The sequence below is a fragment of the Danaus plexippus genome (assembly GCF_018135715.1).
Source record: "Danaus plexippus chromosome 29 unlocalized genomic scaffold, MEX_DaPlex mxdp_36, whole genome shotgun sequence".
Taxonomy (NCBI): domain Eukaryota; kingdom Metazoa; phylum Arthropoda; class Insecta; order Lepidoptera; family Nymphalidae; genus Danaus; species Danaus plexippus.
In genome coordinates this window covers 1412045-1484133 of record NW_026869857.1, presented here as the reverse complement: position 1 = coordinate 1484133, position 72089 = coordinate 1412045, and the positions used below count along the sequence as shown (strand labels likewise).

Here is a 72089-nt window from a genome sequence, read left to right as displayed (position 1 = left end):
GAAGCGAGTGGACATGTGCGGTGTGAGACCTGTCACCGGAATAATCACTGAATTTGGTGAGCGCTTCTCGTTTTGTTTTGATTCCGGTGCTGATTGTTCCTTAATTAAAGAGAGCGTCTCTCGCAAGCTTGTCGGTGTATTACAACATGCAATTGTTACCTTGACGGGTGTAGGAAAATCTAGCGTAATATGCGACTCGCAGATCTTATGTGGAGTCACTCTTAGTGGTCATGACGAAGAAATTTAATTTCACGTTGTGCCCAATGATTGTCTAAATAACGACGCTTTGATCGGACGCGACCTATTGGCTTTAGGGTTATCAGTACATATAACAAGCGATAAACTTACTATTGTTGAGAAACCCTCTCAAGTCAACATTTGTAACGTGGGTAGTGCGGTGGTTGATTTTCGTAACGTAGATACCGATATGCCGGATGATCTTAAACCAAAGTTATTAGACATCCTAAATATTTTTAAAGACTCGTTTGTCGAAGGTACGCCTATCAGTAGAATAAAGACAGGTGAACTAGAAATTAATTTAGTAGACAAAATTGTCCAACGGCGGCCTTATCATCTCAATCCGGAAGAGCGAACGATAGTACGTAATAAGTGTAACGAACTATTGTCTGCGGGAGTAATTAGACCAAGTAAGTCTCCTTTTGCTAGCCCGATACTTTTAGTAAAAAAGCGCGATGGCACCGACTGGATGTGCGTAGATTACCGAGAACTAAATTCCGATACGGTTCCCGACCGGTACCCTGCCTCTAATCGGTGATCAAGTTCAGAGGCTCGCAGGCGCGCGATTTTACACGTGTCTTGACATGGCCAGTGGGTTTTATCAAGTGCCTATAAGTAAAAAAAAAATCAAATCAAATTCAATTGAAAAAACAGCATTTATTACCCCTGATGCTCATTATGAGTTTACTACTATGCCATTTGGCTTAAGAAATGCCCCCTCTGTGTATCAGAGAGCCATCAATACAGCTCTAGGTGACCTAGCGTACTCTTACGCAATCGTTTACATGGACGATCTGATTATACCCGCGGACAGTGTAAAGCAGGGTTTAGAACGTCTACAAGTTGTGCTGAAAACCCTCACTGATGCTGGATTTTCACTCAATTTGAAAAAATGTGCCTTTTTAAAGAAACAGGTCCAGTTTTTAGGATATGAAATATCAGAGGGTGAAATCAGACCCAATCCTCGCAAAATAACCGCGTTGACTAACTCCCAACCGCCGCAAACCATTAGTCAACTAAGACAGTTTCTGGGCTTGGCATCTTATTTTAGGCAGTTTGTCAATAACTTTTCACTTAAGATGGCATCCCATAAACCCCCATAAACCTAAGAATAAAGAATGTGAAAAAAATCTAGATATTATGAAGAAACATCTTCAACCCAAGCAAAGTGAGTTTGCCGAGCGCTATAAATTTCGACATAGACTGTAAAAAGCCGGCGAGTCAGTTGCAGATTACGTCGCAGCCCTAAAAAAAATATCTAAAACCTGTGAGTTTGGTTCCTGGCTAGATGAAAGTTTGCTAGATCAGCTAGTGTGTGGCATTAATAATGAACCCACCCATAAGACAACGTCTGTTTGCTGAGGATAAGTTAAACTTTAGTCAAGCATATCGCCTAGCGTCTAGTATGGAAACTGCGGAGAGGGAGCGAACGGCACCGAGCGCGGGTAACACGACGGACTGTCAAGCGATAACGGTGGGGGCAACCTGGTGGAGGAAACATCAGGCGGGCAAGTGACAGCGGGGCGGTGCGGGAGACCGAACATCGGGGGGGCGGCGGCGGCTGGGCTCGACATCCCGCGGCGCGTGCCCCTCCACCGAACAAATCACAACACGAGCGCGGACATAAGTAGACCCAATGCAAGGCGTGTGGTGGTGCGCATGAAACTGCGGCTTATAAGTTTAAACGCTACGTGTGCCGTGCGTAATCGTATGGGATATTTACGGCGCATGTGCCCTAACTTAATGGAACATTTCTTAGCGGCAGCGGGAGCGGGGGATGATGAAAACAACTGCCAGGATAATGACGTGAGCGAAGAGATAATTTTTATTGATATTAATAGGTTATCTGTACGTAAGTGTGAACCAATAACGTCTTTTATCAGGTCTTGAACCTGATTTTCCGCTGTTTGTTGTGGTTGGAAAAACGAGATATTCTACATTTTTTAATAAAAAAAAAGCTTTTTCTGCTACTAAAAGTGACAATGCGCGGTTTGTTTTAAGTGTTTCTGTTATTTTATGTGCAATTTATATCGAAATACCCTGAATTAATCTCCCAAAACTATGTGACAGAAATTTACATCAATATGCAGTAACTTCACTTACTTTTTATGGCGAAAGTGTTTTGTATGTTTATTTTATGTTTTTTAGGGAAACTTGGAAGACAGGAAAATTAAAAGTTATTTGAGACATTTACAAAGCGGTTTGGTCTCAGAAGATGAACTTGATGGCGAAGAATCTTACGATGAGTTCCACGAAGCTGATGAAATTATAAGAGTGTTGCAGAAGGAAAATGATGATGATGTGGGAGATGGAAAATGATGATGATGTGGGAGATGAAACTGCTGACATTGATCCTCCTCTCGTAGAAGAAGTTACCATAGGAGACCAGGAACCCCCTTACTCATATCTTCATCCAATTTGCAATCTTCGACCACTTTTTTATTAGACAAAAGAAGCTTGTTTCGGAAAAAAAGGAATCTGGTGTATGATACAGATAAAATTACTTTCTTGGGGAGTTCTGCTACTCCAGATGATGATTTGTGGTGCTGTTAGGCGTCTATTCCGCTGGCTGGTAACGACGATAAACTTATCCTCGCTAGAAGTGGTAGCTCTCGGCCTTCCCGATCGCAAACGATCTCGATAACTGCCAGTCTCCTTGTATTAGGCTATTGTGTTATGAACACAAGTCTTCGACAACTTACTGAACAAATTTGAGAAAATAAAGTTACCAATGCATTTCAACAACAATGAACTTCATATACTTAAGGGCCATCTAGAACATGACAGGCTTCATAAAATGAGCCCTGTAATGAAGCATCTAAATGAGAGATTTGCCACAGTGCCAATGGACCAAAGACTTTCTGTAGATGAACAGATGTTTTTACAAAAAAAGGGCTCTTTCTAAAACAGTATCTGTCCAATTAGCCCCAGAAATTGGATTTCAAATTATGTTTTTTTCATTTGATGAGCTATGCCCATAAGTTTTAGGCGTATTCCGGACAAGAAAATGCAGAAAAACTCGCAGATGAACCAGATCCTGGCGCTACAGGAAATGTTGTAGTAAGTTTACTTCGGGGAGAACTACATCATATACTTCGATAATTTTTATACTTCCTCGCATTTAGTATATTTTTTAGCTAAAGAAAGAATTAACACTGTGGAAACTGCCCAACGAAATAGGATGTCAAATAATAAATTACCGAACAAAAAAGATTTCATGAAGAAATCATTACCCAGAAGTTGTTATGTTAGAGGTACAACCCGGCACATCTACATCTTTTAATGATCAAAATTCCTGTGAACCTGAACGTAATACATCAAGTGAAGATTCTGATTCAGAGTAGATTTTAACAAGAACCTCAACCATTTAATCAGAAAAAAACTAAATGACTTGGTAAGATATCTGAGCTTACCGAAGGAAGCTCAGAAATATTATTATTTTTCTCAAGACACGGATTTAGTGTTTTGTAACGATGTTGGTGATATTTGCAACAGATGGTATTAAAAAGTACCAACCTAGTGACTGACGTCTTTTCATAGATAGCAGCAAAAGAAATTTAAAGTGTGTTTTGCTTAATAACGACATTACGTTAGGGTCTATACCTATCGCACATTCGGCGACTTTAAAAGAAGAATACCGCATATTCTTCTTTTAAAGATTTAAAAATATCGCTAAGGTTATGGAAAAAATTAAGTTTGGAGATCACAAATGATTAATTTGAGTTGATTTAAAAATGGTTAACTGTCTTTTGAGTAAACAGGGGGTATATACGAAGTTCCCTTGTTTCATGTGTCTCTGGGACAGCCGTGATAAAGAACACCATTGGTCACAAAATGTCTGACCAGTACAGAAAGAGCGAAAAGTTGGCACCAAAAATGTGATAAACACGCCTTCATTTAGCCGTGACCACATTATATTTCCAAAACTTCATATAAAAGTCAGCATAAACAAGCAGTTTGTGAAGGCCCTTGATAGAAGTAACGAATGTTTCAATTTTATTACACTCAAGTTTCCAGGATTTAGTATAGAAAAATTTAAAGCTGGTGTGGCGACCAAGCAAGTGCAGTTCAGACGTCTAAACGCAGCACAAGATTTTATTAGATAACGATTTCGCATCAGAGCGTGCCGTGTGCAAAACAAACCAAATGTCTACGCCTGGTCATTAGCAATAGTTAGTTAACACCGCCCTAATCGAAATGGCCTCGGACCCGTCTTTTGTCTACGCTAATGACTGGGCGGAGACTCCCGCACAGAACGGTCAAGTCCGACTCTTAATTATAGTTACGTAATTTGTAGTATAAATGACAATGTATTATTTTAAATATTTCAATTAACAAACGTACTGTCTGCTTAATAGATCGCTGTTATTTTCATTACCTGCTTTTATTCCCTACTGTTTGGTTGCCCGAGTACGACTCGCTGACATACATATATATACGAGATATATATATGCTTAGTAAATAGTATACGGAGTCATACTACTTCACTGGTAAACCCGACGTGCGTTCTGAAGAATATTTAGAAGATGGAATCCGATCCGTGATAACCGATCATGACGGAAGAAAAAGATTTCTGCATGACGTATCGAGTGGGAGACAGAAGTCCACCGTTCAACGCCGAAGATCCACTATTATGGTTCGCGCAGCTAGAGGGTCAGTTCGTGCTCTCAATTATAACGGACAGCACTAAGTTTTACTACGTGCTGGCGCAATTGGAAACCCAGCACTCGGCAGAGGTACGCGATCTCATCGTTAACCCTCCCACCACCGGCAAGTACGAAAAATTTAAGAAAGAATTGATCAAGCGGTTGTCCGCGTCTCAGGAGCGCAAGATCAAGCAGCTACTCATGCACGAGGAGTTGGGAGACAGGAAGCCCACACAATCTCTTCGTCACTTGCGGCAGTTAGCTGGCCCCACAGTCCCGGCCGACTTCATCAGGTCGATCTGGTCCAGTAGGTTACCTTCATATCTGCAAACTATAGTTGATATGCAAGCCAGTTCGAGCTTAGAAGAGGTAGCTGAGTTATTGGACAAAGTAAACGACATCGTTCTAGTAACCAGGCAAGTCGCTTCTACGTACATGCAAGTACTTGGGCAAGTTGCTAGTTCAGAGCAAACATGCAAGCAATCTACGCAGGATCCACAAAGCAGCGCTATCGAAGCATTGACGAAGACAGTAATCGGAGCTAACAAGAAAACTGGAGGTTATGAGTGCGCAGTTACGTCACAGACCGTTAAGTTCCCATTCAAGAGGCAGGTACAGGCAGACGCGTTATTGATCGCAATCTCGCCCTAAAGACAACCGGTACTGCTTCCACCACAACCGATTCGGCGACAACAAACGAAAATGCACACAACCTTGCGCCTATATTGAGAAACAGGGAAACCACAAAGGCAGCCAGTAAAGGCGAATTACGACTGCCATGCGATTACAAGCCGCCTGTTCATCACGGATCGTATAAAACGAAGATACAATATCTTATAGATACGAGTTCAGACCTCTGTGTCTTTCCTCGATTCGCTGTTCGGGAGCCCCGTATAAAATCAAAGTATGAGTTGTTCGCAGCAAACGGGTCGGTCATCTGCACATATGGTTTTCTTTCTCTCACACTGGATATAGGGCTTCGCCGCGACTTTAACTGAAGGTTCATAATCGTTGACGTCAATAAGTCTATAATCGGAGTCGACTTTTTAGCTTTCTACAACCTGATCGTCGACTGCCGAAACCAGCGTCTCATAAACAACCTTGTTTGTTTCAACATCACATTTGTTCCAACATCAAATCGTTTTTTATTTGGTAATCCAGGTTTTGAAAATACAATATATGGTTACAAAGTACTAGAAAGACATGCGAGGCTATCTGGAGCAAAAAAATCCGAAATCAATTTCATCTACAAGGCTCAGGAAACATTGAGCCACATTATCACAAATATTAATTATGTCTGAAAACGACATGGAACAAACAGCTAGCTACTTTTATGGGCCATACAAATGATGTACACAAAAAATCATATCGGCTACCGGATGATGTCTACCAAACTGCCAAGATATCTAAGCTGCTCATCCTTATGGAAGATGGGAAAGCAGACACTTTCAGAGGCAAATCCCTGGATGAGATTGAACTTGATTTAAATAAACAATTAGATGAAGGGATGACAGAAAATTAAGTAATTTTAGATTATGATGTCGAGTCACCTGGACGAACGCAAGATATAACAGACGGAAATACGTCACAACTACCGCGATCAACATCATCACCACTTTAGCCAGGACCATCTGGTCTTCAAACAAATACCTTGGAGTCTGATCATCATGTCAAGAAAGACAAAAAGAGGACCCTAATACCATGGACTGCAAAATAAAAAACAAGGGTGCTCTGCATTTTTTAAACATCATATAAAAATCAAACAACGACTTAAAAGACATGAATGTGCTTAAAGAAAAGCACCGAGACCTCCTGCATAATAAAGATTGGTTCAAAATAAAAGTATTTATACAAAACATTTACACTAAGAAGTAGTTAGTAGCTTGTGACTGATTTAATTTAAGCATAATCTCACCAAATACATATTTTGTAACGTTTTAGTTTTTATTATATTTTATTTTGTTTTTATTATTTCTGATTGTTTCCAAAGTGTTTTGATTATATATTGTCATTTAACCCGGCGTCACGGGGGGTTGAATCTGTGCGACCCACCACATTTTATTTCGCTTGTAGTTCGGTTACTATGCGTGCGACGTGCTTGCGTTACTACGCGTCGCAAGCAACACGTTAGTCGTGCCACGGCCGCAGTGGGAGATACAGGTGCACAAAGTTAAAAAAGGGTACAGGAGTGTGTAGAGATAAATCCTGGCAAGCAGCCTGAAGGCCCTTTTTATGCAAGTAACAAGCCATTTGTTGTTGTTGACCGGATTATACAGCCTATAACCAGGTCAACCAAAAATATAACATTTGATAACTGGTTCACCAGTTATGAACTGGTGCTGCATTTGCTCAAACATCATAACTTGACATCAGTTGGTACCCTGCGCAAAAATAAGAGACAAGTTCCAGTAGAATTCACAAAAACTCGAGGAGTTGAAGTTTGCTCATCTCGATTTGGTTTTCAAAAAGATGTCACACTTGTCAGTCACGTACCTAAGAAAAACAAAATAGTATTGCTGATGTCTAGCTTACATCACGACGACAAGATTGATGAAACAACAGGAGAGCGGCGCAAACCTGATATAAATACGTATTATAATACGACAAAACGAGGTGTGGATGTAGCCAACGAACTATGTGCTACGTATGACGTAAGTCGTAATTCTAAAAGGTGGCCATTGATTTTTTTTTATGCCTCGTTGAACAAAGCTGCCATTAATGGCCTAATAATAGACAAAATAAATAATAATCTTCCAAAACGAAAACCCAGGCGTTTTATAGAACAATTAGGTCTCAGTTTTGTAACGGAATACCTAAAATTTCGCCAGAAGGTATCAGTACTTCCACGTGAGTTGCGAAAGAAAATTGGTACATTTGTTGGTGAACCTTCCGAGGAACCTCCAGCAAAAAAGGCTAATGTTCGCAAAAGGTGCCAAGTGTGTTCAGCTAAGAAAGACCGTAGAACTAATTACACCTGCGAGAGTTGCAACAAATATATCTGCGTAGAACATATAGTACCTTTCTTTGCTGACTGTACCAAAGATAATGATTCCAAATGATTGTGCTTTCTTAATTTATTTAGTAACCTACAAAAAGTGCCATTATAACGTTAAAACTGATTGTATTACATTTAAGTAGAAGAGAAAAATGTTGTTGATAATTTTAGTTCTTTTTTTTAAATTTTATTATAAAATAGATTTAGTCATCAGAATCGCTAACTATGCTGGTGTGAACCTTGCACCTGATCAAGTCGAGTTTACCACGAGAGTCCAACCACAAAAAGCTATCCCTAACAGACCAAAATCCCTCGTTGCAAAACTGAACAATCGGTATATTAAAGATTCAATTTTGTCTAGACCTCATAAAACTTCGAGGCAATAATACAAGAATAAAGATCTTAAAGGAGCCCCAAAAAAGCTTTTTATCAATGAGCACTTAACACCCTGCAATAAACAACTACTGAAAAAAACCAAAGAGCTGGCTTCGGCAAAGGGTTATAAATTTGTATGGGTAAGAAACTGTAATATTTTTTTTCGAAGAAACGAAGAATCCCCACTTTTGTCTATAGCTTCCGAAAAAAGTCTAAAAAATTACATAGTTTGCTACTTTTCATTAAATAACCTGCTGGTTAATTGTTTTTCGTTTATGTTTACAATAATTTATTTTGTAAAAGACTTTTCTTCATATCACCCATTACATTTTTTATTCACTACACATCACACACCCAAATTTCAATACTCACAATTCGTCATTTCACTTATAATTTTTCTACATAGTAAATCATTTTAAAACCACGCGTACCTTATATATACAATATATTTATTTTTTATTCTTCACGTAGTTAACAATGAACATTTCACTTTGGTTATTTTACCAAAATGGACGTGGTGTTCGCACTAAGACCGAGCAAAGTTTAGCAATATTCACGACAATTGTTATGGTTTTAGTAAATTTTTCGAAAGCACCTTTTGTAACCCTGCAGTAAAATACGATAGTGTCAGAATCTGAAGAACGCATTGCTAACATAACAATCACAAAAGATTCCATTTTATCAATAATAAGGAAAATGGATCCCTCAAAAGGTTGTGGTAGTGATAAATTTCCTCCCATATTTTATATTCGCTGCGCGGAAAGTTTAGTTGTACCCTTGTCAATTATATTTCATAAATCTCTTAACGAGTTTGCTTCCTTTCCTGCCAAGTGGAAAGAGGCACTAATTACACCAGTTCATAAAAAATGTTTAAAAAACAATATACAAAATTATAGACCTACATACATCTACATCTATCCTTAATACAATATGCAAAATCTTCGAAAAAGCAGTAATCAAGCAAATTGCAGCTATTAATTAATCATAAATTAATTCCGCCTTAGCAACATGGTTTTATGAAACGACAACGACGATCAACGTCAAAAAACCTTTCCGTATTTACAAATTATGTTTTATCGTCAATGGATGATAACCAGCAAGTTGACGCAGTTTATATTAACTTCGAAAAAGCTTTCGACCGTGTCGACCACATTACTTTACTTCAGAAGCTACAGGCTCTTGACATACGTGGTGGCGGTGGTGGCTCTGGCAAAAAATACAAGATCGTGAAAAAAACGCTAAAAGAAGTGTTTTACAAGACATAGAATCGACCTCCGAGTCAGATTCATTTACTCCTGAGGCAGAAGCCGCGCTGGCGAACTTAGTGAAGAAAATGGCAAATATTTTCTATGGTTGCACTGCTAACAAATGCGAAAAGTCGCTTTTGAATATGCTCAAAAATTGAAGCAAAATTTTATTCGAGTTTCAAAAATGGCTGGACGCGATTGGTTGCGCGCTTTTATGAGTAGAAAAAACATTTCTATTAGAAAACCGGGGGCGACCAGCATAAATAGAATCACGGCCTTTAATAAAACAGATTTGTTGTAAAAAAATATTTATAATTGCGATGAAACCGGTATTTCAACGGTTCAAAATTCAGACAAAATTTTAGCTGCAAAAAGACAGAAGAAAGTTGGTACTATAACCAGCTGGGAAAGAGAGGAAAAAACATCACCTTGTTCAGTGCTATGAGCAGTGCTGAAGGGTACATTCCACCTAAGTTTATCTCACCTAGGAAAAGTATGACTCCTCTACACGAGGAGCAGCTCTCCTCTACAGCAGGAGCGCTTTACAAATGCTCAGATAACGGATGGATCAACGAGCACCTCTCTCTTCAATGGTTGACACATTTTAAACAGCACGCTAAACCATCTACAGCAATACTAGTCACATTTCTCTTTCCGTCTACGAATATTGTAAGTCCAATCACATGCATATGTTGTCTCTGCCACCACACCCGTCTCATAGAATACAACCCCTTGACGTTTCTTTTTTTGGCCGGCTTAAAATGGCCTACAAAAAAATGTGACTTATTTTTAAAAAGCCACCCATTAGTAAAGATTACCCATTATGACGTAGCATCCTTGGTGAGAAAAGCATTCAATGATGTTGCATCTATTAGTAAAGGAGAATCGGGATTTAGATCAACTGGAATATTTCCACTAAATCCGGAAATATTCACAGAAGAAGATTTTCTCGTTGCATGATCTCACCAGTCTAAACCCGTTGTAATCCAAGGCTGCAATGAATCTCTCGGAGCTACCTGTGTGATTCCCAGCACATCAAAAGAAGATCATTCACCAGTTCCCAAGAAGTCCCACTTGAGTCTGAATCAGATGTTGTACCACAAGTTCCTGGCACGCATAACTAGTGTTGCATGATTTAATAAAAATGCCAGAGAAAGCATCTGTTATTAAAACAAGGCAGGGGCGAAAGAAGAAACTCGCAACAATTTTAACTTCAACGCCACTCAAAGAAAATTTGTTAGAAAAGGAATATAATAAAATGAAGGAAAAAGGAAGTAAAGGAAAAGAGAAGACATGGAAAGGTAAAAGACAGCGAAACAACACTAAAGTACAGAAAAAGGGTTATGAAAAGGCAAAGCGCAAAGAACAGAACGAAACTTCGATATCAGATGTCGGCACTGACGACTTATGCCAGGACAATAAGGATGACGACGCATAAGATGCTGGAAATAGATGCCTAGTATGCAACGAATTCGGAAGAAACAAAGAGATGTGGTACAAGTGTACCTCGTGTGGGCATTGGGCTCACGGGGAGTGCACTAGGTGGGAGGCAGCTGAAGGTTATATTTGCGATGTGTGCTAGACTTCGTTTGATTTCGATTGCCTCAAAGGTAATCACTTACCCCTACGTTGGTGAAATGGGAGTCAAATCTGTTTTTTTTTTTAACTTTTATAATTTCCAAAATTGATTGCCAAAGTGACTCAAATTTATCTCTTATAAGTATATTTTGTTTAAAGACGGTTGCAACTAACACTTACTTTTTAATTAAATTTTTATTTGAGTTCTCGCTTAAGTGACCCCTATTACCCTCTTTACCCTGATTCTAACGCAGCAGACTATTTCAAGTGCCTTGGTGAAATAAATAACAGAAATTCAAGTCCAGATGTTCTGCCTATTCATCTACAACCAGAAACAATTTCTTCAAATATTATTGCTTTAGCGAAATTTAGACAAAGAGTTGGGCCATCAATAATTCCAAAATGTATATATAGCAAGTTTGAATATTTTTACCGTCTCTGCTCAGTATTTGAGGTTAAATCGACTGAGTCACCAACAGCACAAAATATTTAAGCAAATCGTGAAGAAAATACACCTATTGAGGGTACCGAGCCGACTTAAAATATTCAAGAAAATGGCCAATATTTTTACAATTTAATGTATTGTAATCACATTTGTAGCTATTCTTTAGCAATTTTAATAAGTTGAGAAAATTAGAAACAGCTATTGGGAATGTGATTATGAAGTCCGATGTCATACCTGTCCACCCCTATTTGCTATACTATATTTTTTATAGCATTTAAAAAGCACATACTTTATTAAAAAAAAAAAAAAATTTGCAACCCTAACCCAAATACTGAATTAAACATAAAAACCTCCTTGAATAACCCATTTGTTTTTTTTATTTCTGAAAATCTAACTGAGAGATTCGAGTGGTTTTAGAAATGAGCAATTCATTTTATATCAAAAATATTTTTATTTCACATCAAATGTCATAAAACTATACATTTATCCTAATGAAACGGTAGCGTCTGTTTGCTATAATAAAATGACAGCTTTTTACTTCGATCATTCATTTTCATTATTGTCCGTCTGTCTGTAACAGATAACCTCTGTAACAGCTGGACCAATCATGATGAAACTCACTATCGGACAACTAATTCAATAATAGGTAACTTAGTTTGGTAATTTATTGATTTGTATGAATAAAGTATGAAAAAATTAAAAAAAAGATCCCTACCGATGAAGTCATGAGCAATGGGTTTACCTTAACCTGATTCATTGTTACTCTTCATCTAACACTTGATGATCAGCCGTCACCTCCTGATGATGGAGGGATGATCCTCAACTACAGTCACATGACACCACCTGTAATACAGAGTACTATATATTAATACTGTTAATGGACAATATTGTTCACATATAAAGACATACAAAGGCCGGACATCAAATGTAATATTTTTCCTAATATCAATAAGTATTATTAATTAAACCATGTCATAAAAAAAAGTGTGTATGTGTGTGTGTATATATATATATATACATGTTATATATATATGTAATATTTTTACTAATAATATTTTTACTGTGAAAACTCAATATTGAGATTTAATTAAATATTACATATAGGAACTTAACTAATGTTACAGTTTACCGATTAAGACAACTAAAAAATAAGGCCACAGTTACATTGTTCAAAAATTTTTTTGTTCCATGGACAATGACCAAATGACATTACAAAGAAAAAATTTGAATAGACTAGACATGTCTTCTTCACATTCAACGGATTCACCGAGTGTGTGCCGGGTCCCTCCTGTAGCAGGGAGGGCAGCTTCAACAGTACCTGGGACTTGCTACCCAAGTGTAGTTTTGATGGGACCTCCTCCAGGACAGAAGCTCCTCTCTGTACCTAACCAAATTTGAAACAAACCTACTAGGGCAGCCTTTGAAGTATGTTCTAAGAATGAATTGATGTTGGTTCTGGACAGGCCCAAGTCTTTAAGTAGGTTGTTGAGATTAAGCTGTCATACCTCTCGCTCCCACTTCCACCACATACCAATCCACAACAAACTTATTCCTAGCAAGTTTGTTAGTGAGCTCGTAATACTTAGTGACTTGTATGGCATGGTCTTCGGAAATGATGGTGTCCCAAGGAACCATAGCTCAGCAAGGAACCATAACTAGGGAATACATAAATATGTCTGATCTGTCCTCTGGGATTTTGTATTGTTTCTCATACACAGCCATCATTATATTAATAAGAAATAATGAGAACCGGTGTTTACAATATGGCTTTAATAATATTATCTATTTTACGAGACGGTTATATGCAAGATATTATTTTGACGACAGTAACAATTTTTTTTATTATTTATAATATCAAATAACTTTTAATTTTTATATTCGTAGGTGTCATACATTCGTCTTAGAGTGAGTAGACCATGTAGATTATAATTTATGATGTAATTTGCCAAACAATACCCGGCCTTTCTGCACACATTGTACATGAAACAGATTTCTGCAGTGAGAACTTTAACGACATGTTCAAGGATAAATTTTAAAGTATCTAAATAATAAAAAGTAACTAATTATCTACATTTGCTGATTTAAAATGTATGTACTATGTATATCTATCATCGTAATATTATAATAACAATGAAGCTCCGATCTCGTTAATGATTTTCTATAATATTTAAAAACAAAAATATAAGCACTTATTACTTAAAATTCTTAACAAGGATCATAAGAAAACGAATATAATATTAAATAACATATTGCCCGACTTGATAAGGCAAAATCTAAAAAATTGTCGAAAATATCACAAGCAAAAATATTAAATAAACTCACCACAAACGCCTGGTTAATACGTTGACATAATTCAGCCTCAAGCAACATGGAAAGAATAATAATAAATTAACAACTAAAAAGTAAAAATTATTGAACAAACTTTATTATCAAGACCAAACATCAAAAACCGAAACAAAAAAGCAGTCAGCAGAAATTTATATTTAATAGTGAGAAATTAGCAGTTAGGCTGGCCACTCTCAGCATATTGGATGATTTTTTGTAAATGTTTTTACGGCTCTGGATACGAGTCCTTTTGAGTCTCATATTGGATCTTAATTTTTATATGTTGCCAACCTTAATAATTTGGCGTTAACCTTTAGAAACATGCGTATTACAAAACTTATTATGGTTTGTTAATTAATATTACCTAAAAAAACAGCTGCTGCAATATTTCTTTAATTTTTATATCTGTTTTCAATTTAATTTTTACATACACTAAATTAAAATAAAATTACATATTCTGTTACAACTTTTATAATATATTCATTGCTCTTATAGGAAGAAATGTAGGTGAAATAAACGTTTAATATTACATAACTTCATTTATCCAATAATACAATTTATTTAAATGGAAATAATTCACGTCATGGTTAAGTTTCTTTTACCATAGAAGTTTGAGAATTTATTTTAATTTATAATCACATACTAAATATATATTGTATAATTTGTTTAGATAGATCTATCTTTTACTTCATATTTACGTTATATCTTATCGATTTTATAATTAATGAATGTAATTAATTTATTTAAAAATAATAAAATTATCTTTAAAGTTTATCATCTTCATTCTTTAACATTCCGAATGTGGCCAACCTGATTCCTCGATTTCCGTAAAGTTAAAAAGACTCGTATCCAAAGCCGTAAAATTATTTACAAAAATATATATCCATTTGTTGTTTGTTATGTTGAAAATTTAAATCTAATTTGTTCATATTTGATAATTGATATTTCTTCAATCGTCCTCAGTTTAATGTCGCTGACGAATCAGCCGATAGCGCGAGCTCGAGCCACGACTTCAATTCCTTTATGACGCTTGCACCTAACTTTGACAAAAAGATTAAAATCATAGACGAGGAAAGGCCAATTCAAACGTGATATTATATTATTAGCTATTATCTTTACCTAAGAACCAGTCCTTGCTTCGCACGAGCTCTTTTAAAAAAAATAGAAAATAGCCTATTTAATTTTGAAAATTATTAAACTTATATTATGATAACTTTCAAATGGTACGCCCGATTTTAATGATTTAAAAAGAAATTTACAATTACTGATGTAGGTTTGAAAACGAAGTAATTATTTTGTTAAGACTTAATATCGTATCTATGTAAACAGTTTTCCAATAAACGCTTTAGAAATGATAATTTTTAAAAGTTGTAAAATGGATATAGTATGTTATCCTTATGGTATAAACCTATATAAAATACACAATCCCACCATATATTATTTTGTTATACAGTGCCGGCGTAAGGGCCACTGATACCCCGGGCGAAAATATTGTGGCGCCCACTTGAGGGAAGCAATTTCAAGTGTTAGTTTTTTGCTGATCCCAAGTAAAATTATATTAAGAATTTCATCTTTCCTTTAGCGTTACCCAGAGCTAACGACGCGGACGTAGAAGGTTCAGTTATCCCCACCATCTACCACGTGTCACGCGTATCGGTTTGGCGGTGGAAGTATTGCACCAATCGTAAGCGTAAGCAGTGAGGAGTGACTCTAACGATATCGTTAGAGTCACTCCTCGACCACAAACCCTCAAAAAATCCATCTAAAAAAAATCTCAATAAAAAATATGCATATGCACAGAGCGTAGAGGACAGTTCTGAGGGTTTGCACCAGGAGAGGCAAGAGACTCCAACTTCAGACCTTGGCGCCCCCCCGAATTTGTCGCCCTGGAACATCGCCCCATCACGCCCCCCCCTAACGCCGGCACTGTTGTTATATCTCAAAGACTTTAGGCAGCGTTTTCGTTAAAAGCTGTCAGACGGCTCATGTTTTCCCGACATCTTCAACAAATATCGTTAATGTACACACAAGTAAATACAAAAACTTTACAAATTATACACTAAAACCTTCCTCGAGAATCACGCTATCGAGTGGTGATAACTATTTCATAATCGGTGCAGTAGTTTTTCCGTTTATAGCAAACAGACAGACAGACAGACGCGGCGAGGGACTTCGTTTTATAATATGTATTGAATATTGATTATCGTAGATCCAAGCTTTTTTGTCGTTACCAATCGGTTAATTATCGACCTCGTTAAAATCGTTCAAAAAGCTATCTACTATTCCTTCCAAGGATTGAGTAGGACCTATGTTAGCTATCTTACGACCGAGAAATTTAAAAGGAGCATTTCTGTAACCGTAGAAACGCATTGACCGCCCAACGATAATCCCGGATTGTATGAGGTACATTTTGTATTTCGCCTACCGAGACACAGACAGTGACATTTTGTCCTCAATCCATCCGTCCACTCACAGAATTTATAGATATTTTAGTTCATTCGAATCTTTATAAAAGTATTTGCCATGTTTTGTGTTTTGTGATGTTATTGCCAAGAGTGTGAGGGCACCCCAAATATTGTAAGACGGCCCTGAGTGTGTGAGCGGTGCTAGAGAAAGGGCAGAGCGGACGCGCCAGAACGCTCAGGACCGTGAGTGAATGAGGAGCCTCAAGAGCTCGTTATACATATATAAGTTTTAGCTTCACTTTATACATATATCCTCCTGTTCAGTATAATAACAGACATGGTACCTAAAAAGTGATCCATATTTATGTATCGAAAAGGTTTAATTAGAGACAGTCAATGTTTACGAATTTAAGTTTTAACTAACTTTATAAGTAATGTTACTTCAAGAGAAGCTGACGTGGATTCTGGAAGAACCTATTTAGCATTTCTTCTACAAATTTATTGTTTGATTCAGCGATCCTCGTTCTGTGCACACTCTGCGTACAGACGCGGTTTAGACGATTTTCGCTCATTGTTGAGAGAAGCCACCTTTTGACCCGCCGTAATGTGCTGAATGATCACTCTATTTGACAGGTCGTACATGGCCGGGTGAGAAAAATAGCGATCGCAGTTTTTACGCTGGGATAAATTGCATTTCCGAAATCCTGGTCAGATCCGCCACTTCCATCAGTGTATTAACTTCCGTAATTTTTTCTCCCCACAAATTATACCACATCTCAGCCGCGCTTGGGAAAATGTGTCATTTAATTTGTAAAATTTGTAGAGAGCTGCTTTTTTTTTTTTTTTTCAAAAACTCGTCGCAGGTCTTTGCAACATATGATATGGGTGCAATGTCATTAAAGTGAACCCGTTAAAGTATGACCCCGTATACTACTAAGTATATATATAACTAGTAAATAAGCGATTACGCATTCGAGTGAAACAACGGTAAGTAATGAAAAGAGATAGCGAAAGTAACAACCTTGTATTTAGTAGCAGGCACGTGTGATAATTAATTAATTTAGAAAAACACATTGTCATTTATACATAAAATTACGTAACTATAATTAGGAGTCGGACTTGACCGTTCTGCGCGGGAGCCTCCGCCCGGTCATTAGCGCAGACAAAAGACGGGTCCCCGGCCATCCCGATAAAGGAAGCGTCAACCAAATTTGCTAATGACCAGTCGTAGACATTCGGTTTGTTTTGCACACGGCACGCTCTGATGCGAAATCATTATCTTATAAGATCTTATGCTGCGTTTAGACGTCCGAGCGTCACTTGCTTAGTCGTCACAAAAGAATATGCCGGTAAGTTACTCTCTGCGAAACTATCTTCTAATGACATAATCAGCGAGTCAAGGTAGGGAATAACCAGTGATCTTTTCAAAAACTGGGCAGCACTTTCTGCTGGAGAATTTGGACGATGTGTCTTTGCGATACGCGGCATTGACAAATCAATCTCTAGAGCATCAGCTACGAATTTTCCGCTTGTGTTCGTCGACGTCTTCTCTGTGTTTTTTTAAGTGGCAACGATTCTTTAAATATGATTCGCACACTGGAGCAAGTCAAGGCTTTTGGTTTGTAAGACATTTATAAATGGTTGAAGTAGTGCAGAATATTTCGCAAAGAGGCAAACAGATACAATAAATTCGGAATTGATGGCAGCCCAGTGTAGCTTGATAAGCCGCCTTGCTTTTTGCACTGTCGTTTTCTTGCGAAAGCGTCAAAAGAGCCGTGACCATTTTAATATAATTTTCTTTAAAAATGAAAATGCACTTATATTTTTGCGAGCAGCGCGTTTCGCTGAGCATTGGTGTGTTTGGCACGAGTTTACGGCGTACAGCCGAGTCTCGGTAGAATTTTATTATTTCTTTTTTTGTGCCGATCTCATTAGGTATAGCGGCCATTTGATTTAAATCATGAGCCACTAAATTTAATTTGTGGCTGGCGTAGTGGAAAAATAACGAAAAATAGGGTAAGTGAAAATGATGCTCGCTTTACTTACTGTCCGAGATCTGATTTTTACGCATGTTGTAAGATATTTATATTGGAAACAATTTCTAATGAATACTATCACTGATCGCACAACTTCTGAAAGCAGAATTTTTAAATATCGACAGCAAAACCACAATATTACTTATTGAGTCACTTGATTTTCAAATTTAATATTTAGGGGGGGGGGGGTAATTATATGTATTTGTAAGTTGCTAGACCAACCCTACGAGCCAAATATACACCGTCCATCCATCCATCCATCCATCCATCCAGGTAGCGTTATAATGAAGTGCCTTTTTAATAAAAGACTTTAATAACAATAATAAATGATGTATTATCCTCTAATTGTAAAAACTCTGCCAACAGAAGGTATCTGGCAGTATAAAATTAAATTACTTACCATAATTTCTACGATATACGTAAGAATCAGACCTTAGGCGGTAAATGGAGAGAGTACAATTTTTTTTTATGCTAAAGGTGGCAACCGAGCAGACGGCCTACCTAATGGAGGTAGTACCGTCTCCCATGGACATCCGCAACAAAGATTGCCGATGTTTTGCCACCCTCAATTTGGGAAGAAGGGGAGGAAAATGTGGGATAGGGCAACCGGCTCTCTCATTCATCGGCCGGAACGCAGCCATTAAAGACTTCTTCACGCTGATCTTCTGTGAGAGGGTGGTACTTCCCCGGCCGAACCAGCCCATATTCGACCTGCAGTAACTTGACCACAGCTAGGCTCTACCACTTACTTACCTGTACCACCTGGTACCTGAGTATTGGCCGTCGGTATAATTTAGCAGATATGTATAGGTTTACTGTACACACTAATACTAACATATTATATATGTTTTATCCATCAGGAAATAAGTAAGGTCCTTCAGAAAATAAGCCCCGGGATCTCGCTCTATTACGTTTTTATAGAAAATTGTACGAGGCAAACTTCTGAATTTACGAGTGTATATTGTTTTGCAATATCAATTCAAAAAATTAATACACTTCTAGAAAAAAGATAAGACGTGGTGGCCTGGAGGTTAAAAGGCCCGCCCTTCTCTTACGTAAGGGCGCGGGTTCGAAACCTAGTAAATAGCAATGTGGTCTTTTACGAGTCATATGTACTTTCTAAGAGTATGTAGACACCACTGGCCGGATCAGGCTACAGCAGGCCTTGGGGTCTAAAATAGCCCCAAAAAGTGCTGGTGCAGAAGGCAAGGGGAAACCACTGCAACTATCTCCCCATGAAAGTCATTATATACCGATCACTGATACGTGATGACCACATGAGTCTGCAAAGACTCTCGCGCCGATGATGGTGAGAAAAAAGGTTGCAAGGGAAATAAACATAATTAAAAATAAATCCGTTTTTTTTTTAATTTTAGTTTTTTTTTCTAATTTATTTCATTTTCATTTATTTAATAATAAACCTCATCGCAGATTATAAAAAATATTAAAACAGAAAAATATAATACTACTCATAAATAAAACGAATATTTTTTTCATGTAGTTTTTAAAATTATTTAGTTAGTAGATGTAATTATTGCTGTAGTATTGTAGATGTTGGCTGCGTGCATTTAATGTGGTCACATACCCTATCAAGTCATTAAAACCTCTAGCTATACTGTTTGTTAATTTAGAACTTAGAAAGCATGACTGATTAGTTTTGTTTAAACTCGTATTAGGGAAGGAAGGATGGACATCGTATTGGAAAACATTCCAACCATCGTATTGATGAAGCCATAATGATATTTGAAAGTGCAATAAAACGATTCAGTGTACAATAAGACAGGTTTTTAATCCAGCCGCTACAGATCTCAAAAGTGTTAATAATATAAAGAGCTACTCGAATTCATTCATTGTTTTATTTATCGTGAAAATCATAGACAACATATTTTTTTCAACGAAATCATTTTTTTAAATATTTAAAATTAAGTTATATTTATTATTTTTTATCGCTGCAGCGACAAGTGCCGCTTATATTACCACTGCAGCTCAAATATGAAAACGACGGCGGGTAGCAACACCCGCAACCACTATTCGCGTTAACAACGCATGATACCGACGCACATGAAGTCGTGCCATCTTTGAAGTTGCAGGAGGGAGTTCTAGTGCAATCGTCCTTTGATATTTTCGACTTTTCATCAGGACAAACGCAACTTATATCACTTTTAGGCTTTTGTCGCTTACCATGCGAACAGCCTTCGCAAGGCAGACTCGATATGGCACTGCTTTTGCGCGGAATGTACCCGGTGTACTGAGTGGGATATTTTTTGTAGCACTGAGACTTTGAAGACATTCTTCTGCTGTTTTCATTCTGCTTTTCGATAGGATCATTATCAAAATCATCTGTAACACCATTATTGAACCTCACCTGACTCAGCTGGCTACTGCTGTATCGGCGGGGAACATTTTTTTTTGGAGATTTTGATCCTCTGGATGGTACATGGTTAAGGGATGATGATCTCAACTCACTTAAGCCCGGACACTGCCATCCAGCGCCTTTAAAGCAAAGGCCAGATTCTTCAGTTTGATTTTTAGAAGAGATCTCCTTTTGGGAAATATTCAATTTATCTTGCGAATGTAAATAATTTTTATTAAACGTAGAATGGTCCATAATCTTGGTGGAAGGAATACGGTGATGTTTATTTTCTTGTTGCATATTGTCTAAGGATTCCTGTATGCATAGGCTTTCGACATTCGAATTAGGATCATTTATCCGGAGAGGTGTGCTAGTTTTGGGATTTCTAGTATTTGTATTTTCTGATGGTTTAGAAAAATAGTTATCAGCATCAGAATCATTAAAATCGTCGTCTTCAGCCCTACTTTGAGGACATGTAAAATCAACTTGAGGGAAAGGTGGGTTAGATTGAGGGTGACCATAACTAGGTCGACAACAGGAATTTAGGGTATTATCATTTAATCTCTCATCATCATCATCATCTTCCCCTTCATTTTCATCTTCATCTTCATCGTTGTTCCGTTGAGAATTAGGACAACAGTTTCGTCTCATACTTGTGTTAGCTTCTCTATTTGCATCAAATTGTAATACATCAGTTAAACTTCCAGCACCTTGTACATCGTTCCCACCATAACGGACCTCTGGACTCGCCGTACTCGACGCATCACGTGTCCTTTTACTAAATGTGTGAGTCTGCATATTTACCTGCATATCCCTATTAAAACTAGTCAAGCAATGTACTTCATGTCTATTATTCTTATTTGGATTCTCCACATTCTTCTTACTAGCTGTTGCATCCAGTAAATTTATCCCATTTCTATCTCGTGGTGTGTCGTTACTTAGTCTATTTTGTTCATTGTCTTTTGCTTCTACGTTTGGTATTTCAGATATATCACTATGGTATGTATTTGATGGTTTATTGCCTATATTATCTTCCGATGCATGGTCTTTGGTTAGTCGAGATTCATCGTTGGAGCGAGTGGACCCTCGGTCATCTTCGCTGTCTTTCTCACTGGAGTCCTCATCGCCTTCCTGGTGACGACATCGTCTATTACAGACACTATCTTCCTCCGTCTCTTTGTTGCCATATAAACAGTATAGGTTGTCAGATTGAGAGCATCGCGATGGACTCCTACAGGTTTCAGCGGTGCAGTAATTTTGGTCTGCACAATGGCATACGATACCTTTTACGCATTGAGTCTGTGGTGATCTGATGTAACACTGTGGTATCTCCGGTCTTGGTAACTGACGGAGAACGAGAGGTGTTTGGAACGGTATCTCCAGACTGTCTAAACATGCTCTGGGTCTTGGTGCGCATGGTGGTGGCGAGCACAGTCGTGTACACCTCTTCCGACCCCAGCGAGAAGACATAACGACTTCACATTCTCCATGGAAACTTATTTTTCGATTAAAATTTTATTACCTAACGTAAGTAATGAGCGACATTCCGATTTACATGCATTTTTTCTATTTTATTTACTTTATTACAATTTTGACATATCTTTGAGTAACGACATGTTTAATATTGTGACGTGAACCCTAGCAGTTAGAGAGCAGTGATTAAATGACATAAAACCTTATTATACATTAATATAACTAACAATTGCCGACGGTTTTTCTTTCATTTATCCAAATGGCTCCTATCAGGTGGAAAGAAGTTTTATGAATGAGAGACTGGAAACGTCCCGCCTTTCGTTTCACGATAGACACTCAGTAGGAGGTCAGTTGTTATGTACGTACTTTTTTTGTATTTCAATATAAAAAAAAAATGTGCAACTGTTTGTCAGATATATATTTGTTTCGGAGTAAAAAAAATTTGAAACATGAAATTTCAAATTCCAAAAATTAATTCACACAAAACAATAATTATTTAAACACATATCGTACAATCTTAATAAAAATTATTAAAAACCTTTTTTGCTATGACCCGAGATCTTGGTGTTATTTTCAACAAATATTTCTTTAATTTTTTTTTTTCCTAAATACGACTTATGATTTATGAGCACATTTTTAAAGTGACGGATGTTATGGTAACTTTAACGGATCATTTATTTACCCTTAAAACACCAAAGAGGTTTTTAGTATTTAATCCATTTAGTCGTTTCTTTTTCTCCCATTCCATTGTTATTTTATTATTACTAAAGTTTTTTAACCTTAAAAGATCTCTAAAGAATAATGTAAGCCGTTTTTCCTAATTATCTGCCTTTATACAGGGGATTTTTTTTTCTATTATGAGATAAACCTAGAGATTGCATACAAGTTTTGAAACACAAATAAACTGAACAATCAAAAAGATAAATAGACTGAAGTTGAATAAACAACCACATTAATCTTTAATATAGTTAGCTATATGTATAAGACATATAAATATTACATGTAAGTATAGGCAAAAAATATTCAAATTAAGTGAAGTCAAAATTTGACGTCTGTCAGAATTATACTTTTCCGATTTTTCAAATAACTGGATCGTTCTGACGTTGTATGATACGAACTGTGAAAAAAAAGTGAAATAATTGTTTATAAAAAAAAATTAATAATTTATTGATAGAGCATTCGACTTATTGGAAACATGTAATTTTAGCTTAACACTCTATTGATACGCCTACGATGTTAAGTAGCTCTACAGAACACAGATAAATATGCCCATTAATTATAAATCGAATAATACTGTGCCTGTATTTATTTTATACATTTAATTTCTTAATATATTGAAATGTCAATTTTGACAAACTATAAAAAAAATAATTTTCATCTCTCAAATTAAAAAACCTAGTATCCAATGAAGACAGTTAAAAAAACTAATATATTACTATTCCAAAACTTTTCAGTGCAGTGTGGTTTATATCTTCTAATGAAGTAATTAAATTATTAGACTGGATCTTTTTTATTTAAATTAATATCAATTTAACACCAACAAATCTAGTTATTATCTTGACTAAAATAATAAAACTAGTGTAAGAGTTCAGAGAGAAAAATTATAAGCTTATAGTTTAACTTTCTAAATAATTTAAATTTCTCCATAATGTACAGTTTTGGATAGTATATACGCATTTTTTTTAATTTATTGATTTATATTTCTTAATTTCATTACATCAGCTGTTGCTTAATTATAGTATTATTGCTTTATTACTATTAATCGAAATAAATTTATATATTCATAAAGGAATATCAAGTAATTTGATTGTTGTAATAAGACCTACGTCAGTATGACAAAAAAAAATCTTTTTTTTATAACTAGTTCCGGTCATAATCGAAACACAACTGATGCAATCCAGTAAATATACGGCACACATACATAATAATTTGTTTGAATTATAACTTCATCTCGGCTTTGTTTTATTTTAATATATGCATAATAATATTTATTTCATACATTTCTGCTCAAAAATTTGTTCATAATGTAAAAAAAAATTAAAGTCGTTAGTTAGATTTCAAGCGAGTTAAAAGTGAGTTATAATCTTGTAAAATATTCCAATGGTAGTGACTTACGTCAATAGCTACCACGTGATTATATAATTTCCGAAATGGCGCTGCTGTACTCCGCGCAGTTTCCTTTAACACTGTGCGTGTAGCGCGGTGCGGTGTGTCGGATAGTTACCATCGGATTTAAAACATGTAAGTGAATTTTTAGTACGCTTTTTATTTAAATTGTCCACTCATATACATTATTTACTACCAATTCTATATTCTAATGTTCCCTTTTTCGTTAAAACCCATGTAATTTTTCTTTCATCTTTACTTACGTAATACGTAACTGATAATGAAATTATGTTTTTTCGCGACCTTGCCCTGTATTCGATTTTCTATCCTAAATTAAGTTAAATTATTGATATAATCGATTAGATTGACTGAAAAAAGCTTTTTGGTTTGAAAAATCGAGAGGGCTAAGACAACCCCCACTACCCAGTTTCAGTATTGATTGGTTCAAACGAGATGTAATTCAGAGCAAATTTTTCGCGAATTTAAAGTGTGTAATGAATACCGAACGACGTAAGAGAAATATCTAAAAATTTATAACAATTATTTACTAATTTTGTAACTCGATTACCTAATAACGCCGTCAGCTCATTGTCAATGACAGTTCTTAACCTTAAGAAGTTTAAATTTAGAAAATAACTCACAGAATTCTAAGTTTATAAATATTCTGCGTTTGAATAAAGAACATCTGTAATTCGTGTTTACTATTTACATCGTACACACGCAGGTAAATAACGAAAAGTTATTAATTAATAACCTACAAATTATGACGTTTTAATTAGTTCAGGCGAAACGAAAATTAAAAAAAAATAATATATATATATAAAATAATCTTTTTGATTAAGTATCTCTTGTAAAATACAGTTATTATCTGTATTATTCCTCTTCACCGATACGCAAACATATAATGAAGTAATTATCTAATTCCGCTAATTAAAGTACCTTACAAAAATTTACCCTGTTATACAACTAATAATCTTAGCTGGTAACATTGCTTTATAACATTAATCTACCTATTAAAAATATAATGCTATCTCCTTCCTAAACCTGTCTCTGCAATGCAGATATGCCTGCTTACTTAACATAGCTAATTAATGTGATAAAACAATTGAGTACTGAACTAACCTAACTATTCTTCTATACGCCTGTACAATGATGACAACAGATACGAGAGGGATGTGTGTAGTTTGAGCAAGGCAAGTATATGCCACTGTGGATTTTATGCACAGCGTGTTGCCCACCCTACACACGGCTGCCCTGTGAATAACAGATTATGAGAGCTGATGCGACATTACTGTGAATTTTATTATATTATATAATTGCCGTTCCTCAAACAGTTGATTTTATTTCCAGTAAAATGTTCTCATCCTTACTGGAGACGGCCCGGAACTCACCGTTCCGTGGCCCGTTGACTGGAGCCCAATGTGAAGCGGCGCCTTCACAAGTAAGTGGCATTTTTGTGTAATTTAACATTACTAAGATCGTTTTATCTATATCTAGAACATCTAAACATTGCTACTTTATATATTCCTTACAACAATTGGCCCGATGATGAAAACTCGTACTGGAGGGATGTGTGTCGTGAGCGAGTCACTATAATGACACTATGTTTAATGTACATAGCGTATCGCTCACAGTACACACGGTTGCCCGATGAATAAAAGATTATGAGATCTGAGGGCTCCTATAGTACAAAACTGCCGGTATATCTAATGCCTGTACATCGAACATATAGTTTTTCATTCATATATCATTGAACGAGAGAGTAAAAACTCTTTAGTGATAGTAAGAACTCATAGTAAGGGAGGATAATGCTGTTTTTGCCACAAATAGTATAGATTTAGGTCCTTCTAAATGATATCAAGCTATTTCTATGAAATATATGAAAAATAATAGTATAGTATAAGTCTAAGAAAGAAATCTCGATATAAATGTGCTATTTTATGAGCAACTTAATACTACAGTCTTCACATACATATGATTGTTTCAGGCTATGGCTGCATCTTCAGCGGTCCCACCCTCCGGAGACTCCTGCGAGTTCGGTTCCAGCAAATACTTTGCTCTGTGTGGACTCGGTGGAATCCTCTCTTGCGGTAAGATATCTTGACTATCAAATTTTATGGCAATCCGAGCACAATTTTGATCATTATAACAAATACGATAAAATGCTTAAGTTTCTAACATTATTTTGTATAAGACTTCGAACTCTTCCTGATTGATAACCGGAGATTGTTTTATGATTTTTCAATAAGTTTATGGAATGTGAATTTCTTATCTAAGTAAGAGAAAAATAATTGATTACTTCACTTTCGATACTGTAATATAAACATCACTGACTAACATTCAGTGACACACACACATTGAGGAGTGTTCACAGATTGATGTTTGTGTGTGTGTGTCAGAGTCATGGTAGAGTGTGTGTGTGTCAGAGTCATGGTAGAGTGTGTGTGTGTCAGACTCATGGTTGTAGTGTGTGTATGTTTTATATAATGTAATCAGTAATGTATGTCTAATACGTTTCACATAAAACATATCTTCTTAAACTTCTTCATATAAACTATGACCGTGTGACGTCACAACTACACACGTTGAATCACTTTTCTGTAAAAAAGTATTAAAAGTTTCCTTTGAACATTATCATTATAATCGTAATATTTAATGCATATATATATATATATAACACATTCATCCACTGACATCCAGTTCGAATGTATATCATATCGGTGAAGGTCAGATTGCTGGATCTTATCTTTCGATTATATCATGTGATGATAAAATTACTTAATTTTCACTAATTTCAATGCCCTCTAGTATAAATTAAACAAGAGGTGAATTTTGTCAAAATTTTCAATTTTATTTCTAGTACTATATCTATGATAAATGGCGCTCCTAGTTTGTGACTTCAGACTTGTGTAATTATAAAATATAAGGAAATTAGTGAATTTGCTGTGTCCGTATATAATTGCTATGCAAATGCATGAAGTATACAATTTTGTCATAATAACATGTTCCTCAGTGATAGTCTGTGTGTTTGTTCCGGTTAATCTTTGAAATGGCTAGGCTGATTTTGATGAGACTTTCATTGCAGATGGCTGATATAATAAGGAGTTACTCAGGCTACCTCTATAAATATATTTATATGTATATAAATTTATAATCAATAATATAAATAATTTATGTGCACAGGTATCACACACACGGCCGTGGTTCCCCTCGATCTGGTCAAATGCCGCCTTCAAGTCGACCCTGACAAGTACAAAAATGTTGTGAACGGTTTCAAAGTATCCGTCCGTGAAGAGGGCATGCGGGGACTCGCTAAGGGCTGGGCACCCACCTTCATCGGATACTCACTTCAGGTTATCATATATATATATTAATATATGTGTATAAATATTTTTGTCCATATCAAATGATTACAAACAAAATTTCCAATTGTTCCTACTGACAATTGAATTATGAAGACATCACATCATATATGAATATAATATTATAACAGCAATTTAAGTGACACTTGTCATGTACGTACTGAGGTCAGCTTAAATCCTCAGGGTCTTTGCAAGTTCGGTCTCTACGAGGTCTTCAAGGTCGGTTACTCTGGTATGTTGGACGAGGAGGCAGCTTATAGTTACCGTACATTCGTTTATCTGGCTGCATCAGCGTCCGCTGAGTTCTTCGCTGATATCGCCCTCTCACCGCTGGAAGCTGCTAAGGTGGGACACTTATTCATAGATTTAAATTTTGTTTATTGTGTAAATGTACAGTGAATTGGATTTCAAGTGATGGCTTAAAATATAGATATTTTTATTTTACATCGCTTAAAGTTGATTTTATTGAAAAAAAAAAATTGTCTTTCCGGAGATTATTTTTATATGGCCATAATATTTATAGTAAAAAATTTTTTATATATCAGGTGAGAATCCAGACTATGCCTGGATTTGCGACCACCCTCCGTGAAGCCTGGCCCAAGATGGTCCAAAATGAAGGGTTCGGCACCTTCTACAAGGGCTTGGTGCCATTGTGGGGACGACAGATACCATACACTATGATGAAGTTTGCCTGCTTCGAGAAAACACTAGAAATTCTATATAAGGTGCCCATTTTACTTTAAAGCCATATATATTGTTAGAAACAAGATCAGAATTGATTTTATCAAAAATAATGTTCTATAGAAATTCACTAATAATTTAAAAAAAACTTACATAAAATGATATCTGAATGTAATACAAACGAAAGATTTAAACACTCTAAATTTACGATCGACTAATCTATAACAAAATGAGTCCCGATCTCTTGACATACCTTATATATCGTTCGCCCCTCTCCTACCCTCTCATATTCTTAAAATATAAAGTCAATTTACTAATACAAACTAATGTATGTTTTTCTGATCGTCCACAGTATGTAGTGCCCAAGCCACGAGAACAGTGCACAAAGGGAGAGCAGTTGGTTGTGACATTCGCTGCTGGTTACATAGCTGGTGTGTTCTGCGCTATTGTGTCACATCCCGCTGACACTGTCGTCTCCAAACTTAACCAGGTATAAAATTTAATATACTGTTATTAATGACGCAGGGAAACATTAAGATAAACACACACACAAATACATATATACACGCTCGGACACACACACGCGCGATCAGACACACACACACACGCTCAGACACACACACACAGACACACATGGACAAAGAGAGAGAAAGAGATAGAAGTCTTCTACAAAATGGCAGAAACTAATGAAAGAAAAAGACAACTAAATATGACTTATTAGAACAATATATACTGAATAGAGTAAATCTAAGTTTAAAACATTATATTGTACTGAGACAGTATACTTACCATTTACATTTACTCATACAGGACAAGACAGCGACCGTTGGCTCTATAGTTGGGAAGCTCGGCTGGGCCGGAGTGTGGAAGGGGCTCGGACCTAGGATCATCATGATCGGTACACTGACCGCTCTCCAATGGTTCATATATGACGCCGTTAAGGTATGCATATAATAATTCACGTACAAAATCTCTTAAAATAATGTTCCCAAGACATTTTTGACACGGGATATATAGTCAATGTAAAAGGCATGTGGTTGATTTAGTTGAACAATCACTTATTTGATTGTGTACAGTAATATGATACCAAACAAAAATAATACCAAGTAAATAATTACATGTCGTGGTGGCCTGGAGGTTAAACCACCCGCCTCTCATACATGAGGGCGCGGGTTCGAAACCTGGCAAGTACCAATGTGATCTTTTCCGAGTCATATGTACTTTCTAAGAGTATTCAGACACCACTGACGACGGTGAAGGAAAACATCGCGAGGAAACCTGGTCTTTATATTCAAATTATAAGATTGAAATCGCCAACCCGTCTTGAGCGAGCGTGGTGATTAATGCTCTAACCTATTCCATGTGGAGAGGTTTTTGCTCAGCAGTGGGCTCCTATGGGATGATGATGATGATGATGATGAATAATTACATATAAAAACTCAAATCAAATTCTATTTGCAATTAAATATAATTTTACTTGGGTAATTGAGTCTTTCATTATAATCTTATAAATAGTTCCACGCTCGTACCTAGATGGCGCTGTTATTAATCAACTTCACACAAAAATAATTGATTATCAATTATAATTGATTAATAATTACACAATAATCTGTGGGATTTTTGAAGGAAAAAACTAATATACTCATATACATATGTTATTATTTAATAGGTATACCTGAGAATGCCACGACCACCTCCAGCCGAGATGCCAGAGTCTATGAGGAAGAGACTAGAGGCTGAAGAAGCTGCTAAGTCTAAGTAAAATAGTACAATAGAACCAGGGCTGCCACCTGACGCTATCCAGAAATAAAATCTACGGCACATTGCTAACGAATAAATGAAAAATACTCCACCGGCTGGCAGCCCTCGACTTAACTCGAGTATGTGTTAACAGAATCATGAGTATTTATTACATTGATTGATATTATTTATTGTATAATGCATCCGTTTCCGGCAATAAAAAGTTTAGAACAATTAATTATAATGTTTTATTTCACTGTACGATATAATGCTTTAATTATAGAAAATTTTTATTTAATTTAATACATTTTCTTCATGTATAGTTACACAAATGTAAGACATTATCTTAAATTTTTATTCCAACATCACAAACGATTACACTAAAATCGATACAGTCCTGCGTTATTTTTGTACTACGCAATATTGAATTGCGGAAAAAACATAAGAGTTTATAATTATCGTACAAAAATGGAGAGATGGAGGATGGGTAATGAAATGAAGAATGGTTTGTTATACAGTAATCCCCCCTATTACACGGTATATTTGTTCCGCGTTATAGGAAAACGCGTTGTACGAAAATTCTCGTAAAACGCGCTCGTATGACCTCGTATAACGCGTTATATACAAATGATTCACGTTTAACTTTTCTTGTTAAAGAGGGTTTAAATCGAATATTAAGGAAAAACTATGTTATGAACGAAATATATGCGTTTTATTAAAATCAAACCAAGAACATTTGGGAATCCCCGTGTTATATGGGGGAAAACACGTGTTATACGAGGGACATGAAAACGCGTTATAAGAGTTATATATTAATAACGAAAAACTGATATTTTTACAATTATTAATCGTAAATTTTTTAATACATTAGTAAATATATTAATATAAATTATTACGGATATCTCCAGAACTGAAGCTAAAAAGCATTGGATCGGATCAAGAAATGTTTGTAGATAACAAATTATCACGTTACAGATAATAAAAGCAGCAGAGGGACGAGTTGAGGCAAAAGACATTAATAAATATGTAAAAAAAATATTTTATTATGTTTGAAAACTACAGATGTGTTCCACATCTAGTCCGCTCGTGGTAACGATTGCTGCAAGAGTAACCAAACGTCGGGAGTATGCAATTTTTAAAAATTACAAAATTTGCGCAGTAAACCGAAAATATTAGTTTCATTTACTGATATCATGATTAAATCTAATTATAATTTTAATTAATTTTACATGAACTATTCATTACTCCATCGGAAGTCTGTGTTGAATGTTGAAACGAAGTTTGATTTTATATTGAACTAAAATAGTCGATAATATGATTTGAAAGTAACTAAATTGTTTCTAATAATTTTAATTGTGATTTTTACAAATATTTCTAGGTTTAAAATGTTCATGCTAATGAAGTTGCACCTTCGCATTTTCTGGCTTAGCTTTTAAAGAAATAGCTCTCGGTGCAACGTGAGTGACGTGACCTCAGGGTTTCGGTGGCGAACCGTAATTTTGGTTGTGGATTCTGGTTATTTCCGGACCTAAAATGGAAATGGGTGACCCGATTTAAATATTTTTTCATAAAAATCCACCCTCCATAACTGGGCTATGGAAGAGAAAATGTCGACTCGATCGTACTTTTCGTTGCCGAGATTATTTCCGTGGATGAATGATCTGAGCCAGTATAGCGTTAAACTCGCTTCAATCAATAAAATTTAATTCTTAAATACTAGATTATTAACGGTTCTCTTTCTCTTAGTTAGTGGCGTTTCCAACTTTCCTTATAGATTTCGCATATTTCAATGTGTCGAAGAGGGATTCGTGAATGAACAAGGTCGCGTCTAGAGACTAAAAACTTTGATACTGCTGAGATCGAATCGTAACGTAGTAATAACTTGATTTGAATTTTCTTTTTAAACTTGCTTTTTCACGAATAAACACTCTTATATTCTGACCTTAAACATTAAAAAACAAAATTATATTTAATTTGAATAGTGTAAAATAGTTAAATTGTATTTATTATCTATGATATGAAGTAATAGATAAAAGATAGGCATAAACAAAATTCAAAAGTAAAACTTGTTTTGAATTTTGATAATAAATCAATTGACAAATTAAATTAAATCTATGTTTGTGAAATGTTTTAAAAAAATAAAGAAAACATAAACACAAAACATCCCATTACAGTATAAACATTACGCAAAATACATTTGTCATTATATCATCACTCTGCAAAGAGGTTGGTAGTGGTGAAACGAATATTTGGCTGAATAATATAAATTGCATCGATTCATTTTATATTTATTAAAAAGTCTAATTTAAAAGTTTCCTACACAATATGCAGTCGGAAGATGTTCATGAAGCATTGTCTCCAATTTCATGGCTCGCCGGTCGTTGGAAAACTGAAGCCGGCGAAGGACACTTTCCAAACTTGCATGATTTTCATTATCATGAAGAATTGGAATTCATTTGTATCGGTATGTATAAAGTATAACGTCTGAAATATCTTATTTGTAAAACGTTACACTTGCGACATTGTTACAAAAAACGCGACAGTAAAAAAAATACGTAATTTATACAGCATACTACCTTTTAATCATAAAATAAAACTAAAAGCAGCTGTAATCAGAGCAATACGAAGGTTTAATTACATTTGTAGGTAATATAAATGTATGCGGTCAAAAAAACTACTTGCGTTTATAACTGTATTGAAATCAAAGACTTTCGCGAGTATCCATTTAAATAAACCAAATATTTTTAGATTACTACGTGTTATTTTATTACTTTAAAGCTTACACAATCCTCACGTTTCAGTTACTCTGCAGTAACCGTGATCAAGGCAGACAACATGGCAATTTGTAACTGTGTCTGCAATTTCAATTTTAATATTTCAGGTCAGCCGATGTTCAACTACACATCAATCTCTCGTCACCCCGAGAAACAAACTCCGATGCATCAAGAGAGAGGTTTCTTAAAGATCAAGCCCGGCACAAACGAGGTCGCATTCATGGTCAGTCACAATTTCGGTCTCACATCCCTCGAGGAAGGCCAATGCAGTGTACAGAATAAGGAAATCAAATTGACAACAACAAATTTAACGAGATGTTCCTTCTCCAAGCCTCCGCATGTTAAGAGATTTGAAAGGAAATTCAAATTGCTGGAACCCGAGCTATTAGAAGTGATTTTATATATGGAGACGGACAGCACCCCATTAAGCGAACACCTCAGAGCCGTTTATAAAAAAGTATAGTGCTCTTAAGTAGGTAGATCATCTACTTGATTATTAAATTATTATTTTTAAGTAATTATTTCTTTGTCGTTGATAGATTTAAAGGTAAATATTTATATATATTGAATCGAAATCTCGTATAGTTTTTATTTTATCTGAATTTATTATGAAATTGTTGTTTTGAAAACTATCCAATGTCACATATATATTAATGAAACATTTTAAAGATATATTTTTTTTATTCTTATTATAATAATCTACCTTCATGGATATCTATACATTTTATGACAATTTTATATATAGGACAAATAGTCCGTTTGTAAATAAATAATATTTAAATGGTCCTTTAGTAAATATATGAGTATATTTTTATATCTCCATATATATATATATATATATATATATATTACTTTAAATTCTCTGTCACATCAAAGCTATATTCCGTAGTCCTCTGCCTGCCGGGTCGCTTGGGTGGTACCACTACATCGTGCTGCTTCTCCAGGTGTTTCTTCCAGTACCACCTCCGGGAGAAACAGGCCTGACATATGTCACACTCGAACCTACATACATAAGATTCATGTAACTTATATGAAGTAGTGCTTTGAAGGTGAATGAGATATGTCTGTCTGTATTTCTAAAAATTTATTAGTATTTTAAGTTAGACCTGATCCACTGTCACTCAACCTGCCCCGCTGTCAGTAAACCTGATCCACTGTCACTCTCATCTCCATGCCATCTCTCACCGTATATCCCCAACTCACCGTTTCAGATCAAAATGTGAATCAACGTGTCTGTTAAGTTTTGTCCTATCGTAGAAGGTACGGTCGCAGAGGTGACAGGCGTGAGGTCTCAGCTGGAGATGTGTCCGTCGGACGTGGTCACGCCTCGACGAAGACGTGCGGTACACGGCCGGGCATTCCGTGCACTTGAAACGCTTTAGACCTTGCAGTTACAAAGGCAGACATATTATTTTCTTAAATAGTGTCCGAGGCGCGACTTCAGACCTGATTTTTAGTGTCCAACGTTACATCCAGTCATGTGCTACAGGATAGCTGAAGCCAGTGTTTATAGTTTATGGCTTTTAAACACAAATACTTAAATGTTGCCATTACAAAATAACAATGGTTCAGTGTTATAATTAATTATAATCAGTCATAGAAATTATATAATTTCAAAGGATTATAGTATATTATCATTAGTACGGCACAGATGGCGCCACTTGTAACAACACGCGTTACATAGAAAATTATTTAGGAAATCAAACTAGTTTCTAAAAAAAGGTTTTAAAGTTGTATGTGGTAATGCAAGACAATATAAAATAACCACAACATATACTAAAAAAGGCTTTTTTCTGCATACAAATACCTATCTCAATGGTTGCCAATCATATGATTTTATTATTAATACAAAAGATTTAAAAAAATCGTCCATTTTTCAACACGGTTGCTGCAAAGTAACCGAAACGACGGGATCATGGAGATAAAACAAAATAGCGTACTACATCCGAAAATATTAGTTTATATGAAAACGCAAAAATACTGCCGTTTTAGGTAAGATCTTAAATCTTTATTGCATAGAATACCTAGATGTATCTGCATATGCTTGATGAGGTCGAACTTATTCCCCGTGCTGTAGTCGCAGTGCTCGCACGAGAACATGCGGGTGTGGGACGACACGTGCGAGTGCAGCGACGACCTGTGACTGAATGACTTGCCGCAGATCTGAGTCGAGGAGTGGGGATAGGGGAGGGGATAGGTTGAAAAATTTTATTGACGCCATGAACTTTACACCAACAGTATGAGAGTAAATTTAATTACTAACGTATGTTAATAGTTTTATAATTTATTTTTTTTGATGGACAGATAGAAAACTTAAAAAGTAAACGTTTTATAACTAATAAATGAATTTTGCCCTAAATAACTATTAGTTGTTGATGTTGGCAATGGGGAATAACTTTTATTGCAAGACTGAGATTAAAAGATTTTTTTATCCTCATCATACTATAAGTGGAGAAGCATAGAGTTACCCGCTAGTGCATTAAAATTTTTGTATCTTAACATTTCATAAAAAGTGTGCTGATTCAGATGTCAGGAATCTTACAGAGGGTAGAATTGAAAAAATCATAACATTTCTCTCTCTCTCTCTCTCTGTGTATATATATATATTTACCAACCTCACATATCCAGGGCTCCTCTTTGTGCTGTAACTTGTGATCATCGGATTGTCTTTTATCAGTGAACTTTAGTCCGCAGGGTTCGCAGGCCAGCTTTCTGAATTTCAGCTTCTTGAGCCGTCTTGGGCTGACCTTCTTGTATGTACCCCGTTTCCTTGATGTATTTATAGCTTTCCGTGACTCGCTGTTTCTGAAAATCATTCAAATGTTGTATTTAATCATGAATGACATGTACTTTAAACAATTAGTATAGTGGTGTTAAGTCAATGAGTAAAAAGGTTAACTAGCCTCTAGGACAGCGGTTCCCAAACTTTTTTTGTCTCCTGACCACTTTGAGAATAAATTACTTTTCACCGCCCCCATTTTTTCACCCACTGAAAGACTTATACAACTTGTAATAGCTATATGACATTACAAATCAACCCAGGCCTCTATACAACACCATTATTTTTGTTCTGGGTATTTTACCGCCACCCTTTAGACCTGCAGGGCCCATAAGAGGGCGTTGTCACCCACTTTGGGTTAAGTCTAAGATATCATTCAAAGTTATGGCAATTTAAGATAATTAATTTGGTTTAAAACTCCCCTGCTTTGTTATTTCAAATTGGCGGCAGATAATTTAGAACCTTCATATCCTCATTATCTGAAGATATGTATTCATTGTGTTTGGTGATTACACAAGATGATCTAGCCGAGAAATGTTTGTGCAAGATTATAGTTTAAGGGTCATAGCAGACAAAATGTTGAAAAAGGTTTCTTTAATGTGTCAATATGGATGAAGGACTCAGTAAAACAACTAGTATTGATTCAGTCTTAGAACTATTCCATTAAGAAGATTAAGGAAGAAAACAAAACTATTAAGGCATAAACATTCATACTTTGGAAGGTCTAGACCAGAGATTACACAATATTTTTATAATGCTACCGTAATATAAAATATTAGAAAACTCAAAACTTGCTATTTAAGTTTTTGCAGAACATATAAGACCTTTTTTGTGCCATTCATATTGTATACTAATATAACTGGTTGCAATTATATTATCAAATAAAAAAAAAATACCTTTCAATTTCATCTGGCAGTAAATTGTTTTCATTCGATTCGGTTTTTATTTTTTTTAAATCACAGTTTCCATTCTCCGATCCACAGTTTGATGCATCATCATATAAATCCTCTGACTTAAGCTCTATTTTGCAGTTTTCCAAGTCTTTCATATTGCTATTGATATTTACTTTCACATCTAACAAGTTATGCAGAGTTCTCTCGGAGAGAATACATGTTGTTTTAAATTTATGTGCCACAGACAGGTTCCGGATGCACGTGTTGCAGATATTTTTTGGAAGTTCCACATCTTCTTTTAACTGAAACATTAATATTCTAATAAATTTTTTTAATTTCTCATAAAATAGGACGTCGTGGCTTCCTCATTACAATACTTTCGCTAAAACAATAAAATTATTTTATTAACTTGTGATTACGCTTCATTAATAGGTTTCTGAATAAATAATAAAAGACTCTAATTAATTTTACTTATTGAATTACCGAAATTCCTGTACAGAATTCTATTTTCTTTACAATCTCTTTCGCTTCATCAAATAAATCAGTCATTTTTCTGTTTTTCTTCAAACACACTCTACATGAAACCAGGATATTCTCATCTAATTCCAAATTATTCATTTTCTTCTTCCACACATAATAAATCGCTAAATTAATAACTAAGTCATTCAAAGAAAAATGTTTTGTCGAAACATTAGGGAGGCTCTATAATATTCATCGTGTTTATTTTTTTGCGGAAGAAACGGTAGACATAAATTACTTTAACCATCTATACTTAGAGCATTACAAAATAAAATATTTTTAATTTTATTATTGATACAATAATAATAATAAATGAATGTTTATATTTAAGTATTTCTTTGTTTATGTCATAACAGTTTTGACTTGTGACTTGTGACTTGTCACGTATGAAGTAGGTACAAAAAAGTTTGATATCGAGTTTTTGGAATTCGGAGTTTCGTTTTTAGTTTTTAATGATGATTAAAGGAAGAATTAAGAAGATATAAAATTAAATTAAAAAAAATACGTTTTGTTCGTATCAGAGAACATCAGTATGTATATAATTAATATAGTTAACTAAATTATTAAGTGTGTTCTTAATTTCATTGTTTTTGGACTCTAACTTCTGTATTATTGATGATCTATATTCTTACCATGTTTGTTTTTAGGGAGTTTTTAATTTTTAAAATAAATTACCTATGTCAATTTTGATTTGATTTTTGTTTCGGCAACACTTTCTAAATCTTGTAAAAGTCAATTGTCAATGAACAATCCAATTCGTAGTTTCGGTCGCATCGTATGATCGGGTACATATATTATTAAAATATACTTTAAAAAGATCATAATTTCTTGAAGCTTACCGTGTAAATTCCAAACAGGGGAGAAGTTTTTTGGTAAGTTATTTTGATACATCTGTTATAGGTTAAGTGATAGTAATCTATGGTTGCTTATATTGTCTGATACTTTAGACTGTTGGTTTACGCCGGTGAATAGTTGAAATAAAAAAAAAAGCGTCGAAGCTAGACTATTTGTTAAGATAACCTATTTATTTTATATTAGGAAAATATATTTAAATAAATAATTTATTTCTTACGTATTAATATAATAATAAATTCAACATCATTATAAATATATACATATATATAAAAAAAAAACATTAAGTTACTTCGTTTCGTCAGATCTACGACTATGATAGTAATATTTTTTCTTGTCTTTATTTATGTTCTTAAAGTATGCTAATATATTATGCTATGAAAAAATTAATAATCATTTTATTATTGTAATCATAAACATTTATGTTATTCCAAAGTATTTTTTTATTATTCAGTATTCAAATTTATCACTTAATAGAAAATATTAAAAAATTAATTTCGGTAGAATTATTTTTTAAATGTATTTTTTTTTTATTTCTACATATAACCTTGTGCTATAAGTTGATGTTTCCATTATAATTTTATCATCTTCTTTAGAAAATATAGTTTTTTATTTCTCTTCCACATTTTTTTTTATTCCACATTTTCTATATATTTATTACCATAGAGACAGTTTCATGCCATTTTAATTCTAATAAAAATAATTATACTATACAATGAAATGTTGCACAGTGTATTCTGCCAATGTAGGTCACAAAGGAGGTTGGCTATTTATATTAAAGATGCCAAAGATTTCTTATGAAGTAATATGATTTCGAATTACTTAATAATTTTGAATATTATATCCATCATGTTTTATACTATTAGTATTATTCACCATGCTCAACATATTTCTATATGCAAATATATATATATATATATATTTTCCTTATTGTTTAACTCGGACTACCTCTTAGTTTCCTTAAATCTAGGTTATTAAAGTTTCCCGTAATTATTAAGACTATACAATATTTTACCTCACTCTTTACTCACTTATTTGAGTATATATGTGTTGTAATGTTGTTATAGCAAAAATCCGTCTTATTCCGACCCAGTATCTATATAAAGTCTATATATGTCTTAACTTACTTAACAAAGTAGTTTATAATATTGAAGTATATTTAAAAAAAAAAATTCTACTGGCAAGTTCTTCGGATGAATTACCGGCAAATTCTCTCCTTAGAATATTTTATGCCTATGTACAATATCTAGATGTTTGTGTAACATAACATTTGACAAAAATGTTGAAAATGGATCAACATTCTGTTAGACTAAACATTTTGAAAATTTTCTTTAATACAGAATAATATTTCTAATACGGGTCATAATATTTCTTATAAGGGTCATAATATTTCTAATAAGGGTTATAAAACTTTTTAATAAGGGTTAATAATATTTATATTAAGCCTTAAGGGTTATAATATTTCTAATAAGAGTACAGTCATACAAAGTTATCTCATGATCACGCTAAAACAGTAAGTACCCGCTTAATGATGTCTTTTACTTCGTGCTACTGCGTATAAAGGAAGGAAAAACTCAAAACTATCTGTGTCTAGTTAGTGACTTGTAGTTATGTGAATTTCGTATTAATATAGGTCAACAACATACTTGGATATAACGCTAAAAGTTCTCACACTGAAGATGTTTATGTAACGAAGGTCGGCTTTTATTTTGAATATAAAATTTGTGTCTGTAATTTTACTAAAAAGGTTGTATAGCAAATTTATTTTTATATATATATATTTTATCTGTACAAATTGTAGTATTTAGGCTTATCTGTTTTGTCAAAACATGTGATGCTTGAGATTTTATTGTGCTTACATATGAATTAGGGTTTTTTTGTAGTTTATTAGTTTGCATTGTAATTATTTAAACTGAACGTAGATTTCATTTCCTATTTGATAAAAATAGAAACAATGATGGAGTGTCCACAATTATTTCTATGACACACTTCATGTCGAGGGTTTGACAGATGGTTCAGTATTCGTGCGTCATTAGAAACACATAAAATGGCGTTTAGGTTAATGTGAGACGTATTAGTTATTACGGATATTAAAAAACTATAATGTTAAAAACAAAAACAGCCGTGGCAACTATTGTTCTTCGTACAAGAGAATTGCTTAATTTTTGAAAGATATTTTTATCTTGTACAAGTCATTGCTGCGGCATATTAACTGTATTTGAGATATTTTATGAGTTTTAGTTTGATATCCGTCTATCAGATAATTATTTGGTGAGGATGTAATTACTGGGACAATGTGATTTCGATTGAAAAAAATATATTTTGAATTTTGAACTATTGTAGGTGTACCAACAAATATTTAGTCGAACTTTTGAACTCAGTTAAAAAGTAACTTGGTCACTCTTTACCTCACTGTCTATATGTGAGTGAAATCTGTATGGCCGTTGCACATAGTGACTGAACAAGCAGGCAAATAGATAAAATAATTTAAAATGTCACTTTTGATGTAGATAAAATATACGCTTTCATTTTATTTTATATACTGATAATTCGAATTTTAAAAAAGACATTGTAACTATGAGTATGTAAAAATATATGTAAAAATTTTTCTTATCGTAAATTATAATTAATTGAACAATTTAAATTGAAATAAAACTTAAAATATTTAAACCTTTGCCGTATATATCCATAAAAATCAGTTTTTTTTTTTTATAACTAACAAATTGTTAATTTAACTTTGCTTAAATATTTGTAATAAAAAATAAAATAAAGTGGCCATATAAAATGTTTATCGACAGAGTTTGTATATGTCACTTTGGCTGTAAGAAAATGTCGATTTAATAACATTTTCAAGTATGTAACTTATAGAAGTCACATAATGTATTATATATATATATATATATATATATATATATATATATATATAAGTGATTATTATTAAGGACCTTTGAGAACGAGAGCCATATAAGCTTCTAATCTCGAGAGTACTTTACTGAAATACTATACACTCAAAATTAATTGCGTTAAGCCATTCCGTATGATCATCAATAAGTACATGTATATTATATTAGCCGCGGCTCCGTCTGCCTAAAAACAAAACAATGAAAACACTTTCAAGCGCCGCGTGCACCTCGATTCCCACACGCGTGTGATGAGACTTAATTTCGGGATCGGGAAACGGAATAGTAATTAGTCTTAGGTTACTCCTCATTACATCAGCTACCTGCGAGCAAAAGTTTTTAGTTAGTTAAAACTTCTGTTACCACGAAGTGTCTAATACGAAGTAATTTCATCTCAATAGTTTTTTGACACCCTTGTTCTTTGAAGTCAGCGAGAGTATTTTTTTTTCAATTCATCCTCACCACGAGCTGGTATAGTCGAACTAAATGGGATCAGTTAGTAGTTATTAAAAAAATACTTCTAATAAGATATGAAAGGTATACAGCATAGGTTTGGAATATTTAAATTTTAAGTTTTCATTGTCACTCCATGTTGAGCGTTTGATTTCCTTCGTTTATAAAGTTACCTACGTATAAGTAGTATGTAATGATTAACGAATGAGTGACTGATTTACCAAGAAACTTCTCGTATGTTGTTTAACGCGAAGAACTCATAGTAGTGTTTTTATATACGAGTAAAAATATACTTTTTTGTCTTTCTGTACATAGCGATTCGTTTGCCATAAATTGTTTCATGACTAACGGATTTTATTTTTCTTATTAACATAGATTAAAAATTTGTTACAGATAATAAATAAAAATGTACAATTTTGTTATTATAAATTCGAATGTCTATTCAGAGCTTTATAAGTAAAATATTATGAATTTATTTCAATTGTTTAGTGTTAAATTTTTTTTTTACAGAACTCTGTACTTAAATGAGTTTGGTGACAACTATTATGTTTAATTTTATATAGATTTTTTTTTGTATTTTATTTATAAATATATCTATTCCATAATCCAATGGTCAATAGTGTAACGTATATGTATGTACAAATTTATAAATGACGTTTTTCCTTTTTTTTTTAAATATAATATAGATCCTTTCTGTAGAGTTACCCTAAATCGGATTAAACTATTTTTAATAATGATTTTGTTAGTCTTTTTAAAATTGCATTGATATTCGTTAAGAAAGTGATTTTTTATCCGATTCCGTCGAATGTCAATCATGACAATGACATTGACTTGACGTTTAAAATGGAGCGTGATTGACGAATGTTTTTCGGATACAAACGCGTGCGGAAGTCGTAATTAAAAAAATAATAATCAATACGAATACTTTCATAAAATATTCTAACATATTAAATTTGTAATTTAAGTTAGATCATTGTTTTTATGCAAGTTTGTTTGTGATATAAATGCTACATATATGTTAATATTTTCTAAATTTCAATCAACACGCTGATATCCCAGGGTCATTTGTCCGCGTTTCACCCTTGATCTCTCGATATGACGGCTTTTTCAATGTCGCTCCAATGACGCGCCGTCCTCTAGCCACAGAGGAGGTGCTTCCTGACTTATACTTGACCTCGACACCAGCTCGTTACTCTAGTTATAGCTTAATTTTTACGTGAAGCTGTTTTATTGTCTGTAGTTACACACACACACACACACACACACACACACACACACACACATACATACACACATACAAGTTTGAGATTCTATCGATTGTGTGTGTGTGTGTGTGTAGTTTTCATTGAGGAAGCTAACTTAGTTTTGTAGAACTTCTTTGATTTGTCAGATTACTCCGAGATGATACATGTCCGAGTTCTTCCCTACCAGGGGTTTCCATTATGAATGAATGTTTACTAATTACAGAAATTTTGAAGTTAATTATATATATATAATAAGATATAAGATTTTCTAGTATTCATTTAAATAAAACTAATATGTATTTTCGAATGTTACAAATTGAAATTTTCATCTCGTCTGCCCTTCACGGTGACTGAAAATTAAACGAAACGTCGGGAGTATGTAGTTAAAATAATAATAATAAAAAAAACGCGTAGTAATTTCGAAAATATTATTTTTTTATATATGTTTTTTAGATGTTATGTAGGTCGGACTTATCTTACCTTTCGACGTGAAAATCATCTCTACATCATTTGAGGTCCATTATGTGACCTCATGTCTGAACACGGGTTCCAAGAATGTCTCGTCTATTTTTAACCAGCAGCATTGATTAAAAAATAAATTTCACATAAAAAATATTTAAAAAAAAATTTTAAGAACGTCTTTACATATAAATAATATAAAAAAAAAATTTAAGAACGTCTTTACATATAAATAATATAAAAAAAAAATTAAATGAATTTGAAGAACGTCTTTGTAATGTGACTGATTTTTTTTTTTAATATATACTACTTATTTTATTTTAAGTTTTCAAGAACATTGGATTGTGTCACAGAGATCGTGACTGTTGATGGACGAGATGAAGTTCCGATTTTTGTTTTTTTTTTATCTAATTTTAATTCAATCGCTACAATTACTGACTATTCATTGTTTTTACAATGACTCCGATTAATTTTTATCTAATCGATCACAATGTTTTTGTAAAATATGTCGTAATATAAGCCAATGATTTGGGGAAGTAATCATGATTTTTTTAAATACATTCAGCGGCGTCTTAAGAAGCATTGAAATAGATTAAGGAGTTTTATAATTAAAATCGGTATACAAAGACATACATGCACGTGAACGTACGTTATCTTTTTGCTTATCATTCCTCTAATAATGTTAATATTATTAAATTAGTGAAAAATTTTATTTTCATTGACATTTCTAAAAATATTACTGGCTATAATTTTTTTTTTTTTGAAATAAATAATAGATTTTTGCATGATATTTTTTTGAAAAAAAATTAAACTTAAAGCTATATATATATATATATATATTAATTTCGAGTTTTTCGAGTTTGTCGAAAATTATTAAACTTATATTATGATAACTTTCAAATGGTACGCCCGATTTTAATGATTTAAAAAGAAATTTACAATTACTGATGTAGGTTTGAAAACGAAGTAATTATTTTGTTAAGACTTAATATCGTATCTATGTAAACAGTTTTCCAATAAACGCTTTAGGAATGCCAATTTTTAAAAGTTGTAAAATGGATATAGTATGTTATCCTTATGGTATAGACATATGTCACCGCGGGCTTTTCTGTAGACCTATATAAGATACACAATTCCACCATATATTATTTTGTTATATCTCAAAGACTTTAGGCAGCGTTTTCGTTAAAAGCTGTCAGACGGCTCATGTTTTTCTGACATCTTCAACAAATATAGTTACTGTACACACAAGTAAATACAAAAACTTAACAAATTACATACTAAAACCTTCCTCGAGAATCACGCTATCGAGTGCTGATAACTGTTTGATAATCGGTGCAGTAGTTTTTCCGTTTATCGCGAACAGACAGACAGACGCGGCGGGATACTATGTTTTATAATATGTATATTGTTTAATATAATCTATACTACATATAAATACATTTCTTTGTATTAGTTGTACGTAACTTCTTCAACCTTATGACGTGTTTTTACCCGATACGGGCGGTTTGGAGTATTTAAAATTTATATTCTTGTGTGTTATATTCTGTGTATATATTCGCTCGTCTTATAAAGAAGTCAATGATCAGCGACCTATCTCGTATTGTGTACTCATTGAATTAATTTTGTACGTATTTGTCAGACGGATGCAGTACAATCGGCTTCCTGCGGTTTCACTCGCTTAAATAAGTATCTTATTTTTAAAAACATAATCCCGACCTTTCCGTTACTTTGCAGCAACCGTGATCACGGGCAGACGAGATGTGAATAGTTTTAAGAAATAACGCGTATATAAAAAATATTAGTTTCATGCAAATGAATACAAGCAAAAGTTTTATAAAATCAATAATATTTTTGTCCGACCTTAAAATTATATTGACTTCCGAATTGTCTATTTCCGAACGTTGTTATCAGTGGGACGTTTTTTTTTCTTGAAAGCGATATAAAAATATAAAATTTGCGAATTATGTGGGTAGCTTTATAATTACTAAATAATAATTTTTGTAAATAAACATCAAGAAGTCTTATAACTAATGTATTTCCAAATTTTCGATCAATGTGAAAGAGTATGTATTGTAAACAATAGACACTATCGAAGAGAATTATATAAAAATATATAATATAGTATATGTATGTCCAATTTTTTTTTCCCCAAGAAGTCATTTCGACGGCAAGCGAAGCCCCAGCAACGAGCTAGTTTAAACATATCTTCACATTATAGCGACCTTTCGAACACGTCAAAGTCACACTTGAGTCTTGACACGGAAATGCGCGGGAATAATGTAAACAGCTTTCTAGACAAGGAGGTTGAGTATGTATATGAAGTTATATTTAGATTTTAATATATATATATGTATATGGAAAAATGTATTAGTTAGTTTGATCATATTAAGTTTGGCAATTATTGATTAGTTTGGAATAATAAGATTGGTTATTTAATTTGTTTTTAGTCGAAAATTCATATTAGGGAGTGGTCTCAGACTAGTAAAATATATATTGTATGTTATCGTATTTTTTTTATCTTACATCTACTTCTAACAGAAATCTTTGCAATCTGTACGTTTTCGTGGATTGAAAAATACGTAGGCATTCCTGTTTAAGACAATTGAGTCAACGTGTGTATTTGTCTTATTTATATATAACACACATCAATAATTTGATATATGTAACATACTGTAGCTTTAGTATGTGTTAAAATTGACAGTTTGTTTACGTTAACACTGACAGTTTGATCGTTTTTTTTTTTTTTAATTAATAAAGCGTCAGGTACTCCTCTGACAGACGCATTTTCATTATATAATACTGTCTGCTATGAACGTAACATGTATTAAAGGTCATTTCGTAATCAGCACTGTATTTGATATAAATATAAAATGTTTAGTATCGAATAAAATATTGCAAAATAAATATGTATAAAAAATTATAATATATATGTTACTTATTAATGTATTTGTATGACTTTAATAAATATCGTTATATTTCGTTTTAATAATTAATATTATGTAACGATATAAAATTTTACGATCATAATTCCTAAGTTCAAAAACGACTACATCCTTACTGCAAGTTCGCATCATCGAAACTACATATTTCAGTTGTCTCATTCATAAATACTCGCACAGGATTGCGTTAACGGAGGTATAAAATTTATGAGAAACTAACAAACTGTCAGTCTGGTAGTAGAAGTTAAATCGGACAGAATAGAAAATCGGTTGGAATTTATTGAGCTTCCTTTATAGAAGTAATAATTCAACAGTATCAAAAATATTTAAAACCCGAAATTATAATTACTATCAAAAAAATGGTATAACATCGGATTAATTTTCAATATAGAAAAAATCTTCAATACTTACAATAAAAAATCCTTTTTTTTTAATCAATAAATAATCGAAGGTCGATGTTATAAATCCAATGTCCTATTCGATATTTGTAATGTAACGGTAAATCACGTGAAACGGAACGCGTCCGCGCTACGTGTTGTAATAAATTTATAATATACGAAACAGTTGCTCGCCAACGCCAGCGGCTGACGGACGTGTCTCGTGTTGTGATAAAACTATATTGGATTTTCATTTCCTGTGGAACTTCGATAAGTGAGTGCTTTCATTTGATTACAAAACCGGAACACTTATTACACACGATCCGTATATAAAATTGTTAATATTTAACACATAACTTTGGTTACTGTCGTCTGATTAATAAAAAAAAGTTACAGCGTACACTGACATTTGAATATATGCAAATGTATTTTTACAATAATTCCTGTAATATATAATGTAGCTCGTACGCAAATCGCTCGCACGAATAACATTAATTTTAACAGGCAACACAACTGTGAACCAAACCGGTAATACGTCGCTCGTATGGGCCAAGTTAAAATATTTTTGGACAATCATTAGAGTAAACATAGGAAAGAATCGTACGTGCAATATTTGATTTGGGTACTGGATTTTTTGACAGTTGCCATAGCAACGGCGGTCGCCATTACGCAATTTATCGTCATGTTTTAAGAGATATTTTTTTTTTTTACTATTTTTATTTTATTTTCCTTAAATTATAATAATGTTAAAAAGGTTTTATTTTTTTTTATTTAAAAGCATATACTGATAGCTCTGCCTCCGGTTATCGGCGTGTTATGAATAAACCGTTTGCTTTTCAGTGTTCAAACTTCGACAATGTGCGAAACTTCATTAAAATCAGTGTAGCCGTTCAGACTTTGGAACGTACCAGAAAGTTTGATATAGATAATGTTAGTTTAATATAATTTAACTTTGAGTGTATAGGATCGGTGTAGGCCAATTTTTCCTTATACGACACCATTAAGTTATTGAAGAGAATTTTTGTACTACCAAAGGCAATCGTTACGTGATAGTATTTTATAAAGAATTTTTTTAAGAAACTCTCTATGTATCGGTTAAATATTTTTTTAAGTGTCTTCAAGTAGGTGGTAAATTCATTACAATAAATCAATTTTATTCTGGTTTCCTCACATTTGAAATTATATATAAATATATATATATATATAAAATTAGTACAGTTGATAATCATATTGCTCAAGCATGTACGAGCTATAGTATATAATTAATTAAAATAAGTAATTAACAAATTAGCATCCGTTTATAATTACTTTTGATACATTTGTTGTGAATGTTTTTTTTCTTTTTAAACAACTTCAGTGTACCTCGTGTAACTCAGTCCCGAGACTAACTTCACGTTATTTATGAAATATTTTACTTTTATGACTCTAAACTCAATATGATTTCTTTGTCAATTTAACGGAAGTTAAATGTAAGGTTCAGTTTAATTAGTTAAAGTTATGTGGAGGATATTTGGAATTAATAATCGTATTTATGTATATTCTTAGTATAATAGCTAAATTTCTACAACATACTAAAAGACTTGGGTCTGTCCAGAACTAACAGTACATTCTTGGAATGTGCGTCGAAGGCAGCCCTAGTGGGTTCGTTTCAAATTTGGTTACGTAGAGAGGTGCTTGGACGGTGGAGGTGAGCGTTTGACGCGTTATATAGGGCCCCTTAAACCTACATCTGGGTCTAGTCTCAGGCCCTGTTGAAGCTCCTCTCCCTGCAACGACGGACCCGGCACCCTCATAGTGAATCCATGGAATGATGAGAAGTTTCGTCTCGTCTTTTTAACTAGTGGCTTAGTAACGTATAACTATATTCTCTAAGACCATGCGGTTATTTTTATACGATTAAATATTTTATTTGCTAAAAAAATATATATAACTATGTAAAATATTCTTGAATATTAAATAAAAGATACTCAAATAAAAAAAATATTAAATTAATTTATTTAAATATATAAAATTAATACGGAGTGACGGTGATTTACGCTCACCTATCAGTGAATAGTTTAGACGAACATTCTTACAGTTTGCGTTAAAATGATTTTATATTCTCTTTAGTCATATCAAAGCTAGATAACCCGCTACCATGAATTCGGTCCACGAAAAGATGAAACGCAGCCTCCGGATAAGATGGAACCTTGAGATTTTTTACAATTACAAACATATATAAAAATTAAAGCTATTATTTGTTTTACATTACAATATACATATACACATCTCGTCTGACCGTGATCACGATTGCTGTATAGTAACCGAAACGTCGGGGTATGTAGTTTTTGAAAAATAATAAAATACGAGTAGTAATCCGAAAATATTAGTTTCATTTAAATGAATACTCGCGAAAGGCTTAGATCTCATTAGAGATCTGTCTACACGTACATACATACAAACGTGCATTGTCCCTTATATTAGTGACCAGCTCGCCCTAATAGTACAGTTATATTTTATATAACTAACTAATACCCGCTGCTTCACTCGCGTTGGTCAATATGTTATCAAAGGTACAGTGTGTTAGGCAGTAAACATCACAGAGTACCTAACACATTATAAATATATAATTTTTATTGTATAAAAAGCTTTCATCGTTGATGAACAACGTAGGCCCAAAATTTAGTACATACATGATTTTTGGAAAAGAACTCAGTCTTTCACACTGGACGCAGATTAATTAAAAATAGCTAAGAACCAAATCAATAAATCTGGCTTTCAAATGAAAAAAATCCGTATCGGAATCGGTTAAGCCGTTTGAGAGTTACGATGTCACATACACACACGCACACAAACACACAGACGCACACAAATACACACACGCACACAAATACACACGCACTCGAACACACACACGCACACAAACATACATACACACACGCACACAAATACACACACACAAACACACACGCACACAAACACACACACGCATACAAATACACACACGCACACAAATACACACGCACTCAAACACACACGCACTCAAACACACACGCACTCAAACACACACGCACTCAAACACACACGCACTCAAACACACACACACTCAAATACACACACACTCAAACACACACACACTCAAACACACACACACTCAAACACACACACACTCAAACACACACACACACACACACACACACACACACACGCACAGAAATACACACACGCACACACTTACACACATATATATTACATATATGTATATTATTCGTATAAGTATAAGAAATTATTTTACCCTAATTTTTTTTTGTCAATCTAAGTTCAACGACCGACTGTCCTAAGTTATTAATATAACGGAATTCATATATATTTTCATTAAATGTTAAATACATTTTGGCTATGTATTAATATTATACTTCTATTGTTAGTATTATAAATGCCGACGCTCGCGTGGGTGTTTGTTGCTATAGCAAACAAAAACTACTTAACAGGTTTTGATGAAGCTTTGAAGTAATGTAGCTCAGACATAAAGATGGGACATAGAGACGAAACCTCTCAGCATTCCATGGATTAATCGTGCGGGTTCCGGGTCCATTGTGTTGCAGGGCGAGGAGCTTCAACAGTGCCTGGGATTTGCGGCCCAGGTGTAGGTTTAAAGAGCCCATGTCTTAAGCGCGTTAAACGCTCCAATTATTTATTATTTTTATTATGATTTATCCCGGGACTCCGTGTGGTTACGTCAGGATCGAGTCGCAACAGTCGTCTAGTGCATGACGTGTGACACACACCATACACGTCCCTTGCTGTTGGCCAACGCGTCTGTTCTTATAGTACTTTGTACATTTGTCTCTGAGCATGATTTAAAAGTAAACGCAGACGGATTCGCGGGTAAAAAGCTAGTGCTAAATATATTGATGTTTATGTTATTTTTTAACTATATTATACACATATAAGTATTAATTATTAATAATGACTTAACGAAATATATCCGAGTGGGATCGAAGGTCTTTTTAACTACCCTCAATTTAAATGTTTTACCAACCAAAAAAATATTTTTATTACGACAATTATTTAATGTCTCTTTTTAATGTTAGTTTATTATGCCAGTTGAAGTTATTTTTTATCTAAGTACCCACTATAAATATCGTCTAACTGACGATACTAAACACTTGATTGATCATTTCACTTTTAATACTGTAATATAAACGTTAGTGTTTAACATTCAGTGACACACACACATGGAGGAGTGTTCACGGATTGATGTATTATATGTGTGTGTGTGTGTTTTATATAATGTAAAGTAAGTCTCTTACATTTCATATAAAACACATCTTCGTGGGCTTCCTACAGTTACATTTTTAAAAACACACACTTATGTACAGTTTTATGTTCACTTTGTTTTCTCACATTTACTATAAATTTGATAATACTAAAACGCGGAACAGGTGACCGGTGTCAGCTAGTTTTTATTTATAGATTTGAATGTCGTTTTCTAGACTATAGTACCTGTCGCTGTAACATGTCCGGGGTCAAACCAGTGTCTCTCAAACCTTAGTACACTGCACTGGTAGCTGATACATTATAATGACATTTAGGAGAATACAGTTGTAGGTATGCTTGGCATCCTGACTTTAAATTACTATGAAATTACACGTAGAACCACATTGCTTTTTCTTAATGATCATATCAATTTTAATTAGAAATTCGAGATCGGCGTGAAGTAGTGTTTAGCGACTGCGTTCCGTGCAAGTGAGTGAGCCAGTTGCCTTTTCCCTGTACTGGTCTTTCCTCCTTTCTCAATTATAAGGGTCCCAACGTATCCGCAGCATCTCTTATGTTGCAGATGTCCGTGAACGACGGTGACTACCTTCCATCAAGTAAGCCGTCAACTCGTTGGCCATCTTTCTCATAAAAAAAAAAATAAGTACACTATAACCGCCTCGATATAATTGAATACAGCAATATTCTACTTCAGAACTACCGGTCTCCTCAACTATTGAGTCTTAAGTAACTTCGACTGATCTTTCAGTGTCTTAAATACCCAGCCGGCAACTAATTCAATCGAGGGTAGGTTATCAGGCGATAGGTGAAAAAAAAATTAATTTCTAAAAATACACATACACATATATATATATATATATATATATATTTATATTTAGTTATATGTATGTATATATTAAGGCAATTTTATTGTGTTTAGGCGAAACAAGAAATCAGTTTTCTTCCGTCGCCCTTATAAAGAACCTCGTTACATTATCTTTGATATCAGTAATGTACACCAGTGTGATACCACATTTATAATATATAAAAAAATTTAAAAATCGTATTGTTAGTTTGTATCAATCTAACAGTATTAGTCTGAACGCGTTTCACTTTATCAACGTGTACGTTGGAAAAAGCGAAAGTGGAAATATCTTGCGTTCGTTATTCAATAACAATAGCTACTTTTCAGACGTGTTTAGTTTACTTCAGATGTATGATTATTTTAATATCGCTTATGATGTAATTATTTAAATTATCTGTATTATAACATTATCTGCATGCGATTAACAAAATATTATACTTTTGGTAGTTTTGAAATTTTTTACGTAATTAACCATTGTGTTAATAGTGGACAGTCTAGCGCTTATAAGAGTTAAAAACGGATATCCATATTACATAATTGAACTTAAAATATAAATCATATTTTTGAGGGGTAAAAATTTAAATAAAAATGCTAGTACTAAAGTTATATATATGAGTGTTAAAAATCTTACTAATTATTATATAATAAGTCGCTGTATAAAATTTTTAAATAAATTTCAGTTAACCCAAATAGTTTGAATGTAAATGAAAAAACTATGAATCTATCACAATAGCGTACAGCGGTGACCTCCGACCCCCGCGTCGTCGCGTATATATTACCGATATACGCACGTAAAAACAACTAATACGTGGATTATTAAAAAAAAAAATACTCGGTTTTTTTTTTTAAATTAAAGTATCGTATTTTTAACAATATTCAGATAAATATTTTGTTCCCTTATGATTGACGCACCAGACGCCCTGGTAAGTACCCTCAAAATAATTACCCGCGCAAAATCAACCAGTCTGATATCGGAACGCGTCTGCATGTATTTTCAATTAAACTTAAATTTAAATTAAATTAAAACTTCACTTATTTTAATGTAGTGGAATTTACATTGGAACAATAAAATGAAATAAGTTTCTACAGATAATTTAATATCTTTTTTTATTATTTATTTTAAGTATTGATATTTCGTGAGGGTAGATTTACGATTGTGTCGAAGGGAACATTGTATATTGACAAGACATCCCGCCGCTGTAGGTATGTGCACTTTATTATTATTTACGATACCTAAAAGTTATATCTAGTTTCGATTGTAATTTTTCTATTTTGTAATAATTCTCGTATAAAATCATTTACATTAAATAAGTAAAGTCGACAAATCGTTGGCAGATAAGCGACTTTGACGTGATAAATAGTATGGCATACCAACTTGGCGTAGGTGTAAATCGAAGTATTTTACAAAACCTTAAGATATTTCTGTGGTGGATCGATAAAAAGAGGCTCAATATGAAAAATACGACCAACGAGCCTCATGTATCATGAGTTGTCAAAAAAGTTCTCAAAAAACTACAACTATCCAATCCAATCCTACAAATGACAGAGACTTTTTGGTCTAGTCACGATCTTTTACATGTTTTGCGGAAGTAAATAATAATAATAAAATAGTAAATGAAAACAGGAAAAAAGTAATTTTCCCCAAATATATGACAGTAGATTTGACAGAACAAATTAATTACTGCTGGTTAGATGGAAGTTTAACAGTGATGGTAAAATGATAATAAATTGCGACAAAATTGAACCACGAGGCGTTCTAGAGGCGGTGTCCTATAAAACGCGAAAGAGCCGATGTAGGTATTCCTTGATATTTCGAAAATATTTAAAAGGAGTGCGTGGAATAGACGAACTTGACCAATCCATATCTCTCTACGGAATTGCTATTCACTAACAAAAGTTGTTCTCTTCACCTGTATGATAGACATGGCTACAGCTAGTACCTGGCGTTAACATATCCTCAGTCACAATGATCATATGGACCAGGCTTTGCTTGGCGCAAACTAGCAACGTATTTGCGTCGTGCAGAATCAAGTAAAAGCCGCCCTTCATCCTCAACAGCGCCAGGTCAGGCGAATGGTGGCTTAGGCCACTATCTACAGAAACTTGAGGAACAGTTACGTTGTGCCACTTCTCATGTGAGGGTACGCTGGCGGTGTAAAAATTGCTTGAAAGCACTGTACATAGAAAGAGACTGCTTTGAAATTTTTCAACCGCAAGTGGCCGCTGTACAAATGCGAGTACACCGCTCTAAGTTTCCAAACGATAAAAAATTTAATTTCTACCTCTTTACCACTTAAGCGTATCATTAATAATTAGAGAAATAAACGACTTATTAACGCTCAATTTATTTCAAATAGCCGAATATCACTAGCGGGTCACGTGACTCGGGTGAGTCGCGTGGAGTGATGACGTCACGGTAATAAAATTCCGAGCTGGAGACTTGTATCACGCGAATGTATATTGAGAATATATGGCATAGTGACGTCGCAGATGTCCTATATATATATATATATATATATTCCAAAGGAACAATTGCTGCTATTTTTCGGATTAAGTCAAGTCCTTAATAGTCAACAGTCAACAGCACAACAAACGAAATAAAAACCTTAGTACGTGATTGTAAAAAACTAAATACTCTCAGTCTCTTGGTATTTCGTTTATACGACGCATTTGTTAATGGCTTGTTATGTAATTTATATTAATTTTGTAAGACAACAAATTGTCACTTTCCTGCTCACTTATATAAATCATTAAAGTCCGATTAGTCGTAAACATGTTATTATACTTTAGGTATTATACTATAAACAGAAGCGAGGCTTGTCAGTGTTTAAAACTAGTGGAATGAAAGACCGGAAAATTTCTACAAGTCTTAACAGCAACGAAGTGGAACTATTGCATAAAGTTAGCGGGGATACGATCTCGTACCAAGATCACGGCCGAGCGAAGGTCGCCAACGAGCGATACTTGTTTGACCCGCAATATATTATATTGATATTATATATATATAAGCATATATATAAACTTTTTTAAATATGATTTCCGCTGAGAATATTTTAAATAACTGTCAGTTGTTCAGATAGATTGCGTACCTTCAATATCGTTTAAGATTCCACATTATTCTAGAGTGGCCTTGTTTGATTTATACAAGTCTGAAATAAGGACTTTATTATAGTAGGAGCTATAATATTTAAAAATTAACTATATACCTCACCCAGCCTGATCTGAGTGATATATTTTACTTGACAGGACAAGGTCTGTCGGGTCTACCAGTATATATATATATATATATATATCTACCAGTCTACCAGTATATATATATATATATATATATATATATATATATATATATATTAGGAAGGGAATTTTAATTTATATTATATGCATTTACATTTAATAGTGAGCGGAAATGTATATCTATGCATTATGGCCTCTTTAGTTTTAACCTGTCATATATTTATTAGAAAAAAAACAAGGACGTGACGTCATCGCAGAATTTTAATGGCTCCTTACGTGTTGATCGAAATATTATTTAATTATACAATAAGATTTTACGTCTGTTTGTTATAAATACAAGCAAGAAATACAAGTGTTTGGATAACACAATATTTTTACTAGACGTATCTTTTTTTCTCAATCTACCTCCAAAGACATTTTGTTACTAACATCATAGTACCATCAAGATGGTCATATCATTCAAAAGCATATACTTACTTAACGTAACAGTACCTTTAATACAAGTCCGCGTCACACTACATACGGAGCGTTAATCGTTTCTCATTCAATAACCTGCGTCACTACTATACGTGAAAATTCATGTTAGAAAAACTCCCCGTATGTAGTGACGCAGACTTGTGTTAGGCATATTTTTTATCGTTCATAAACTGAAGCTGGTAGTGTCATGTGAGTTGGGACTAGGTGCGTGTATGAAACTCTGAACTCTCTGTATCTAGTTACATGAAAACTTATAGTAAGGATGCCGGATTTATTCCCTCGTTAACAGCATACCTAAATATTCAAAGAAATATGAAGAACAAAATTATTAATAACATAAATGTTATACCTACGTATATATATATATATATATATATATATATAATATTTTTATGGCCTTAATGCCTTTATATATGTTTGTAAGTTTAAAAAATAACAAGTTTTAATCTTATCTGGAGGCTGTGTGTCATCTTTTAATGGACCTAATACATGTTTACGGCTTATGCTAGCTTTTGTATGATAAAAGTTAAAACAAAAATAAATAAATCTTAACGTGTAGTGTTTGTGAAGATTTAATGAAAACTGTTACGTCATCGGATGCAGTGACCCAGTACGTGAAGGTACTCTGTCCTTACTACAAGTTACCTTCAAACTAAACACGCTCGGTTTAAAGTATTTCGTTCATAATTCACACTTGATTTGTTGTGTTACGGCACTAATACTCGGAAATGAAATTTTACAAATATGTTTGAATGGTATCTCTGCTCCTTCGCCCGAATATTTAATTAATTTTTGATATTTATAAGAAAAAAAAAATAATTAAATTTTACGTTGTCAACTATTGCACTCTCGTATAACGAGAAAAATCTGTTACGTAGATGTATTTTTCAATGTTAGTCTCAGGATTACTAACTCAATGGACACTTACTCCACACTTCATGTACTTACTCTGCGCGCAGTGTACGATTGTGTGTATAAAATATACACTCAGTAATAAAAAAACATTTTGCGGAATCCTACGGAATTGTTCAAAGTCCAACCGTTCAATTAAACTCGCTGAATTTTGTATGTATTTTTAGTACTACGTATACACATAAACCGTCAGTTTAACGTTTTTCATTAACGTGTTTTGAGTGCTAACGTGTATAAATGGCGAGTAATTAATTTATATAATGAGATCTAAGACTTTCTCGAGTTTTATTCATTTAAATGAAACTAATATATTTCGGATATACTACGCGGATCTTATTAACCGTGATCACGGTTGCTGAAAAGTAACCGAAACGTCGGGAGTACGTAGTTATGTACAAAAATAAAGCACGCGTAGTACATCCGAAAAAGATTAGTTTCATTTAAATTAATTCATATTCTCATCGGAACCCACGTTAAGGGTGATATTTCCAAGCGATTCAGGTTCACGTATGTCTGATGAAGTCGTGTGAAGGTCGGCCCTGAAGAGTTGCTTTTCGAACACTTTCATTCTGTCAGGTACTTGGACTTAAAACTTCAGACAGATCCTCCTCTTTCCATCTTCACTTAGTACTCCCAATCACCGGTATACTCAGGGAAGACTGTTCCAGAAACCGTGTATAGTCCATCAATACACAAGTTCCAGAGTTTTGTCCAATCATTATAGGGCAAAACTCTGCCATATTTTCCAACATCAGTGAACGCACGTGTTGCCTTCCTTTGTTGTAAATCTCCTCATATGTGGATGAAGATATTTCTTCCTTCCTCATGAGTCCAGTAAAGGATCTGTCCAACAACATTATCAAGAACAAATCAGACGCAAAGTGAATACTATTATACTGAGACAGCGTCCTTACTATTTGTGCTCTAAGTTTAAAGGAAAGTTGTGTTTGTTACACTATTTATGACTCAAGAACGGCTGCATCGATTTGGATGAAAATTGGCGAAGAGGTAGCTAAGAACCAGGAGACTGACTAAGGATTTTCATCTCGTTGATAGAAAAAGAACAAAATTACTGACTAAAATACAAAATCTGGTTATTTACTGCCTATAAGGCACTCCAATTGTGAAACTAATGCAGACGAAGTCTCGGGCAATAACTAGTAATATATTAAAAGAGGAAATAACAAAGTGCTCTTGTTATTTTTCTGTGATAGTAAAAAAACGTAATCTCAAAGGTCGTTTATGTAATAAGACATATTTGTGCATCTGACTCCGTCGCCGTTTATTTTCATGTTTTTTTTGTATAAAAATAAAATGGTAACTATATGCGGAGACTTAGTTCTCGTTACACCAGCTATACGTGAGTGAAAGTTCAATCAAAATAGGCCCAGCAGTTTCATTAACTCCGGAATAAGGAGTCGGACTTATATAATTATTTTTATAAACTAAAAAGGTTTTATTTCAATAATACAAACAGACTTTTTTTTATATACACCAGTTTTTGCCCGCGGTTATTTTCATGTATATATGTTATAAAATATTATAAACCTTTAAAAAAATTACATAGAAATGAATTTAACAGTAAAATTGTAAGGGACAGACAAGTTAAATTTTTTCTATACACATATATACAATTGATGACCATGATATTATTTAAATAAACTGAGCCCATTGATAAGTCTACCTTATCAGAGATGTTATCATACTTTCAAAGAATTTACACATATACGTAAAACAGTTTTGAGGACCGCGCGGACGAAGACGCTGTATGACCCGGTATAATATGCACAAACAATAATATGTATAGCAATTAATATTACCTATTTAATAAAAAACAACACAACTGAAAGACACACGAACATGATGTAATATATTTTATTTTATATATAATGAGTTTTGAGTTAAGCACTGAGTAAATATTACAAACGAAAAATAAACTCAACAATAAATCTCGTACGTAAATATGAATTTCGTCGGCATCTCCGTTGTGGAAGCCGGTGTGACGTGACGCGCTGATCACGCGATCCACGGACCACAGGCTCGACCAATCACGAGCGAGCATAAGCGCGTTCGATTTTTGAATTTGGATTTCTTTTGCTGTCTCTTTTTTTTTTTTTTTCGTTGCTAACTTTTGTTAGCTGCCAGTTTTAATTATTTTTTTTATTTATTTATTCAAAGAGTGTTTGGTATGTCATAACATAATATTAGTCACACATTTATATTAACTCATACACTGTACAAGTAAAATATCATATACATGTGTATGCAATCCTTTAGTAGTAACTATTAATATAGTAATAATTAAGTATAGTAGTAACTATTGGCATTGCCAGTTAAATAGGAGAAATTTTTTTATAACATTATAAAACCGTTTCTTGCAAATACAACAGTAAAAACCAGTATATTATGAATAATTATAATTATACAGCCGATGTTGTTTTTATACAATTCTAATATTACAAACCTGCTTACAATAAAAACGACGTCTTAGGATTCGTCCTGTAGCCTTACTACAAGTTATTATCGTAAAACGAAATACGCAGCGTTTACAGCTAATGAAAAACTTTAAAAGTATGGTAAGACGGATAAAAAATAATACAAAACTATTATATGAATTATTCGGTCTACTCCAACTGAATATCTATCAGTGTCATGTGTTTCATTACTATCGGACCAGCCAAATCAGCGTCATGTTTCTTTATAATTTATACTTATGGTACATAAAACCTAATTAACGGAACATATATATATATATAATGAATGTAGCTATTCCTATTTGTTCCGTTAATTCAGTTTTATATGCCATTGTCACAGGTTATACACCGGCTCGTGTAGATGATTTATTTTAATAGATTTTTCTATAGAGAAACTGTATTTTTGTATTAATCTATTTCCTTTGTTGACCAGGTAGGAGGATATCAGCTCTATGACGCGTGTACAGTACTAAAAAGCACAAAATGTCTTCTAAGGCTATATACGAGGCTGCTGGCAAGGATCTTATCAACAGGTAATGTATATAATAACTAGTATTTCACTTGGCTTTGTCTGTTTATTAGTAATAAGGCTAATGGAGAGATTTTAAGGTGTCACTTGACTTCACACATACAGTTGTCTTGAATCGATTCTGATATAAATTAATAAGATGACATCCCATGTCTTATCTGATGTTTGATCTGGCTTACTGTGAAGTTTCATCCAAATAGGTTTAGTAGTTTTTGCGTGACAGAGTAACAAACGTACGTACATCTTCATGAAGCTCCGCATTTAAGTATGGTAAAGTAATTACAAAAATAATAATTTAAACAGTTATAAGGTTAAGGTAAATTTTATGTTTTCTGCTGTAACGAGGAATAATAAATTTCCTGAGAATTACATTCTCCGATCATTTGTTCTTAACAAAGGTTTGATTCATTTTTCATTAATACGTCAGCACCGCGTGAAGATTTATGTACGATGGACGTCAAACTATCCGTAGCTATGTAGTCACGCAAACATGTGGTAAGCTTTCATAGATCGAGTTGAGAGTTTAAAATTCACGAAAAACATTTACCTAAGATACATACCCTGTAGGATGCTGCATCTCGAACTAAGATGTTAAATAATATTCTATAATGAAAATTAATGTTTCAATAAAATATTCAATAGATATTAAAGTATACAAAAAAATGAATTAGCTCAAAATACTAATGTATAGACGAATGTGTTTGTTTGTTTGCGTTAATCTCAGTAACTTCCGGCTCTGTTCGCCAAATCCTTTTATTTGTGCAAAGATAATTTACGAGATAAAATACGAGAGGTCTAACAAATATCTATTTCGATTGATTAAAATCGCGTAAAATATTAAGATTTATACAAATATGTCTGTACTCGAATGTCACTAGAGCGAAGACACGGGATAAAGTTAGTATTAAATAAGACGTTTCTATCAAGACAACTATATGTATGTATATTTTTTATTAGTTAAGTTTATTGCTCAATAAAAATATTATATATATATATATATATATATGTTGGTATGTTGATTTCAGACACATAGAAGCAGGCACAGCTCTGGTGCCCTGTAGGTTCGCCGTCTTCGAACAGGGTACCGTGTGGGAGGATGAGCTTGGAAAGAACCCGTGGCTCACCAAGGAGGTGCGGATATAACTGTAACACACACACACACACACATACACACACATAGATACACACATGCATACATATAAAATAATGATGTAACAAGCGAAGGTTTAGTTAGTAATAAAATAGAAATAAGTCAATGACACACGTTGATTAACAGAAATAAATACGACTTCTCATATATATATATAATACGTCCTTCAACTCTCCAGCAACTAGTGGTGAAGCCCGACCAGCTGATCAAGAGACGAGGCAAGTTGGGACTGGTGGGTGTGAATAAAACGGCGGCGGAGGTCAGGCGCTGGCTGGCCGAGCATGACTCCAAGGAGCAGAAGGTCGGAGCGGCCGCGGGGAAGCTCAGGAGATTCGTGGTGGAACCGTTCGTGAAGCACGATCCGGTGAGAATCCGCTGTCCGCAGCATGGCTGCTAATGAAGGTTCCATGGAAATCGGTCCAGCCGTTTCGGAGATCAGCCGGAACAAACAAACGGAAGGACGAACAAAAATTTTAAACATATTGATAGTCTGATATATCTACCGTTAGATTGTTACTGTTATTAGAAAAAATATGTACACAAAAAAAAAACATGAGGTCGTGTACAAAACGATGTACACAACAGTTGTACATCCAAGTTGTAAATAATGACTCATTGCTATTAATATATCACTATGCGTAATATTTGTTAAATTTTGCCTTGAAAACAATTATTAAAACTACATATTTTAACCGACTGTAAAATAACTGGGTTATAGGTTTAGCACTGTGTCTGTCTGTCTGAGCGTAGCTTCTGACAATGCTTCCGAATTTGACCTCATAGATATCCTTAGCATGAGTAATCTATCCAAACTAAATACTTACAGTTTGTAGTTGACACTTGATAAATATAGTTATGGTGAGGAATAGTTAGTTTTATAACTTTTTAACAATTCATTTAAAAATCTTTATGCTTATTAAATAGATACATTTATATCTGTGTGTGTGTGTGTCTGTGTCTGTGTATATATAATATATATCCTAATCCGCCAGAGCGAGGAGATGTACCTGTGCATCCAATCAGGCCGACGAGCGGACACCATCATGTTCCATCACCAGGGCGGAGTGGACGTGGGTGATGTGGACGCGCTGGCTCTCAGGATGGATGTAAGGAACCTAACCTTAGTCCTTTGACTTCATTTAGCGAGGATAATAAAAAAAAATGGCTACGCCAACAAATAATATTCTCAAAGTGGACAGGAGACTAACTTTGGGAAGCCCTGGGCTGTATGTCGCTGTGATATCTTGGGATTTAAACGAACGTTAATGTTTTCGGGTTTACTACGCGTTTTTTTTTTATTATTATTTGAAAACTACACACTGCCGACGTATCGGTTGCTTTGCAGGAACCGTGATAACGGCAGACGAGATCTGAAGGTGTATGTAGGTAGTTTTAAAAAAATAATAAAATACGCGTAGTAATCCGAATAATATTAGTTCAGTGTAAATCCCAACATTATTACAGCGACATAACCCAGGGATTCCCAAACTTGATCACCTGCGCACTTTAAGACAACCTGCCTACATTACGATATCAGAAAAACAACTACATTATCTCAGCTAATCGAAATCTAAATCTTCCTGGCCTCTATACAACGCTCATATTTTTTCTTAGTGTCTCTCAACCACCTCCTCCCGCAGCGCCCACAGATGGGCGTGTCGCCCACTTTGGGGAACACTGGACAATAACCCATGTCTTATTCTATAGTTAGGTCTTTGTACGAACAGAAACTTATCTGAACTGGTTGAGTGTGCTCACACCAGGTTACGATAACCGAACTATATACAGAGAGTTGAGAGTTTTTTTTATCAATAAACCTTCTAATATAGTGTTAATTGACGGAAAACGTCTCGTATGTAGTGTGACGTGCAAACTGGTGCTAAGTATACGGCAGCTTTTGAGTAGATTATTAAAAAAAATATTAATAAATTATCATTTATGTAGTGTCCCTGGTGGTATTCCGACCAGATGTATTGAAAAAGTTTTATCAAAATCGATTCAGTAGGTTTAAAAGCTAACCGTAACAAACATACACACATCCCCACATTATATATTGTAATAAAATCCAGTTACCCAGAGGCATGATTAAAATTCTCAGCTATTACAAGTAATTTTAAGTTACATATTAAATATAGAAACAATATCATTATCATATCATTATCTTGACTTTGTCATATTATTATTTCCAGATCCCCGTGGACACTTTCCCATCCATCGAGGACATTGATCGTGTACTGTTGAAGAACATCAAAGCCACAACAACAAAGAGGTAATATATAAGTTTTATATAACAAATCAAACCTCAGCAAACCTTAGTAAGACTTGTTCTGAAGCATTCCAACTGATTGTTATCTCAAACCGAAACAAGTTCAATTTAATTTCCAAACGCGAGTCGCTTCCGCGGATATTTTCCCGCGTAAAAGTGACCGAACTGAATGTCATCGCTGTGACGTCACGCCGGCTGCGTTCGGGAATTCAAGGTTCGGTTCAAATTGAACGCGCGTTCCCTATATATATATATATTTAGGACTGTATAATACATCTATTATTGTATCCTGAATCCTTCATTTATTGGACCAGGATCCTGTCAAAGTTCATCGTGAGCCTGTACCGCGTGTTCGTGAACCTGTACTTCACGTACATGGAGATCAACCCGGTGGTGGTGACCAACGAGCGAGTCTACCTCCTTGACCTGGCCGCCAAGTTGGATCAGACGGCGGATTTCATATGCGCCAAGAACTGGGGGGAGATCACCTTCCCCCCGCCCTTCGGCAGGGACGCGTACCCCGAGGAAGCTCATATAGCTGATCTGGACGCTAAGAGCGGGGCTAGCTTGAAGGTTAGCTCATACATACGTACATACGTACATACATACATATATATATATAACAAGTCACGTATGTATCCTATAGCTGACGGTGCTGAACAAGTCCGGGCGTATCTGGACGATGGTGGCGGGCGGCGGGGCGTCCGTGGTGTACACGGACACGGTCTGCGCCCTGGGCGGGGCGGCCGAGCTCGCCAACTACGGCGAGTACTCCGGGGCGCCCACCGAGAGCCAGACAGCCGACTACGCCAAGACCATATTCAGTCTCATGTGCAGAGAGAAGCATCCCAAGGGCAAGGTGGGGCTGCACAGATAATATAGGCTGTGTTGCACAGATTATATAACGTTACAAATAATTTTACATGCTATTTATAATATTCAAGGGTAACACATTTAGGTGAGGGAAAGCTACAACATCATGCAGAGGGCGCTAGTTTCTTCATAAGAGTTTAAATTAAATAATAAAACGCAAAAAAATGACGTAAAACATGCTAAAGCTCGAGCTATAGACTATAAAACTATTTGTTAAGTATTTGGACGTTTAAATCACTATACGGAACATTACTAACGTAAATTTGCGCTGTTATCACTAATCTACAGATAGATGGCGCTAGTTAGTATGTGTGAATCTTGTTCAAGGTCCTGATTATCGGTGGAGGCATCGCGAACTTCACGAACGTGGCGGACACCTTCCGCGGCATCATCACCGCCATCGAGACGTACCGGGACGCTCTGCTACAGTACAACGTCACCATCTTCGTGAGGCGGGGCGGCCCCAACTACCAGGAAGGGCTGAGGTGAGGGATGTTTGTGTGTCTCAACGGGATAGTTGTTGTGGTTTTTTTTTTTGTTTTTCATCAATATAGAGAGTAGGAAACTTAACTTAGCTATGGTCATTCATCTGACGTCGCTTAGACTGTAAGTAGGTTGTATATATATATATATATTTAAAGAAATTAATAGCATTATATACATGGAAGACCTGTATATCGCTGACCATTACCGGACTTGACTCCCTTAACAAGCACCGAGGTTTGGGAGATCCGAACGAAATGATTCTAATTAAGTAAATGAGGACAATATATATATGTATATGTTTTTGTTACAGACAAATGCGTGAAGTGGGGCAGCGTCTCCGTATCCCCATGTACGTGTTCGGTCCGGAGAGCAACATGACCGCCATCGTGAGGCTGGCTCTGGGACACGCGGTCATACCCAGCGACCACCAGCTCGACTACGCCCCAAAACAGCTGCCCAAGCCAGACACCGCTGTGAGCACACACACACACACACACACACACACACATATATACACACACGTAACATATAATATTAATAAAGTAATATCTCTCCTCCCCAGCCGTCCCCGCAGATCGAGCTTCCAGAGCTGAGCCCGTCCCTGCTGGAGCTGGTGTGCTCGCAGGCGCCCACCAGGAGCGACCTCGGCCAGCAGCTGTCCACAGCCAGGCCGCTGTTCAGTGACAGGACCAAGGCTATAGTGTGGGGAATGCAGAACAGGGCTATACAGGTCGGTGGAGGGGGTTTAAAAATATATATATATATATATATATATGTCATTTTATATTTTCTATGTATGTCTCTCACGTCCAACGGTCGCTATAATGTTATATCCAGGGTATGCTCGACTTCGACTACGTGTGTCGCCGCAGTGAACCGTCAGTGGTGGCCATAGTGTACCCCTTCACCGCTGACCACAAACAGAAGTACTACTTCGGCACTAAGGAAGTGTTTATACCCGGTGAGATTAAGTTATAGACGAATGAGACTATCACAAGTTTGTTTCACTACACACGGATCGTTAAACGTTTTTCATACATAAATCTTCACGTATAGTATTAACGTGGGTTATTTAATGAGAAACGTGGAACGCTAAGTATGTAGTGTGATGATAGAGAGTTAAGAAACTATAAATATGACTTAAAGAATAGGATATCAGAAAAGTTAAGCGTCCAGAATGTAGGTGGCGACACTGATGCCTTACTCGAAAACGCAGGCTCAAAATGACTCCTACTCAGAGCCGTAAAAATATTGAAAAAAAAAAACAGTCACAATGATGTGACGATTCGTTTATAAGTTTAAGTTAAATACATATATTAATAGGAGGTAGTAAAATGATTTTTCAATGTCTGAAATAATTTATTCTTATATATATATATAGGAATTATCTAAATTTTTTTTGTATTGAGTTAGCTGTCAGCGGCTTTTACAGCGTCACCGGAAGAGTGGGCCAGTGCTGAGACCGGTCCGTTATGAAGGGGCCTGAAGGGCCTAATCAATAATTGACTTCAGATTATATATATAATATGTTTTCTATGATATTTTCAGTGTTTAGTGACATGGATGTAGCTATGAGGAAACACCAAGAGGCGACCGTCCTTGTTAACTTCGCGTCCCTCCGGTCAGCTTACGACAGCACCATGCAGGTAGCTACCACACCAGCCCCCGCCACGCTGTAGGCGGCGCCATCTACCTATAACTTTAACATCGATGTGTGCTAATTCCAGACAGATAATATTGATGAAAAAACTTTTTTTTTCACCAAAACCAAAGTCAGAAAAAATTATTCCTTTGCCGTTTTTTTTATAGCTGTCTAAGTAAAAACTTATAAGTGTCGTCCTCATACCTTGTATATTTTTTGATCTTCCAATAAAATTTGGTCATATTTTAAATACCTATATATAGCTTGCTAGACACGTTGCTTGTAATATTCTTGTTTTTGACATGAAAAATATTTATTACTAGACTTAAATAGGCTCACAGTCTAGACCATATGTTAGATAGAACAACAGTTGAAGTCCAAGTTCGACTCGGTCACTTGTAAAACAGACTAGTAGTCTAGACTAGTCTACATGGCTCGTATAATACTAGACTAGACCAGTCTAGACTACAGTCTGCTATACAAGTTGTGTGAGATATAGACTGATTATAAATATATATATATATATGTTTTCCAGGCGATGCAGCACCCACAGATCAACACAGTCGTTATTATAGCGGAGGGCATACCGGAGAATATGACGAGGAAGATTATCAAGCTAGCCGACGACAGAGGGGTAATGTTGTTTGTTACGCTCTTAAGAAAAAATTACTGAACGGATTTTGATCAAACTCTCCCATTATATAGTTTAGGTTTTAGAATAGGATATAGGATGTAAATACTGCATATATTTTTTTTCTCTGAACGCGATACCGAAGATAGTACGGGTGAAGTCGCTGACAAATGGCTAGTTTAAATAATGATAGTGCTTGTATGTTTGTCCTGTGATATGAATAGGTCTGGAAATGACGTTTTTTTATACACTAAATAATAGTTAGACTGCTTGTTTTGAGAGAGCGGTGGGCGGAACGGATGTATGGGTTCTGATAAGACTCGTTAAAATGTAAAAAAAATATATGAATTTAAAGTTTTAATTACTTTAAAAATATATACATTATATATATATATATATATATATATATATATATATATATATATATGTGTGTGTGTTGGAAAGTACCACAAATGTATGAAAATTATTTGAATTTTATAATAAATTATTTATTTTTATATATATAATTATTTTTTATTACCAGGTGAATATAATCGGTCCGGCCACAGTGGGTGGTATCAAACCCGGATGTTTCAAGATTGGCAACACTGCCGGCATGATCGACAACATTATAGGCAGCAAGTTGTACAGACCTGGCAGGTTGGCAGTACTTATATTTTATATATAGTAAACATATATGTATATATGTGTGTGTTTGGAAGATTTGTTTATAGACAAACACACACACATGCATTTTGTATTGCAGATTCTTAAACACAATGTAGTATGTGTTAATATATAAATATAAAATAACTCTCATGAAGGTTTATATATATATATATCTACAATGTGATATGTTTCCAGCGTGGCGTACGTGTCCCGTTCCGGCGGCATGAGTAACGAGCTGAACAACATCATATCCAAGGAGGCGGACGGCGTGTGCGAGGGAGTCGCCATAGGGGGCGACAGATACCCGGGGACCACCTTCATAGACCACCTGATGAGGTAGGTGGCGAACGGCAGGCGTCGCACCAGCTTTGAAATCAATGCAGCGCTAGTTACTCTGCATCAGCTGCTGACAGGCTAAAGTTCCATCACAATCGGTCCAGCAGTTTATAAGATTAATAAAATGAAAAGGGAATATACTATTGATATATATACAATGAGAATATTAAATAAAAATAGCTGTTCTAAGATCGACTGTTGATTGCTCCAACAATTGTTGACCGAGCTCTGTTCGTCTCCAGGTACGAGGCGGATCCTAACGTGAAGATGCTGGTGCTCCTGGGCGAGGTGGGCGGAGTTGAGGAGTACCACGTGTGCCGCGCCATCAAGGACGGGAGGATCACGAAGCCGCTCGTCGCCTGGTGTATAGGGACGTGCTCCGGTGAGATCAGTGGTTCCCAAACTTATACTTTGAGAATATATATTTTTTTACTGCCATCTCATTTTTCACCTACTGGAGAAATACTATAACTTATCTCAGCTAAATAAAATTGCTTATCACAACCGAGGCCTCCACATAATGCCAGTATATTGTTCTGGGTGTCATTAAGCCTGCAGCGCCCACAGATGGGCGTTATCCCCCACTTTGGGAAAGGCTGGGATACACTAGCTCATGCCTGCGTTTCTGTCTATCATTAATTCCATCTATCTGATATAGAGGTCATTGAAAATCTTTTTCATTACAAAAGCATGTGAGTAATAAATTTTCTGTATCATCTTCAGACATGTTCACGTCTGAGGTACAGTTCGGGCACGCGGGTTCGCTCGCCGGCTCGGCTCTAGAGAAGGCCGCTGCTAAGAATAAGGCATTGGCCAAACACGGGGCGGTGGTGCCAGACTCGTTTGACACTCTGGGGGCGGCCATTAATAAGGTAGATTGGTATAGATGACGTGGCAATGATGATTAGATAGCTATAGATGGATGTAGATGCATCGTAGACAGATAGATATTTATTTTTTTATATTCTTATATATAAAGAAAGTACTCTGGATTAAATTTTTTTTGTAATTTAAAAAATTTATATTTAATTCTATTCAATACTATTGATATCAAATAGATGTAATTTTAATTAAACGATTACTATTCGTAATCAACAGGTTTACAAGAAGCTCGTCTCCGAAGGCAAGATAATTGAGAAGGAAGAGGTCGGCCCACCAAAAGTACCCATGGATTACGACTGGGCTCGGGTAAGGACTGACATAGATATAGAAAAAAAAAGATATTAAAAAGATAAAGATATGAAAAGATAATGTTTCTTAAATCATATGTGTTAAAATATAAGCTTTGCCAGCTATTTAATTACTTAGGTAATTTTTTTATAATTACTTTAAGCCGTCTCTTAGCTATAAATGGTATTTAAAATATTTAAAGTTATAACTACCTTACCTTTAATTTCTTTTTAATTGATTATCACCTAAATAATAGCTCGGTCTCCCCTATTCAAGATAATATCTTGAGACAGTACAGATGTAGCGAGTAACATTAGTCCAGATCTTCCTCAGAGAGCGGGTTCAGTTCCTGCTCATGGACTTTTAATTCCATATTTGTTGAAAATAGTACATTTTGTTTATATTTTCACAGAAACTCGGTATAATTCGTAAGCCGGCAGCGTTTGTGAGCACTATATGCGACGAGCGAGGCCAGGAGTTGAGCTACTGCGGCGTGCCCATAACGTCCATACTGGAGAAACAGATGGGGGTCGGTGGTACCATCAGCCTGCTGTGGTTGGTATACTGTATATATATATTTTAAATTGTACACAGTCTTACATCCTTTTCACGTTTCGAATGTACGTATCTGGAAAGTTACGTCGAGATCTGTTCAGCAATTTTTGTGTGAGACGGTAACAACGTACTGTGGCAGGTTCCAGCGCGAGTTGCCGGACTGGGCGTGCAAGTTCTTTGAGCTGGTGCTGATAGTGACGGCCGACCACGGGCCCGCTGTCTCCGGGGCTCACAATACGATGGTCACCGCGCGGGCCGGCAAGGACCTAATATCGTCTGTGGTCTCCGGGCTGCTTACTATCGTGAGCTCTGATATATTAGATTATTGCAGCGTAATTACCACATAAAAATGTATTACTAATGCTCTCTTACTATTATTCTTCAGGGGGATCGTTTCGGCGGTGCCCTGGACAGAGCTGCCGCGGATTTCTGTGCTGCTTACGATCGAGGGCAGCACCCCCAGGAGTTTGTTAACGAGAAACGTGCCAAGGGCGAACTTATTATGGGGATCGGACATCGGTTAGTACATGTATATACTAGTTTTTGCCCGCGAATCCGTCTGTATGACCTACAAAGTTGCACTTAAAAAAATTAAATAAAACAATACATATAGTAACCAACGTAGAAGGCTTATCCTTTTAAACTACTTAGGTACTGACAGCGCCATCTAGCGAGCTGGTTTGTGAATCTAAACCATTTGCGGCAGCACACTGATGCATACGTAAAGACTCGTTCGAATCGGCCAGTCGTTTACGAGTTCAGTGACACACACACACATACACACACCCACCCACACACACCCACACACATCAATCCGTGAACACTCCCCTCCACAGTATGTAACGTGATACTATAATATTCCAGCGTGAAGTCTATCAACAACCCAGACTCGCGCGTTCGCGAGCTGAAGGCGTATGTGACGTCACGCTGGCCCGCGTGGCCGGTGACGAGGTACGCCCTGGACGTGGAGGCGATCACCACGAGGAAGAAGCCCAACCTGATCCTGAACGTGGACGGCATAGTGGCCGCCGCCATGGTGGACCTGTTCCGACACTGCCAGCTCTTCTCGCAGTATGTACCAGGTTTATAATAGTTACGATGCCCCTTGATATTGAGGTCTCAGGTTCGATTCCTGCTGCCTAGCTCTGGACCGCGGAATTGTTGATTGCAATTTAGTCGATAAAGTGTTGAGTGTATTGAAATTTAAGATGTGATAGCAGAATATCAGCGACATTATAGTCTGTGAGTTTATTCAACTGCAAGTGTTGTGTGGTCATTCTGAGACAACTGCACGGAGTGATGCGTTGAATTATATCCTAGGTCTCACTCCGAGGTCTCGGCTGCAATACAGTAAAGTTTAATCAAAATCTATTTAGTAGTTTTTGTGTGGAAGACCAACGAACTACCGGATATACTAATTTTAACATCAGCTATGATAGATTGAACATTTATGAGACGTTTTCTAGGTTTGGAGTTGTATAGATTCTGTATGTTTATCTCTATTCATTTAACTATGGTAAGATTATTTTCTTATATATTTGCGATCGATTTAAATTGAAACTATGATTTTACGTAACACTCACATTATCAACAACAAGGCGTCCTCATAGTCTACCTGTCGTAATGTAAAGTTAAAAATTAGATAGATTAAATCTGTTATGAGAATGTTAATTAAATTCGTTGTACTATTAAATATATGTACTTAAATTTATTTCATTACAAACAGGGAGGAAGGTAACAGCTACATCAGTATGGGCTCTATAAACGCGTTGTTCGTGCTCGGCCGCACTATCGGCCTGGTCGGACACTACCTGGACCAGAAGCGTCTCAAGCAGCCTCTGTACCGTCATCCCTGGGACGACATCACCTACATGTCCCCTCTCAACTAAGCAACGAGCAGATTTCTGTTCAGAGATGGCGCTGTCGGTAGAGGTAATTTAGTGCTACAGAGCTTCGTCCACAGATGGCGCTGTCAACAAAGTCTAATATTACAAAACTATAGACGGTTCCATCCATAGATGGCGCTAATAATAATATTAAAATTCAAGAATACTTTACGGCCTCATCCAGGATGTCGCTGTAAATAAATTTTACCTTTCGAGAGTCTGACAGCTCCGTCGACAGATGGCGCTAATTGTTACTTCGAATTTGAACAAGAGATGGCGCTGTCACTGGAAGCATTCAACCCTATTTTTATATAAATTATTCACTGTTGGAACATAAAAATATTTATTGACGATGGACAGCGCCATCTGTTATATATCATTTCGTATAGAATTTAATAGAGAGAAATAGTTTTGGGATAACAAATGTAGTTTGTAATGCAATGTTATTTATCACGTCCGTTAGAGCTACATAATAAAATGAGTACATTCCGTGAGCTCCACGTGCTTGTGTTTAAGAGTAATGCTTCTCTGATGATGCACGCAGAACGCAGATTACAAGGAATAAATGAACACATTATATGACAGAGTGAATATTATATAATTAAGGTCACAAATAAGTTATTGTTCTAGACTTTAACAGTACGGAGGAAACAAAAAAAATATTTAAAAAAATAAAGAATTTTGAACTATTGTAATGTTTTGAGGGTAGTCCGGCTATAAAATATCCTACACACATGTTCGTAAAACAGTTTTCTGCTTCCTATAATTTTAATTTACTTAATACTCAAAAGTGAATAACGCTCGGTTACAAGCAAACCCAAGAATATATCCTTTGAATTTGTAAAAGACGTTGAGATTGTTACGTATATTTCCAAGCCGATTTTTTACTTGTAAATTAATGTCAGGTAACTGTATATAAGACACAGCAGCGGACTACCCTCTGTAGTTGTAAGTCTATTGATTTTTTTTAAAACTATAATTTATTGGTATAGTTGTGACGGTTGGTAGGTATCTGTAAATATTGGAATATGACAAAACATATTTGAATATATATTATTTTTTAATTATTATAATTTTGTTTTATTGCTCATTTGAAATAAAAGTTTTTAAGAAATCGGGCATTTTATTTGTACCGTTTTAATAGAACGTGCATATTAAAAAATATTGAGCAGGTAAAATAGTAACCCAAAGGTGTAGATGATATCGGAATGGGGCGTTGGTCTATCGGAGCCCGCTGCTGAACAAAGGCCTCTTTTCACATGGAGAAGGTTAGGGCATTAATCACCACGCTTGCTCAAGGCGGATTGGCGATTTAAATTTTTTAATTCGAAATTATAAGACCAGGTTTCCTCACGATGTTATCCTTCACAGCCCGTCAGTGATGTCAGAATACTCTTAGAAAGTACGTATGACTCGGAAGAGAACACATTGATACTTGCCAGGTTTCCAACCGGGGCCGTCACGTATGAGAGACGGACCTTTAACCTCCAGGTGACCACGACTTAAAACGTACTTACGTC

The 72089-nt window shown here is 34.9% G+C and overlaps 4 protein-coding genes and 1 long non-coding RNA gene across 9 annotated transcripts; 3 read left to right on the top strand and 2 right to left on the bottom strand.

Moving 5' to 3' along the window:
- Positions 1 to 11954: 11954 nt before the first annotated feature.
- On the bottom strand, positions 11955 to 14069 carry LOC133320503 (uncharacterized). The gene is made up of 2 exons (XR_009753810.1): positions 13846 to 14069; positions 11955 to 12366 (listed from the first exon to the last, which is right to left on the bottom strand). It is a non-coding gene; the product is annotated as an uncharacterized LOC133320503 (long non-coding RNA).
- A 10139-nt stretch (positions 14070 to 24208) lies between these two features.
- LOC116776889 (phosphate carrier protein, mitochondrial-like) lies at positions 24209 to 30242 on the top strand. 2 transcript variants are annotated; one of them, XM_032670179.2, is made up of 9 exons: positions 24209 to 24356; positions 25572 to 25662; positions 26209 to 26311; positions 27405 to 27574; positions 27767 to 27928; positions 28129 to 28308; positions 28617 to 28754; positions 29075 to 29206; positions 29934 to 30242. In XM_032670179.2, the coding sequence occupies exons 2-9, from the start codon at positions 25576 to 25578 to the stop codon at positions 30024 to 30026; spliced, it is 1065 nt and encodes a 354-aa protein (XP_032526070.1). In that variant the 5' UTR covers positions 24209 to 24356; positions 25572 to 25575; the 3' UTR covers positions 30027 to 30242. The 2 variants fall into 2 exon arrangements, with proteins under 2 accessions (XP_032526070.1, XP_061384926.1); XM_061528942.1 differs by having other exon boundaries at positions 29075 to 29260; positions 29364 to 30028.
- A 1847-nt stretch (positions 30243 to 32089) lies between these two features.
- LOC116777023 (peroxynitrite isomerase THAP4-like) lies at positions 32090 to 33450 on the top strand. Its single transcript, XM_032670355.2, has 2 exons — positions 32090 to 32468; positions 32886 to 33450. Exons 1-2 carry the CDS (start codon positions 32330 to 32332, stop codon positions 33239 to 33241), a joined length of 495 nt encoding a protein of 164 aa, XP_032526246.2. The 5' UTR covers positions 32090 to 32329; the 3' UTR covers positions 33242 to 33450.
- On the bottom strand, positions 33348 to 37329 carry LOC116776968 (zinc finger protein 2-like). 3 transcript variants are annotated; one of them, XM_061528940.1, is made up of 6 exons: positions 36934 to 37329; positions 36454 to 36752; positions 35394 to 35577; positions 34803 to 34941; positions 33982 to 34162; positions 33348 to 33780 (listed from the first exon to the last, which is right to left on the bottom strand). In XM_061528940.1, exons 1-6 carry the CDS (start codon positions 37066 to 37068, stop codon positions 33627 to 33629), a joined length of 1092 nt encoding a protein of 363 aa, XP_061384924.1. In that variant the 5' UTR covers positions 37069 to 37329; the 3' UTR covers positions 33348 to 33626. The 3 variants fall into 3 exon arrangements, with proteins under 3 accessions (XP_061384924.1, XP_032526168.2, XP_061384925.1); XM_032670277.2 differs by having other exon boundaries at positions 35394 to 35583; positions 36934 to 37325; XM_061528941.1 differs by having other exon boundaries at positions 35394 to 35583; positions 36454 to 36832; positions 36934 to 37072.
- Positions 37330 to 37688: 359 nt separating this feature from the next.
- Positions 37689 to 71683, top strand: LOC116776741 (ATP-citrate synthase). Of its 2 annotated transcripts, none has more exons than XM_061528906.1 (24): positions 37689 to 37841; positions 58831 to 58930; positions 59952 to 60057; positions 60255 to 60440; positions 61069 to 61182; positions 62266 to 62345; positions 62657 to 62915; positions 62989 to 63201; positions 63543 to 63700; positions 64012 to 64174; positions 64264 to 64431; positions 64539 to 64662; positions 65250 to 65347; positions 65879 to 65977; positions 66498 to 66613; positions 66818 to 66958; positions 67201 to 67340; positions 67682 to 67830; positions 68057 to 68146; positions 68541 to 68683; positions 68823 to 68985; positions 69069 to 69202; positions 69548 to 69754; positions 70410 to 71683. In XM_061528906.1, the coding sequence occupies exons 2-24, from the start codon at positions 58881 to 58883 to the stop codon at positions 70570 to 70572; spliced, it is 3264 nt and encodes a 1087-aa protein (XP_061384890.1). In that variant the 5' UTR covers positions 37689 to 37841; positions 58831 to 58880; the 3' UTR covers positions 70573 to 71683. The 2 variants fall into 2 exon arrangements, with proteins under 2 accessions (XP_061384890.1, XP_061384889.1); XM_061528905.1 differs by lacking the exon at positions 37689 to 37841 and adding an exon at positions 46323 to 46470.
- Positions 71684 to 72089: the final 406 nt, after the last annotated feature.

What these genes read in the sequence shown, in the direction of transcription:
- LOC116776889 (XM_032670179.2), top strand. Translation starts at nt 25,576, where the DNA reads ATGTTCTCATCCTTACTGGAGACGGCCCGGAACTCACCGTTCCGTGGC. An exon ending in CACCGCTGGAAGCTGCTAAG is followed by an intron (nt 27,929 to 28,128) that starts GTGGGACACTTA and finishes TTTATATATCAG; the next exon opens with GTGAGAATCCAGACTATGCC. An exon ending in CACTAGAAATTCTATATAAG is followed by an intron (nt 28,309 to 28,616) that starts GTGCCCATTTTA and finishes GATCGTCCACAG; the next exon opens with TATGTAGTGCCCAAGCCACG.
- LOC116777023 (XM_032670355.2), top strand. Translation starts at nt 32,330, where the DNA reads ATGCAGTCGGAAGATGTTCATGAAGCATTGTCTCCAATTTCATGGCTC. An exon ending in ATTGGAATTCATTTGTATCG is followed by an intron (nt 32,469 to 32,885) that starts GTATGTATAAAG and finishes TTAATATTTCAG; the next exon opens with GTCAGCCGATGTTCAACTAC.
- LOC116776968 (XM_032670277.2), bottom strand. Translation starts at nt 37,068, where the DNA reads ATGAATAATTTGGAATTAGATGAGAATATCCTGGTTTCATGTAGAGTG. An exon ending in CTGCCAGATGAAATTGAAAG is followed by an intron (nt 35,584 to 36,453) that starts GTATTTTTTTTT and finishes AATGATTTTCAG; the next exon opens with AAACAGCGAGTCACGGAAAG. An exon ending in GCATATGCAGATACATCTAG is followed by an intron (nt 34,163 to 34,802) that starts GTATTCTATGCA and finishes TGTAACTGCAAG; the next exon opens with GTCTAAAGCGTTTCAAGTGC.
- LOC116776741 (XM_061528906.1), top strand. Translation starts at nt 58,881, where the DNA reads ATGTCTTCTAAGGCTATATACGAGGCTGCTGGCAAGGATCTTATCAAC. An exon ending in AGAGCGGGGCTAGCTTGAAG is followed by an intron (nt 62,916 to 62,988) that starts GTTAGCTCATAC and finishes TGTATCCTATAG; the next exon opens with CTGACGGTGCTGAACAAGTC. An exon ending in AGAAGCATCCCAAGGGCAAG is followed by an intron (nt 63,202 to 63,542) that starts GTGGGGCTGCAC and finishes ATCTTGTTCAAG; the next exon opens with GTCCTGATTATCGGTGGAGG.